Here is a 72,089-nt window from a genome sequence, read left to right on the forward strand (position 1 = left end):
GACTGCTCTGTGGCCTTGAAAATTTGACAAATGATGGTAACAAGTCTTGGGTCGTGTCTGGAAATCATTAACCGATGAGAGTGTGTAGAGTTTCGAAGATCTTGTTTTCAAGGTGTGCGAGAAAAGGATACTTCCCCCCCCCTTTTTTTTTACCACCATCTGTGACATATGGTCCATGTATCCAAAAAAAAATCACGACTTTGCGTGTCTACAGAAACATGATTGATACAGACACTGCCAAAGTTTCATTTGTGTATATAAGCACTGACGCAAGTGGCAAATATTCTAGCCCTGTCAGGCCTGGCGCTCACCAATGTAACTTCAGCAGGACAGACGACGCACTGCAGATTATCCCAGCCCGCTACACGTTGCGTGAATGGAAAACAGGCCAAGTACTCGTCATAATCCCTATCGCAACATCAATAATATGCAGTGCGTCGTCTGTGCAGCTGAAACTGCGCAGGTATATTCTGCCCTTAAACACGCTGTACTACTGCTATGCTCAGCCAAGAGTGACCGCAGCATGTTTTGAGAGAGGCAGGCAGCAATAACCGCCGTTACCGTGTTTTAGCGTGAACGTTCAACTTTTTTCTCATTACCGTAAAATCCCTAGCAAACGCCCAGTATCTAGCAAACGCCCACCCCCCACTTTTGGGCAAAAGTTGTGCAGAGGGGTCACTACCTAGCAAACGCCCACACCGGTTTAAAAAAAAAATAGTTTTTTAATGTTGCCTCCTTTATCTACGATTTGTGCACACTATTCGATGGTTCGCCTTTTTTTTCGGGAGGTGGGGAAGGGGGGTGGGGGGTGAGGATAACATTACGTCATGTCTTTAAGTGACGTCGTTCAGTGACGTCTTTTCTTGAGTGGCTTTGAAGGACTACCATGAGCCCACGATAAATAGAGATTACACAACGTCATCGAGTGAGGGACCGAAAAACTCGAAGATGATTTTTTTGTGGTATCAACCGAGACCGTAGGTCGAGGTTGATACCACACAAAAAAATCATCCGAGAGTTTCAATATTTTTTGGTCCCTCACAAGATGACGTTTGTGTAATTTGTGTATACAATGATCAACGACAAAGACAAAAATTAAAACAAAAACAACACGAACTCTTTTCCATCGAGGAATGGTGGAAGGAAAATACACAACCGGAAATAGATCTAGATCTAAATTGATCTCTATGACCCGTGCCTTGATACCATTGAGATCATAGGAGATGCACAGCAGTGCCGATACCAGGTTTCTTTAGCTTCACTTTAAAATGATATCAGAACGATAGTTATTCACTTGAAAGTGAACACAGGAGAGTTGTCGGATTCAAGTGAGCAATCCTATGACGGGGTTTTAATTGAGATAATTGATTTCGATTTTTTTCCCGTATGTAAACGTTGCAAAGTTTTGCCTATTGTGATTTTTCGTCGATTTCTAATTGCTGATTTCTGTTTTTGTCTGGTCGATGTTGAGAGTACCCTTATTTGAGCGGCGCTCACACGATTCTTTCTTTCTTTCTTTCTTTGGTGTTTAACGTCGTTTTCAACCGTTCAAGGTTATATCGCGACGGGCTCACACGATCATCCCTGTAAAATAAATGAGTAATCTGAAAAGTGATCAAGATAGTCAAGTGAACGGCCTTCACTGGCATAGAAAGTTTGAATGAAATGACACGGGAATTACATCTTTAATTTGAGTGCTATGCGAGTCGCAATAAGTTTTCGGCGGAGTTTAGATTGGGAATCGAGAGAAAATGGAGAAAACGACTGTTCCGATCTTCAGGAAAATTGTACATACTAATTCTTTCAGACGATATGCCCAGACTTTTTTTTCTCTCGATAAATGTCTTTGATAACGTCATTTCCGGCTTATAGTGAAAGTGGAGGAGGTACTGTAACGCCCTCATTTTTCGATCAAATTGATTTAAATTTTGGTCAAACAATCTTCGACGAAGCCCGGACAATGGGATTGCATTTCAGCCGCTGGAAAGCAAACAAATTAATGAGTTAGGTCATCAAAATCTCAAAATTCTAATTAAAATTTAGTAATCATCGATCCAAAAGAGATTTCATCTTATTCTTTATCAATTCCTGAATCCTAAAATATATAGATGTCATTTTTACTTTGAAAATGTACTCACAATAAAAGAAAATGGGTTAATAAGGCACTACGTGCGGCGTTCTTCGCGGAGACAAGCTGGAGCCGTCTCAGTCTTCGGGTTTAGGCTAGCGAAGCCTTAAAGGCTGCCATACTCGTAGCGTTCATTAATTAATTCATATTGTTTACATGTGCCAATAATGTTATAAAACTGTACTCAAGGGGATATAATACCGATTGGCTGTAGCTTTCGAACACAGAAAAGATTATTTCAGTATTGCAAAGTGGTGTTGATAGTGTCGAATGTAAACAGAACAGTCTCAAACGCCATCTTTGGTTTACGAAACGTCACGAAGTGACGTCAACGGTCTAAAAATAGCCCAAGTCCTGGAGAACTGTTGCTAAACAATGCAATAAAGAATTAATTATTTCTCGTAATTGGTAAGGACTTAAAACCTAAAACTTTGCAGGAAGCTTAATTTATACATCCCCGCAACGATGGGAAAAGCCCTGGAAGTAATTAAACTAATTAAATAGGACTATGTCAGCCTTTAATTAGTACAGTGTCGGTGTTGGCTGTTTTGTTTTTGTTAGTGTTGATCTTTTAGTTTCAGGCCGACATATTGACTATAATGATCTTTTTGTTTCAGGCCGACATATTATCAATTATGTTCATATCGAATAACGTGACTTGTTTCTCTTTTCTTTCCCCTTCCGTCGATATTTGACTCAATGTTTTCCAGTAGTCTGGCAGCTGAGACGAGGGTTGAGACGAGGGCGACATTGTATGCGTGCGAGTGTAGCCAGAGCGCTACCAAGAAAACTACCGGACAGACGTTCATAAAACGTCACCTGTGAATTCTTCTAGACAGATTTTTTCCCATAAACGTTTTTGATGACGTCCTATATCGCTTTAATCAAATTTGGTCAAACCTTCTCTGGCCTAGTCCGAACTGCATTTGAGCTTGAAAGCCGTAATGACTGAATTAATGAATTTGGTAAAGGTACATTCCTTCTGCTTGTACATGGGATCAGCCCACACCGGCCTCCACTTGGTCACATTCTAAAAATGAACAGCCAATGTGCTCCATGTGAGAAAAGTGGGGATTTTTTTTCTGAATTAATTTTGTAAATGCAACCAGTGGCTTTTTAAGAACAGAATTCATTATACCACACACAAAAAAACATCTAACTAAAATTGCACATAATTATGATCTTTAATTTTGTACTGAATCCTAAAATATATACATGTAGATGTTATATTTTCATTAATATTACCAGGGACCTATATTTAGAGGTCTATGATATTACGCTCAAAGACAACGAATGTCCGTTTTATGCATATTAAGCCCCTTGTGTACACGATACCAAAAACAGCGCCGTCTCGGTCGACGGGTTTCGGTCAGCCAGGACTCGGTCACGGTGAGGAGTTTTTATTGATCAGTGTTGAGCATTTAGGGCGACAAATTGACTAAAAGTTTTCGTATCGTTTTACGCGACTTGCTAACGCCTGCGGCCCTCCAAACACTGTTTATTTCAGAGACCCTTTGATTCCTAAGGCTCGTCAAAAAGTGTAAAACTATACATTCGTAAATTGATGTTGTATTCTTGTTCTTTTCATAATTTAAAAATGTCTATGGTCTTTGATTCTCCGAAGAAAAATTCACTTCAACGTTCAACCAGCCGCAAAAGATTAGTCTGAGAGTCCAAAGAAACGAAGACAACAATGATTCCATCAATGACAATATGACAATGAAGGCGCGACAAAAACAAAATTACAACTTACCCGGTCACTGGTGAACTGAGCTGGTTGAAAACGTAGAGCGTCGTTCGCCTGCGGACGTACCAACGTCTTTTTTTCGTTGGGAGGCAAACTTCTTGTCGTGTGTCAGTTGTGCGTGTTCGGTGTCATTTCAATTTGTGTTAAAAATTGAAATGTGCGTGGAAACTAGTACAACAGTGTTATCTATACACAGACAAAACACAACATTCAAACCACACTGAGATATTATGACTGTATCTGAAAAGGTCAAGCAATCTCAGTGATTACTAGCAAGCTTTAACAAAAATGATCTTGTAGTTTCATTTCAAACACGATTTTGACAGAGTCCACTGGGGACATTAAAGCATGGCAGTACAACTGTTCAGGGACGAGGGAAAAAAAGGAGAAAAAAACCTGTTCAGGGATGACATATGGTACAATATCCTTAAGATCTAGAAAAGGCCCTTGGCTTCCCCTTCCGTGCCAGGAGAAATCTCAACTATTCTTTACCAACAAAAATCTGCTGTATAGAAAAACATGCAAGATCAATACACCAAATAATCAACCTTTTCAGATACAGAAAGCATTGCCAGCTATATGTCTGTGTGATTTATCTCAGTATGCAAATATTTGCTCCTAGTGTTGTCTGTGCGTTTCGTGTTATTTTGTTCGTTTGTTTTTCTTTCCTCCAGTTCTGCTACTGTTTCTGTTAGTCTGCTGGTCAAATCGTTCTGCTGTAGCTGGTGTTCGTGTTACCTGCCATATTTGTTTCAATGCCCAATATTCCTGCATGAATCTAGTCTTCCCTGTGTCAAGAGTATGGGCTTCTACAAAATCTTTCTGTTCCGCCCCAGTCGATGAAAAACCGGTTTCTACAGTGCATGTTCAAAGTACAATGTACAATCAAGCAAAACGGAAACATCATGAACTGGAAAAATAAAAATCAAGAAGGGAAAAAGAAACGAGCATACTTCAACAAATAACTAGCAAAATGTGTCCTCGCGAGAAGGAAACCCACCTGTTTCAACGTCCATAAACACCAGGGCAATAACTGCAAACGACGAGACTGGACCAAGGTTCCCCCAACAACGTCAAACGCTGTTCCAGACTGTTGAGGACTTGCTTCACTGCAAGGTGGACGCGGGAACGGCGGAAGAGTAAGGTCGTCGGCACAATGCAGATGGGAGTCGTGGTGGGAGTCGTGGATGGGAGTCGCACGGTGACTGGAAACGTGTGCGGAACTTAACCGCTTTCTCCTCCGGACAAACGTCAGCGAACAAACGTCAGCAGCACAACGTCAGCACAGGGAAATCAAGATGTTCAAATTTACGCGCAAACGCGACGACCAGAAACTGGTTTTGCGATATTGTCCTCACAGCATCTTGTCAGTCACTTTCGCGGCGTGAGAACTACATTGTCCACATCAGGTTTTGAGTCCACCTCAAGTTTCATTGCGTTCACAGTTTCAGGCCTTATTAACAGCACTGCAGTTGCCACGGATGACTTGAGTGGCAAAGTGTAGTGACACGGATAGATCCTTGAATATAGACAAACTCCGGTAATAACTCTGCCGGGTCTGTATGGGTTGTGAATGAGTGAATGCTCTTGCTTTTAGTGAGTCACACCACCCTCGCTGCTGACTGGCCTATAATGTCACGTGGCAAAGTTTGCCTCACAAAAAGCAAGAGTATTCACTCTTTCACAACCCATACAGACCCGACCGAGTAACTTCCCAACAGGTTCTATTCGCTAAAAATTTAAGGTTCCTTCCATTCGTCGTTTGCACACAGTTCTCGACAAAGCGTTTACAGCATTTAGACTTACTGACGTCCATCCCGTTTATCCCTCTTTTAAGATTCCTTAATTGAAGACTTTCCCCCTATAAAGACCTAAATGTGTCAGATTTCCCTGTTCATATCCTCTGTTAATTTGCCTTTATTTTTAAAACTCCCTCCCTGACCTGATTTTTGCGAATTTTTTTTTTTTTGGGGGGGGGGGGGGGGGGTTTGGTTGGTTTGTTTGCTTAACGCCCAGCCGACCACGAAGAGCCATATCAGGGCGGTGCTGCTTTGACATTTAACGTGCGCCACACACAAGACAGAAGTCGCAGCACAGGCTTCATGTCTCACCCAGTCACATTATTCTGACACCGGACCAACCAGTCCTAGCACTAACCCCATAATGCCAGACGCCAGGCGGAGCAGCCACTAGATTGCCAATTTTAAAGTCTTAGGTATGACCCGGCCGGGGTTCGAACCCACGACCTCCCGATCACGGGGCGGACGCCTTACCACTAGGCCAACCGTGCCGGGTTTTTTTGGGGGTGGGTTCAACTGTTCTAATATCCTATTCAACCATTTTCGCCTAGATTTCACATTTTTTCCAAGGTCATTAACGGGGAGTTTGACTGTTACAGTGACCTTGACATTTCATGGTTGTCATTCAAACTTTATGAGAAAAAACAAGTCGCGTAAGGCGAAAATACAATATTTAGTCAAGTAGCTGTCGAACTCACAGAATGAAACTGAACGCAATGCCATTTTACTCGTAGCATCGTCAGGCCACCGCTCATGGCAAAGGCAGTGAAATTGACAAGAAGAGCGGGGTAGTAGTTGCGCTAAGAAGGATAGCACGCTTTTCTGTACCTCTCTTTGTTTTAACTTTCTGAGCGTGTTTTTAATCCAAACATATCATATCTATATGTTTTTGGAATGAGGAACCGACAAGGAATAAGATGAAAGTATTTTTAAATTGATTTGGACAATTTAATTTTGATAATAATTTTTATATATTTAATTTTCAGAGCTTGTTTTTAATCCGAATATAACATATTTATATGTTTTTGGAATCAGCAAATGATGGAGAATAAGATAAACGTAAATTTGGATCGTTTTATAAATTTTTATTTTTTTTTACAATTTTCCGATTTTTAATGACCAAAGTCATTAATTAATTTTTAAGCCACCAAGCTGAAATGCAATACCGAACCCCGGGCTTCGTCGAAGATTACTTGACCAAAATTTCAACCAATTTGGTTGAAAAATGAGGGCGTGACAGTGCCGCCTCAACTTTCACGAAAAGCCGGATATGACGTCATCAGACATTTATCAAAAAAATTAAAAAAACGTTCGGGGATTTCATACCCAGGAACTCTCATGTCAAATTTCATAAAGATCGGTCCAGTAGTTTAGTCTGAATCGCTCTACACACACACACAGACACACACACACACACACACACACACACATACACCACGACCCTCGTCTCGATTCCCCCCTCTACGTTAAAACATTTAGTCAAAACTTGACTAAATGTAAAAAGTATGATAAAGGATCACTTTCAGTGGTCTAACTGCCAACACTCATCATGTGAAAAGTTCTGCCAGAAAGGTCGAAATGTTAATTTCGTAGTTTAACTGCTTAATGGCCTCAGTGTGACCTTGACAGAAATCTGAAATGAACCAAATTTACTCTGTGTGTGTGGGACATCAATTAGGCTATGAAGTGGCCACGCTTTCCTTTGTCAGGTAAAAAAAATTGATTGCAAAAATCTCCTTTCAAAAATGTCCAACTATTATTATTAATTTTTTGACTCGAACTTGACACTGCTGTGACCATAACATTTGACAAGTCAACCAGGCTTGTCACCTTTGGAGGTCATTAAACCCTGGAAGTGTGTGAAGTTTCAACACCTTTTTTTTTTAAACAAGTTTATTTAGAATACCTGTCGCTAAAGGGTAATTTTTGATCGTCCAAAGGTCATGTTCCCGGTTTTGCATTTTAACCCCGGCTTTAAATAGTTTTTATAAGGCCCTTTCTTTATTTGGTGTTTAACGTCGTTTTCAACGACGAAGGTTATATCGCGACGGGGAAAGGGGGGGAGATGGGATAGAGCCACTTGTTAATTGTTTCTTGTTCACAAAAGCACTAATAAAAAAATTGCTCCAGGGGCTTGCAACGTAGTACAATATATGACCTTACTGGGAGAACGCAAGTTTCCAGTACAAAGGACTTAACATTTCTTACATACTGCTTGACTAAAATCTTTACAAACATTCAATCAATCAATATGAGGCTTATATCGCGCGTATTCCGTGGGTACAGTTCTAAGCGCAGGGATTTAAAAAAAATTTTTTTTATGCAATTTATATCGCGCACATATTCAAGGCGCAGGGATTTATTTATGCCGTGTGAGATGAAATTTTTTTACACAATACATCACGCATTCACATCGGCCAGCAGATCGCAGCCATTTCGGCGCATATCCTACTTTTCACGGCCTATTATTCCAAGTCACACGGGTATTTTGGTGGACATTTTTATCTATGCCTATACAATTTTGCCAGGAAAGACCCTTTTGTCTTCTTCTTCTTCTGCGTTCGTGGGCTGAAACTCCCACGTACACTCGTGTTTTTTGCACGAGTGGAATTTTACGTGTATGACCGTTTTTTACCCCGCCATTTAGGCAGCCACACGCCTTTTTCGAAGGAAGCATGCTGGGTATTTTCGTGTTTCTATAACCCACCGAACTCTGACATGGATTACAGGATCTTTTTCGTGCGCACTTGGTCTTGTGCTTGCGTGTACACACAGGGGCGTTCGGACACCGAGGAGAGTCTGCACACAAAGTTAACTTGAGAAATAAATCTCTCGCCGAACGTGGGGACGAACTCACGCTGACAGCGGCCAACTGGATACAAATCCAGCGCGCTACCGACTGAGCTACATCCCCGCCCACCCTTTTGTCAATCGTGGGATCTTTAACGTGCACACCCCAATGTAGTGTACACGAAGGGACCTCGGTTTTTCGTCTCATCCGAAAGACTAGCACTTGAACCCACCACCTAGGTTAGGAAAGGGGGGAGAAAATTGCTAACGCCCTGACCCAGGGTCGAACTCGCAACCTCTCGCAAGTGCGTTACCACTCGGCCACCCACATTGACTATATTCTATACAAGAAACAATTAACAAGGGTAAAAGGAAAAACAGAATCCGTTAGTCGCCTCTTACGACATGCTGGGGAGCATCGGGTAAATTCTTCCCCCTAACCCACGGGGGGTTTTAAAAGGCCCTTAAATGGGGGGAAATCAAACAGATTAAATGCTGAGAAAAGTTTTCAATGAAGTAGATATGCCCAGAAGCCTACCTGAAACATTGTGCGTGTAATTAGCGGACTTATCTTTTGATGTTTTTACTCGAAGTTTTTCAAACTCCACAGCCACCATGGCATGTGTGTCTGTCATGCATTGTCCAACACACGGTTGACATTTTTAAGATTGGATGTGTGCATGTAGCAAGTTCATAAGCAATCATTTGCAGAAGAAACTTGATTTCCTTTCCAAAATTAAACTTTGATGTCTCAAGTGTCAGTTGTGCTTTATGAACTCAAAACTTTGTTTCACATTTGATTTCACACGGACAGGCATCACAGTGTCCAGTATCGTTTCATGTCCAGCTTCACCAAACTCACCCCTATCACAGTCTGTTTTTTGTTTCAAAACAGATGAAAAAGTTCAGCGATACAGAAGAAGATGACTGGTTTTGCACACAAAGAGAGACAATCCATTTCAAAGGTTCAGCTCACAGTCTCAAAAGCACAGAATCCTCTGAAAGTACCGTTCAGACACACACAGTATTGCTCCGCCTTTAGCACAATGAAGTCAAGTCGAATGGAAACAGCGTCAAATGTCTGCATTCTTGTCTACAGACAAAAGATCAAGCCTGGCGTGAGTATTTGTAGAACTGGTATATCACCACAGCACTGAAGTTTTCACCGTCTGTTTGGCACATAATGGGTAAGAGGCACATATGAAGAATAAATGGTCCACCAGTCCAGCTTGGTTCATCAAAATAAGTGCCATCAATTCAAATAAAACCAAAAGTTTCAAACATCATCATTACAATAAACAAAATTCATTGAATTGAGTCTTACACATACATACTATATACCCAATACATGCAAAGGACACACATTTCATTATAAAGTTTTGGGCAACATTTACTTTCTCAAATTTTGATTATGATGTAACCATAATACTTTTTATGGTGTTCATATTGATAATACTAATACAACTAATAAAATCTGTACTGACGATGATTACGTTGATGAGAACAGTGTGTACCTTCACACCTTCTAGATATATTCAGTTATTATTTTCGCAGTCCAAAACAAGCAGTTAAATGTTTCACTGTTCATTGCCGGTAAAAAAAAAAGCGTAGTTTTTGTGTGTGCGGGTATTACCTGCAGAACTATGTGTTACTAACCTAAGAATACTTTGCCGTATCCTTTTTTTGCATTCTTTCCATTAATAAGGTTGGCAGGATGATGCCATCAGTATGTGTATAGTGTTACCTAATTTATGCTTTTTTGGGGGTTTAAAGAGCAATATGTCAAAAGTCTACCTGCAAGATATATCATCCATTGTAGTTTTCTTCTCTCTTTAGGATCACCACTATATATGTATTTGTTTGTTAAAAGTCTTCTAGATTATCTTATGTATGGGGTTGTTGTTTATGAAATGTAAGCTAATAATGCTTATATTTGATTTCTAACGAGGAAACTTTTCATATGTAAAATGTTGAATTATTTAATGTCCAATGTTTTGTAAAGCGCCATGAGACTTATCTGGCGGTGAACAGCACTATAGAAGAATGTTTTATTATTATTATCATTATAGACTCATAGCTTGTTGATTCTAATATGGTCATTATACAAGGTACCAATTAATTGTTTAATAAACCAATGTTTAAAGCAAGTGTTACCTAATTGCTAAGCATAGTTTCAACACTAAAATGATTCAAACTGGAGGAAGAAATGACAAGGTACCGATTTACACTTGTGAAGTCGTGAAACTGCATCATAATGACATAAATATCATTTTTAAAGAAGTGTACACACACACACACACACACACAAGCAGATCATCTACAAGTAAATATCAACCATTGGCTGCAATCGACAAGTGCTGATACATGTACCCTTTGGGCTTTTCTCGAGAGCTGAGCTGATGTTATGAAATAGGTAATTCTGGGAAACTATTCAAGGGAAGAAACTCACTCAGCAGTTGTGCAATTCTTGTTATATAGAACTTCTAAATTTAAGATGAATGATAGTCATTGATTTAATCCCTGCAGTTTGGTGATAATTACAATCAGACCTGGGAACCCCTGTTTTGCACTTGGGAGTATTCTCAAACAAACTTGCTGTATTTTCAGAAAAATGAGCCTACGTTTCTTTCTTTATTTGGTGTTTAACGTCGTTTTCAACCACGAAGGGTTATATCGCGACGGGGAAAGATGGGATAGAGCCACTTGTCAATTGTTTCTTGTTCACAAAAGGACTAATCAAAAATTTGCTCCAGGGGCTTGCAACATTACTGGGAGAATGCAAGTTTCCAGTACAAAGGACTTAACATTTCTTACATACTGCTTGACTAAAATCTTTACAAAAATTGACTATATTCTATACAAGAAACACTTAACAAGGGTAAAAGGAGAAACAAAATCCGTTAGTCGCCTCTTACGACATGCTGGGGAGCATCGGGCAAATTCTTCCCCCTAACCCGCGGGGGGAATGAGCGTATGTACTCTGAGAGTACGTACTCCAAACAGCATTTGAACATCCATGATTCAAACATGCTTCACCGACACTCGTCCGTCGCACCGTTCATTAAGTTAACCAAAACATTTAAAACATATGCTTCTTTCTATGTTTACTAACAACAAGAAGGGCAAAGCCCATACGACTCACATGCTTGACCTTTACATGACCTTGACCTTCAGGGTCAAGGTCAAATAACTAAACCTAGCAATGACATCATACACTAAGAACTGCTTTACACATTTTTCCTACCAAAATACATGTGACCTTGACCCAAGGTCAAGGTCATCCAAGGTCATGCAACACAAAGCTGTTAATTCAAGACATAGGAAGTACAATGGTGCTTATTGGCTCTTTCTACCATGAGATATGGTCACTTTTAGTGGTTCACTACCTTATTTTGGTCACATTTCATAAGGGTCAAAGTGACCTTGACCTTGATCATATGTGACCAAATGTGTCTCATGATGAAAGCATAACATGTGCCCCACATAATTTTTAAGTTTGAAACAGTTATCTTATATAGTTCAGGGTCAAGGTCACTTTAAAATATGTATACAATCCAACTTTGAAGAGCTCCTGTGACCTTGACCTTGAAGCAAGGTAAACCAAACTGGTATCAAAAGATGGGGCTTACTTTGCCCTATATATCATATATAGGTGAGGTATTGAATCTCAAAAACTTCAGAGAAAATGGGAAAAATGTGAAAAATAGCTGTTTTTTAGGCAACATTTATGGCCCCTGCGACCTTGACCTTGAAGCAAGGTCAAGATGCTATGTATGTTTTTGGGGGCCTTGTCATCATACACCATCTTGCCAAATTTGGTACTGATAGACTGAATAGTGTCCAAGAAATATCCAACGTTAAAGTTTTCCGGACGGACGTCCGGACGTCCGGACGGACGGACGACTCGGGTGAGTACATAGACTCACTTTTGCTTCGCATGTGAGTCAAAAACTGTAATCACGTGTCAAAATACGGGATCGGTTTCAGGATGCGCTCAGGATGAAAAGTAGTCTAGGAATTTTTCTCGTCGTATTTTTTTTCCACAGACCGTACTGATCGTATTCTAGACAATCATGGGTACAAAATACGGCAAGATCGTTTAGGTTCTCAGGTCTGTACAATGCTGGTTATAGTAAGGGTATACAAAGAGAAAAGAAGAATTGAAAGATTAAGAAAGAATGGTTTTTTTCCCCACGGGACTCGAACCCGACCTTACCGGACTAGTGGTCTGCAGCACTATCCACTCCACAAATGGGGCAAACTGACTATTTCTTTCTTTCTTTATTTGGTGTTTAACGTCGTTTTCAACCGTTCAAGGTTATATCGCGACGGGGAAAGTGTTAATTGTTTGTTCACAAAAGCACTAATCAAAAAATTGCTCCAGGGGCTTGCAACGTAGTACAATATATGACCTTACTGGGAGAAGGTTATATCGCGACGGGGAAAGGGGGGGAGATGGGATAGAGCCACTTGTTAATTGTTTCTTGTTCACAAAAGCACTAATCAAAACAATTGCTCCAGTGGCTTGCAACGTAGTACAATATATGACCTTACTGGGAGAATGCAAGTTTCCAGTACAAAGGACTTAACATTTCTTACATACTGCTCGACTAAAATCTTTACAAACATCGACTATAGTCTACGCCACGGGACTCAAACCCAACCTTACCGGACTAGTGGTCTGCAGCACTATTCACTGCACAAATGGGGCAAACTGACTAAATCACTCTTATTAAATCTTAGAAGTTCTGTAACATCCAAGGTTTGCATGATTGTTGCACTAGTGAGTTACTTCCCTTAACAGTTTCCCTCAATTCATTATTCTATTTATATATTCCATTATTCTGTTACAGTAACAGCTCGTTTGAAAAGCCCAAAGACTGCATGTATTACCGAGCGTTGACTGCAGCAAATGGTTGATATTTACATGTAGATAATCCACTTGTGTTTGGCAGAATTCTTGAGTTGCAACAAAACCCCAGAAACAGTTGATTTTGGTCTGTCCAGTATCCTCAAATGATTCTCATCAGCCTCCAGTTTTCTGGAGACAGAATTTTCTACAAAACATACTTTACATGGCCGTCATCCTGCCCACCGTGTTGAATTATCAATGCGTACTCTTCACTTGAATTAGTTATACTGCAAGCATCTGTGAATATCAATCTCCCACAGGAAGCCCTTTTTCTGTGATCAAAGATTTGTGTTTGAGAACTGGCTGTAAATCTAAAGAATATAATTTTCTTTCTCTGTGGTGGCGTAAAAGTTTGAAGAGTTAGTAATCAGTTTGAATTTGTGTTGTTGCTGATTTTGTGAATTATCTTCATGCAACTTCTCTGGCCTCTTCTCTTTGCAGATAGCATCTTTTAAAGTAGCTACTCGCCTAGTTCTATTCTCTTCGTGTCTGATAAACTCTTCTGCAGTTGTGCGTTCTGAATGCTTGATGCAAGGTCTAAATTTTGACATGAAAAATGTGTTCGACCTCCATGAACCTAGTGTGTTTTCCCCAACAAGTTTAACATGCAATGATGACAATTCATCTGAAGCAAAAAATGGTGAAACAGCAAAGTTGTGATCTGTATGCGCATGAAAACTCATACATGTATCAAATTTACACAGCTTTACAAATTGTATGCACAAAACTTCATGCTAATACGGCATGTTCAATGTGTCAGCATTATTTCTAAAAAAAATGGTGATACTGGTTGTTGCAATGATGTGAACAAGTTTCAACCCTAGTGCAATTGACAAAACAATGTGTCACACACTCTCAACAGACCCACGAGTTAGGCAACGGCAGCACAGCTCCTTTCATATTATTTGATCGATTTTGCTTTTTAATGTTTAAACAGACACCTGATTTTCCAATGGAATACATCACTGACAAAATTATAAAGTAGCTGCAACAATTTACAAATGATGCCAACAACAATGTTGATCAAACAGGAAGCCCCAGAAGGTGAACTTCTTAAAAAAAACTAATTCACGCCAGATTTTCAAAATGTACATCATTTTCTGAGCAGTGCCGCCGTTGCTTGCCAAGACACTGCAGGCAAAATTTGGGTGGTTTATGTTTTATTGTCACAAATCAAACATGTGGACAGTGAAAGTGAACATCCCTCTACCAGTGATCACAATACAAACAAAACTACAAGGGAAACTGACAATGGATGATGGAAATAAACAACAGTTTCGGATTTTGAAAGAATCAAACTTTCTTGCAGACATCACACGAACCAATAAAAAGAAGGGGAAAAAAGCCTTTTGTCTGCTTGCAACTTTTGTCCATGACATGTCACTCATCACTTTAGAATAAATTGAAACTTGACTGCAAACATCACACATGGATCGTCAGTAAGGTGAAGAAGCAAATCGCTGACTGCCATTCGATATTCTGCTATGAACTGATGTGCAAATTGAATCAAGTACCTGACGATAAATTACGCAAGATGTCCATGTCACAAAATCATATACCATGAAACGTAAACTGAGAATACTACATAACCGAAGTTTGATCAGTCATGATGCTGTGCCTTGATTGATGATTTTAATTTCAGCTTTTGTTTTTAATTGTGAAAAGGGAGAATTCTTGATAATCTTCATCCGCTGCCCTCCATCCATCTGCTCAACTCGTCTACTTGAATACACACATGCAGTAAGGTAAGCCATTATTAACTTGCCCCAAAATTTCCCACGAGTATCAATTCAGAATGCAAAGCAAGCCGACTTCTTTTATTCTCCGGCATGAACCCAGGATCTATGAAACGAAAGCTGAAAAAAAACACCAGGGAGGCTGCTCTGTAGTTTCACTTCTATCGGCTGGCAAAAATGCAGATTTTTTTCTCCCATACTATTCTTCTAAGATAAATTCATATAGATATAGAAACAGTGCCAAAACTTGAATATTTCCCTATCCAAAATTATTTCAACAGCTATCCAGAAAAAGACGAACGCTCAGAATGTTTACACACATACGAGAATAATATCAATTTTTGACCCAAAACAGATGTAAATAACAGGAGCGAAGACCTAGACATCAAAGGGATATCCAAAACCTAGTTATTCCCTGTCACTTTCAGTTCAATGCAGCACCTACAGCTAGAAATCTGTCCAACAGAACAAGAATAATACACACCCTTTACATAATGTCATCTGGAAATAAAAATCAAGATAAAGTTACACTTTGATAAAGTATTTACAAATACCTCCTAATGCTCTTTTGCTCTCATATACAACCCACACATTCCCTCATTCACGCGAATCTAAGAGAGGGTACAAGGAGAGAAAACAAAGCGAGAAATTATGGGGCTACAGATATAGATCTGCAGCCTCCAAGCCGACCGGTCAAACCTGTACAAATACTCAAGCTAGGAAAGCGCTCAACATTTACAAGCAACAAGATCCAGGCCATAACCTGGATGAAAAGTACTATGGACCATATACTTCAATTAATTTACCAACAGTGATTCCACTGGGCATTCCGCAACTGTACAGCAATACAAATTCTCTTCATGTTGCCCAGGTGAACAGAAATATCACTGTCTGACCCGAGACATGTACACAGAAACATTCTATAGAATAACTCCAAGTTGAATCAACTCAGCACCTACGGACCAAAGAGCGGCAGAAGAGTGACAGAAAGCAAAACGACAAGTGCCGTTGAGATGACGCAACCTTTTCTCTTGCAAACCAGGCAGGCAGGAAAGATACCAGAGAAACCGATTGAAATATGTAAACACTATCAATTTTGCAAAATCATTCAAAATCAAGATGGGAGCTACCTTTTCTCTTGCAAACCAGGAAGGCAGGAAAGATACCAGGGAAACTGATAGAAAGATGTAAACACTATCAATTTTGCAAAATCATCAACACATCTCATACATCATCAGAATGACCGAGAAAGCACGAATCTTTCCTTGAAGAGCGGGAAGGCAAAAATGTCTCATGTACAAGCCACGTCACCAACCACCGTAGGAACCGCCACGTCCACCTTGAAACCCACCATGACCTTCACCCCCATGACCTCGGAAAGCATGACCCCCTTCTCGTCTGTCCGGCCCCATTCCATAGGAATCCGCACCACCCCCGTGGTAAGAATCGAACCCGTCCCCTCCCATGCCCACACCCCCTCTGTAAGCCTCTCCTCCCCCAGACCTGCGGAAAGAATCAGACCCTAAAGACGGTCCTCCCAACCCTCCCCCTCTGCCAGGCCCCCCAGACACTCTGTCTGGGTAGTCGCGCATGAGAGGCGGTCGTTCCGCTGAGCGCTCTGCAATCTGAGGCAGTCGGTCAGCCATTGGGGCTCTCTCAGGGTAATCTCCGGGTGATACCCCCATCCGTCTGCCAGGCCCATCGCGATCACGGTCAAAGAAAAGCGAACCTGCGCGCGAGGGGTCTTCCATGCTGGACACACTACTACGCGAGTCATCAGAAGCGTTGACACCTCGGCCCAAGCCAGAGAAGGAAGGTCCAGCATCTTCGGCACTCTCAGACACTCGGCGAGGATGTGGAACTGCTGCCGGCGCCATGCCCACACTGGCCGGAGGGTCTCGCAGCAAGGCAGGCATGGGGGGTGGAGCGCTGGTGGTGTGAGTGTCCAGGTAAGGGGCGGGGGCGGTGAGGGGGGCCGGGGCCACACTGACCGCACTCTGTGTGGACAGCAACTGGGCCAGGGCCGCCTTGACCCCAGCGTGTTTATTGGTCAGCTGACCCTCCACTAAGCTGGTGCCCAAGGCAACGTAGGCCAGGTCAGCCACTTCGGGCTGGCTAATGGCTTCCCCGCCCTCATCCCCCGCTGGTGCCATCTGCTGGCGGATCTGGTCTAGGAGGGAGGCCATCTTGCTGTCCACGTTGATGTTGAGGCTCTGGGCGATCTGTGCGACGGTCATGGATTTCTTGGCAGTCATCATGGCAATGAGCTGAGAAAGCTGGGCCTGCATGTTGGCCACATCGTCTGCCGGAGGGTCTGCCTTGCTCTCCTCCGCATGCATGGCGTCAAACCCCCCGGTCATCAGCTTGTGGGCCATCTTGGCCGGGATCACCGTCACAGTCTTGCCAGAGGCAGGGGAGGGCTTGCCATGCATCCCAGCCCCCGGCAGCTTGAGCAGAGACTGCTTGGAGTCTGCAGGGGGATGCATCTTTTCCACAGGGGCAGGTGGCCCGGCTTTGTCGGGCAGCTTGAGGGGCACTCTCAAGTTGGCAGCCGGCCCTGTGCCTTTGGCGGCTGGGTCCTGCTGGTCCTTGAGCTGGCTCTCCTGGCGCTGCATCTTCTTGTACTTCTTGCACCACAGCTCGTGGCAGTCCTGGTCCTTGGGCAAGCTGCAACAAACACGGTGACAATGTTAGCCTCAAACTAACAACCACCCCTCTCAAACCTCTCCTTTCACATCTTTATCCATAGCCCCAGCATCACATGATAGGCACGAAATATGGGGCAAACTTGGTAGCTTCTGTCAAGAGCATTTCCTCCGGTAGGAAGAACTGCGCATAAAACGGACAACAGCACTGTCAAGCTGAAACTTACAAGACAAAACAGTCACTTCCCATGCATATCCTTCCCAAGAATCTTGCTGATTGTACTCTCTTACCATGATTCTATTGTCAAGACAGAAAAAGAAAAGTTGTCTCCATCCAAACAGAACATAAAATAATAGACAGCAGCAAAGTGCGAAGCCGGGTGAATACTGCAGTTGCCATCAAGACAGCAGCAAAGTGCGAAGCCGGGTGAATACTGCAGTTGCCATCAAGAGAGAAGAAAAGTGCATAGAACTGACAGCACTAAATGAGGCAAGATCCTCACATCTCTTTTCCTGTCAGGAAAGTAATCATTACAAACATGATGCAACCAATAATCAAAACTCGAGCATGGTTCTGAGTGGAAAGCAGTTTTCTCTGAAAGGGTTTGATCTTTAACTTTTGAACACTGTTTTCTGGCCTTGTCCTGAAGCAACTGTCGTATTTTTGGGACAAAGCACTCAGTCTTAAAAGGAGATAACTCTTACTTTTTGGGGGGCAAAAATGAGACAAATCCACAAAATATGTGCTGCAGGTGCATTGGGCACAAGCCAAAGGAAGTACAGAATGGAAATGTGTTTTTTACCCAAAGTGCGGCGAGGTCAAAACGACTTTACTCTACCAGCTGCGTGCCTTTGCAATTAAAAACAAGAAGGGCAAAGCCCATACGACTCACATGCTTGACCTTGACATGGTCAAATAACTAAACCTAGCAATGACATCATACACTAAGAACTGCTTTACACATTTTTCCTACCAAAATACATGTGACCTTGACCCAAGGTCAAGGTCATCCAAGGTCATGCAACACAAAGCTGTTAATTCAAGACATAGGAAGTACAATGGTGCTTATTGGCTCTTTCTACCATGAGATATGGTCACTTTTAGTGGTTCACTACCTTATTTTGGTCACATTTCATAAGGGTCAAAGTGACCTTGACCTTGATCATATGTGACCAAATGTGTCTCATGATGAAAGCATAACATGTGCCCCACATAATTTTTAAGTTTGAAACAGTTACCTTCCATAATTCAGGGTCAAGGTCACTTCAAAATATGTATACAATCCAACTTTGAAGAGCTCCTGTGACCTTGACCTTGAAGCAAGGTAAACCAAACTGGTATCAAAAGATGGGGCTTACTTTGCCCTATATATCATATATAGGTGAGGTATTGAATCTCAAAAACTTCAGAGAAAATGTGAAAAATGTAAAAAATAGCTGTTTTTTAGGCAACATTTATGGCTCCTGCGACCTTGACCTTGAAGCAAGGTCAAGATGCTATGTATGTTTTTTGGGGCCTTGTCATCATACACCATCTTGCCAAATTTGGTACTGATAGACTGAATAGTGTCCAAGAAATATCCAACGTTAAAGTTTTCCGTCCGGATGTCCGGACGGACGGACGGACGACTCGGGTGAGTACATAGACTCACTTTTGCTTCGCATGTGAGTCAATGACCAATATTTTGTGCTGAGACCAGCTGCCATCCCTTGTTTACAGACACTGACCTGACTGCGTTGATGAAAGAGTTTGCAACTCAAAGCGCCTCCTTTGATGTCTGAGAAGAATGGATCTCGGGAAACTTTGCCAAGGTCATAGTAGCAGAAACAAGCTTCTCACTACCTAGGAAGTGTTATTTTTCTTTGTATAGGGATGTGGGTACCTGTGTATTCTTCCTTCATCGTACACAAGGCGCTACCAGTCAAAGGTTAAAGTTGAGGAAAGAAAGTTCAGATCTTTTTATTTATTTTTACTTTTGCTGATTTCCACAAAATCATGGAAATATACCATGCCTGAAACTGGCCATGTTTTCCATTTTTGCATCTCACTTGAAGCTATAAACCTTCTTCTTCTTCTGCGAATGTGGGCTGCGACTCCCAAATACTTGTAGACACGAAGGGGCTTTTACATGTATGGCAGGTTTTTCCTTGCCGTTTAGGCAGTAAGACTCCGATTCCAAGGGATGCAGGCTTGGTGTTTTTGAATTTCTATAATGAACCAAACTCTGGCATGGACTACAGGATCTTTTTTGGTGTGTACTTGGTCTTGCGTTTGCGTGTACACATGTACACTGTTAATTTAAGAACCAAATCCATAAAAAAAAGCCAGAATCCATACAAGAGACAGCAACTCACTCAGGGGGAGGAATGATGTCAGGCTCAACATCACGGAGCCACGGCGAGTCGATGCCTTGCTGCGCTGTGCAGCGTTTGGAGGGGTCTAGGTCCAGCATGTGATCCATCAGGTCCAAGGCCAGTCGCGGAATGCTGCAACACAGAACCAACAACAGTTTTCAAACAGTTCCTTCAAGTTCAATAATTAAAGGTGGTCGTCTACATTTTTGCTTTTTTTTCAATAATCTTATGGTTAGATTTTGCTAAAATGTTATGTCAGATGATGAATGAACCATGGGGAAAAAAGTTATAGAAAAAAAAATATATGTAAAAAAAGATTTTATTTTTGGGTAGCGTGACTCACGCTTCCAATATTTTGTTTTCTGTTTGCTGAGAACATGTGCTTTGCCTAAAAATACTGACCAATCAAATTCATGTCACTATGCTTATAGCCACGCCCAAACAAGTGCAGCAACAGTTTGACACTGGAGCGCTGTCCACGCTTTTTTTTAAACGCACGAAATGCACGGGATTTGAGAGGAGTTTTGCGCTTGGCATTTTCCAAATAAGGATATCCTACTTTGAGTACTACGCTGGAATACTACAATGAATTTTCAAACGGCTACACTGGCTTCATCTTTCCTGATCGAAAGGGGGTGTATTGTTGATAATTGTAGATAATAGACTCTGCATGTTAATGGTCAAATGGCGATTTGGGTATAAAAATGTAGACAAGGACCTTTAAGACTGGTTGTTGGAGAAAGGATTTTTTTTCTTGCTTCAAGCGCAATAATAAAAGAGAAGGAAAGTTCCTTGTGATTTTTGTGTCATAAAAGATGACAGTGTTGCCGCAATCCGAACCCCAGCATCAAATGAAGACTCAATGCCAAGTGTGAAGGAGGGCTCTTTCTGTAGCTGTTGCTATGTCACACGTCTTTAGGAAAAGAGAATGTTTTATAGCTGGCAACAGCAACAATTCAGTACCAAGCTAGCAATTTCATGAAAACTGCAGTTGCACTTCCTTCAAGTTCAAAATCTAAGACTCGTCACTGGAGAAAGGATTTTATTCTTGCTTAAAGAAATAAGCAATAAAAACAAGAAGGGCAAAGCCCATACGACTCACATGCTTGACCTCGACCTTTAGGGTAACTAAACCTAGCAATGACATCATACACTAAGAACTGCTTTACACATTTTTCCTACCAAAATACATGTGACCTTGACCCAAGGTCAAGGTCATCCAAGGTCATGCAACACAAAGCTGTTAATTCAAGACATAGGAAGTACAATGGTGCTTATTGGCTCTTTCTACCATGAGATATGGTCACTTTTAGTGGTTCACTACCTTATTTTGGTCACATTTCATAAGGGTCAAAGTGACCTTGACCTTGATCATATGTGACCAAATGTGTCTCATGATGAAAGCATAACATGTGCCCCACATAATTTTTAAGTTTGAAACAGTTATCTTCCATAGTTCAGGGTCAAGGTCACTTCAAAATATGTATACAATCCAACTTTGAAGAGCTCCTGTGACCTTGACCTTGAAGCAAGGTAAACCAAACTGGTATCAAAAGATGGGGCTTACTTTGCCCTATATATCATATATAGGTGAGGTATTGAATCTCAAAAACTTCAGAGAAAATGGGAAAAATGTAAAAAATAGCTGTTTTTCAGGCAACATTTATGGCCCCTGCGACCTTGACCTTGAAGCAAGGTCAAGATGCTATGTATGTTTTTTGGGGCCTTGTCATCATACACCATCTTGCCAAATTTGGTACTGATAGACTGAATAGTGTCCAAGAAATATCCAACGTTAAAGTTTTCCGGACGGACGGACGGACGTCCGGACGTCCGGACGGACGGACGGACGGACGGACGGACGACTCGGGTGAGTACATAGACTCACTTTTGCTTCGCATGTGAGTCAAAAAGGAGTAAGTTCCTTGTGATTTTTGTGTCATAAAATATGAGACAGTGTTGCCGCAATCCGAACCCCAGCATCAAATGAAGACTCAATGCCAAGTGTGAAGGAGGGCTCTTTCTGTAGCTGTTGTTATGTCACACATGTCTTTAGGACAAGAGGTGTCTTGAAGGTGGCAACAGCAACAATTCAGTACCAAGCTAGCAATTTCATGAAAACTACACTTGAAGTTGCACACTGTCCAAACCCAGCAGGCTGACAGTGACATTATACTACACTTGAAGTTGCACACTGACCAAACCCAGCAGGCTGACAGTGACATTATACTACACTTGAAGTTGCACACTCACCAAACCCAGCAGGCTGACAGTGACATTATACTAACAGAGTTCTTTCAACATGGTCATCAACATGGTCCCTTGAGGCACAAGTACATGTGTCATTCCACTGTCATCCCTCACAGCAAAACATTTAGTTTTACATACAAGATCATGGTAATTGATTGTTGAGCAAACTCTTACAGGGCCACTTGTACAGAGAAGGCGACACGGACATCCAAATGGGAAGATTATGTCCACAACTATTTTCATGTGACTTTTCAATCACCCAGCCACAATCCGTCTTCAGGGAAACAAATCTTGTAATGCTGCGTCGCTCACAAGAAATAACTGTTTTAGGTGTGACGAAAAAAAGAACAGGGCCTGAGTATGGTGATAAATACAAGACTAATTTTACAACCATTTAAAAAATACATACATCCCTCGTGGCTGCCCGCATAACGAAATTTTTCTCGTGTTTTGAACTTGTCAGTGTTACATCACAGAGCAGAGTCCGTCCCGCACTTTGCTTGTGTACATCACGTGGCCACCCAAACTTACTTACTTACTTGGGCCATTATGAACCCCCGGGGGAGCATAGGCCATCGACGACAATTCTCCATCCGACACGGTCCTGGGCTGCCCTTTCGATCTGGCTCCAGGTCTTCCCCTGCCTGTTGATCTCTGCTTCAGTGTCTCGTCTCCAGCTGTTGCGCGGCCGGCCTCTCTTCCTTTTCCCTTGTGGATTCCATTTCAGGGCTTGCCTCGTGATACTGGATGCTGGCTTTCTCAGGGTGTGCCCTATCCAGCCCCATTTCCTCCGGAGAATTTGCTGCGCCGCTGGTTTCTGGTCAGCTCTCTGCCAAAGGTCTTCATTTCGGATTCTGTCCGTCCATCTGATGTTTAGGATGCGCCTCAAGCAGGTGTTGACAAAGATTTGGATCTTTCCCAGCATGGTCTCTGTTGTCCTCCATGTCTCACACCCATAGAGAAGAACAGACTTGACGTTTGAATTGAAGATCCGAAGCTTCGTCCTTTGGCTAATCTCCTTGGAACTCCAGATCTTCTTTAGCATGACAAAGGCTCCCCGTGCTTTCCCAATCCTTGCTTTGACGTCCCTGTCCGAGCCTCCTTGTCCGTCAATGATGCTCCCCAGGTAAACAAAGGACTCCACTTCCTTGATGGGCTCCCCATTGATCATCACCGGATTGTCGGCTGTGGTGTTGGTCTTAATCAATTCGGTTTTCCTCTTGTTGATCTTGAGTCCTACACCGGCTGATATTGTCTCCAGGTGAGTAGTCTTGTCTTGCATTTGGGCATGGTTGTGGGAAAGGAGGGCAAGATCATCCGCAAAGTCGAGGCCACCCAAACACCCGCACCATTTTCACGAGAAAAACACTTTTATTTGTTTGCTTTGTCTGTATTACACATTTCTATTTACATTTACCACTGACACACCAAATTGTATACTTTAGTTTGCAAGTGAATCGTTATCATACAAAATAACGTTATCACGAGACGTAATATCTATTTTTGCGGAAACCTCCCGAAGAAATGCAATCTCAGCGGCTTCCACCTGCAACATAGTCGTGCTTATTTGGAATGTGACGTCCTGTTCTTCGTCAGTCACACCTATCTCGAAAACTAAGCGTCGCACAGACCCAGCACCCTTCCATTATTGGTTATAACTTCAGTCTAGCTGATGCATGCCTCTCTTTTATTAGAACACATTCTCAGGCCTTTGTTCTCAGTCAATGACATATAGTTTTTTGAATCTGACCCATTGTTGTGACCTCTCGCTGGACAAACATCTTATATTGTTGACATGTCAGAGGTCTTATGATGGGGGAAAAATTATAACATTAAAAAAAGTGTCGAAAGGACATTTGGACCTAATCATGTTTTAAATCCAGGTCCAACTGACCTATTGCTCACTGAGTAAAGGGAACAACACTGCAGTGCACGCACACACACACACATAGAGACAAGGGACGGCACTCACAATGAGAACTCCTCGCGGAGACGTCTGCGATGCTGGCGCTTGGGCTTGAATGCGTGGAAGAGCGGCAGCTTGATGACGTCGGGCCAGTTGGCGGGGCAAGGCGTGCCGCACGTGCGACTGATCAACTCCAGCTGAGCAAACTCCTCCTTGGCCTTGAAGATGGGCTCACGTGTAAACAGCTCGCCCAAGATGCACCTGTAGCGCAAGTCACCATGGTCAATTTCTACTACATGCTCTTTTGTGTGTCCTGCCCCCATCCCCTACTTCCTTTCTTGTGTGTGTGTTTGCCCCCATCCCCTACTTCCTTTCTTGTGTGTGTGTTTGCATGTACCTGTGTCTTCATGTGAGTGTGTGTTTCGCACCACCTCACTACTCTCTGAAGGGGAGATAACGACTACCAAATACGAACTCCTTTTGAAACATTATTAAATTTATTTCTCTTTATAAAAACCTAGAAAAAGCCCTTAACAAATACCTATTAACATATTCTTTTTTTCTTGCATGAAAACAGCCCCAACTGAACAAGAGGTTAAAGATCATTGCATAGCCTACACAACTGAGAAACTACCAAGACATAGAATGTCCACATTTCACCACTTCGCTATCTTCTTTCGTATTACCCCAAGCTCCAGATGTCGATGGCCGGCCCGTATCTCTCCTCCCCCAGCAGCAGCTCGGGCGGGCGGTACCAGAGGGTGATGACCTTGTTGGTGTACAGTCGCTCTTTGTCCTCAGCGTTGTAGTAGCGCGCCAGTCCAAGGTCACCCAGCTTGATCTGACCTCTGTGGCACATCATTGTCATTGCCAACACAAATCACAATGAGGTTAGCTAAGCTCACCAAACCTGTGACACGCTAGTGAATAAGCTGCTTGTTAGAGGTATGAAACAACTGTGTGTGTTTGTAGTGTAAAGGCTAGACATGACCTTGCTCCTGTGGAAATGAAAGCATTGAAACGCAGTGCTACATCATATGACAAAAGTGTGACAAAGTTCATTCTGTTCAGACACAAAATCGATAATATTACCGACATTTACACAAGACAGGCGTGCTTATCCATTGTAACAAAAATAACACACATGCACAGAAAACAACAACAATACAAGCTGTTAAAACCTTGTTGCAAAAGTTTAACAGAAGGAATATGAAAATAAACTCATCCTTCTTCCTTCCACAACTATAGGTACAAATGAGGTAAAATAATGGTGCCTTTAAAACTTTAAACTCTGAAAATGATACCTCAGGGCAATTGTTATGTTTTTGGGCAGTCTGGTCTCAAATTTCTTCCGACGACTGCCTTATGGAACATTCCTGAAGTTGTGACAATTCCGGCTTCAGAGATAGCCACACACACCCAAGCCTAAAGACGGAGGAGGAGCTGACAGGGCACTGACCTGTTGTTGAGTAGGATGTTGGAGCACTTGATGTCGCGATGCAGGAAGTTCTTCTGATGGCAGTACTGCAGGCCGCGCAGCAGCTGCTTCATGAAGGACGCGATGTGTTCCTCGCGGAACTGCACCAGGCCCGACTCCAGCAGACCCATCAGGTCGTGGTCCATGTACTCAAACACCAGGTAGAACGCACCTGTAATGTAAGGTAAATTGAGATTAGATGAGATGTGATGAGATAAGATAAAGGTAAGGTAAGATAGAACACGTAATTCTTTATTAACAAGAGTAATGGCATAAGCAAACGGGTGCTTTTTTACTTCCAGCCTTCGCCCATGAGAGCGACTAGTCCAATAACAGAACAAGAAGGACAAAGCCCTCAAAACACGCATATCAATTTGAATTAGACTCCATCCATTTCAGAAATACTCTACAATGTCCGAGAAAGGTCTAGCAGGCTAGGTTGTGTGGTTTGCCATGAAATGGACCAAAATCATACAACTGAGTCCAAATTTGCAGCACTTGCTTGCATGCAGCGCACATCTAAGCGTCAAGCCATAGAGGCTGTAATTTATCTCCCCTTGGGTCTGCTTGCCATGTAATTTAGTACCTTCATGAAAATTATCCATAACAGCGAAACTATGAACACACTTGAGAGTCTGCTTGATAAAACATCACACAGCCAACCTGACCGTTTTCAAGATGAAGGGGGACAAAAAAAAAATGAAAGGAAAAGAAGAGGGATAAAAACCCTGAAAGAAGCTCAAGAGCATCTGACAAGGCACAGGACAGTCCAAATTTAACAAAAGTTTGAGAAACTGCTAACGATGATGACCGCCAGCTCACCTTTATCTTTCTTGAAGTCAAGGGCATCCTGTTTGTCAGTGACAATCTCACGCAAGTTCACAATGTTGGGGTGCTGCAGCTGCCGTAGAATTTTGATCTCACGCACAGCCGTGATGGGGAACCCTTCCTTCTCGTTCTCCAAGCGAACCTTCTTCAGGGCAACGTACATATCTGAAAACACAAATAATCACATCTTGCTGAAAAGCTTACATATAATAACCGTCTCCTTACCACAAAGTTACATTATCACACACACACACTTTTCTTTCTTTCTTTCTTTATTTGGTGTTTAACGTCGTTTTCAACCGTTCAAGGTTATATCGCGACGGAGAAAGGGGGGAGATGGGATAGAGCCACTTGTTAATTGTTTCTTGTTCACAAAAGCACTAATCAAAAACTTGCTCCAGGGGCTTGCAACGTAGTACAATATATGACCTTACTGGGAGAATGCAAGTTTCCAGTACAAAGGACTTAACATTTCTTACATACTGCTTGACTAAAATCTTTACAAACATTGACTATATATTCTATACAAGAAACACTTAACAAGGGTAAAAGGTGAAACAGAATCCGTTAGTCGCCTCTTACGACATGCTGGGGAGCATCGGGTAAATTCTTCCCCCTAACCCGCGGGGGGAACACACACACATTCTTAAACAATTACTATTCTTACACACATGCAATCGTTAACCACATTAATCCCAACATATTCTCATAGACAATATCAAGATTTTCAAGATACAGCAAATACTCTATGGTTTTAGATGGCTGACAACATAATCATGTGTACAGAATTTAATGTGATAGGGTTAACCACTAAGTTTACCTATTTGAATCTATACTGTTCAAAAAAAGAAACGCATAGTTGCTACTTGCCAAATTTGTTTTATTTTTCGAAAAAATTAACAGAAAATCCAATATTTAGATTATTTGTTTGAAATTTGGTATGGACACAGTTGAATGCACACACAGTTCATTTGCATCTTCAAATCAATCAGTCAATCAATACGATTGGGTGCCGAGGCTGTCAAGTCAGTAGGGGGTGTGACTGCCTTGAGCAGCAACAACTGCCCGGCACCTTCTGGGCATGGACTGGATCAGATGCCGGATATCTTGCTGTGGGATGGTGTCCCACTCCTCCTGAAGTGCCTGCAATAGATCGCGGTGATTTGCCGGCGCTTCTTCTCGCCTGCGCACACGTCTGTCCAATTCATCCCAGAGGTGTTCTATCGGGTTCATGTCTGGCGACATGGATGGCCAGGGAAGCACCTGGACATAGTGGTCGGTGAGGAACTGGGTGGTGAGTCGTGCTGTGTGCGGGCGAGCGTTGTCCTGCTGGAATATGGCATCCTGGTCAGCCAGAAGAGGAAGGGCGTGTGGGCGCAGAATTTCCTCCACGTATCGCTGGGCAGTTATGCGCCCTTGGACGTGCACCAGGGTGCTCCTTCCAGCGGTATTGATCGCCCCCCACACCATGACGCCTCCATCACCATGAACGGGTGCCTCATCCACACAGTTGGGCGCGTAACGTTCGTTTACTCTCCGGTAGACCCTCCTCCGACCATCATGTCGCTGGAGCAGGAAGTAGGACTCGTCGCTGAACCACACGTGTCTCCAGTGATTCCGGACGGTCCAGCGAAGGTGCTGGTTGCCCCACTGCACTCGGTTCTGGCGATGGCGGCGGGTGAGGACAGCTCCTCTGTGAGGTCTGCGAGCTCTCAAACCAGCTTCATGCAGGCGGTTCCGCACGGTCTGGTCCGATAATCGGTGTGGCCCGGGGAGAGCCTGGACAGAAGATGAGGCCGACAGGAAACGATTCCGGAGGTGGCGGAGCCGTATGAAGCGGTCGTGAGCAGCAGTTGTCGCCCTTGGTCTTCCCGCTCGTGGCAAGTCAGCAACGGAGCCAGTGGCTTGAAACCTGACCCACAGTCTACTGATGGTGCTCTGGGACACGTGGAAGTGCCTGGCGATTGCACTTTGACTTTGGCCTGCTTGTAAACGACCCAATGCAATTTGGCGGTCTTCTCTGCTCAATCGGGCCATCTTTCGTCGCTGAATTGTCGTCTGATTTCTTTGTGGCGAACAATCCGCTTTTATGGGTTTTGGAAGACATGGTGAGAGCTCAATATTCCCCGAGTTTCACGAGATTACACTGAAGCATGACGAGTGGTCATGCCAAATGAGCAATTTTGACATTGTAGCCACTGATAACGCATGCGTCACGTGCAGAGCTCACTTGTGGCAATGGACGAAAGGTCGACGACCAGATAAACATTTTCTGCAGTTTGGTGGATATCCTTGTAGCCATATAACTAAATTAACCAAATATTACAAGCTATGCGTTTCTTTTTTTGAACAGTATATATAATACTGGGAATACAACTGTCACTGAATGGGACCAATTGGCTTTCAATTCATCTCCAAGTTACAAACGGGAACGCAGAAGAAGAAGAAGAATCTTCAAGATAATATTCCCTCTAACACTATAAGCCATCACAGCTTTGCACACCCATTCTGTTTAAGCTTTTTTCCCTTCGCTTGCAAAACAGCACTATATCCCTACATTAGGGGCAATGCCTGAAATTACTTGAATCTATCACAATTCAGTCCTACCAAGCGCGATGTCCTTTGCTTTGTACACAAGGCCGTAGGTGCCTTCTCCGATGATCTCCAGACTTGTGAACACATCCACGCAGCGTTCACCCCAGGATGAAGCCTTTTTCTGATCGAGACGCCGATGGCAAAGTCTAAAAACAAAGAGAAATGAATTTATCAACAATTTTTTTTTCGGGGAGGGGTGTGTATGTGTGTGTGCGAGTGTAGAGGTTGGTGCTTGTTCCTTAACCCGACACCGCTTCTGCTTGCATTATTTTACAGTTTCAAAATTAGAAAAGACGAGAAGGAAGGCAAATGCTTTGTTTGGTACATTGCTGTGGCCCAATCGGCAAAATTGTGAACGAATGTGCATGCACACTTACAGCTTTGAATGGCTGTATTCTGATAATTGCATGCATCGCATCCTGTACTTTTACATCTCTGGGTCTCGGCAATCGAATGAAACTTACTTTGGTAAACGGATCTTGGGAGTGTTTCCTTTTGCATCCCCACCAGGGGTGGCTCCCCCAGACTCATTATCGTCATCCTCCGGTTCGTCAAGTGACGGAGGCATGGGTAGATCAATGATGCGACGTGGACGTTTCTCCAGGGGCGATGTGTGGCTGTCTTGCCCATCACTGTAAACATATGGCACAAAGGCATGAGAAAAGCACCACAAAGGTTTGCGACTAATCCTCTGTTAGTTTTTTTCCGTCCTGGTAAATCACAGATGCAATGTTACTATTCTTTCTTTCTTTATTTGGTGTTTAACATCGTTTTCAACCATTCAAGGTTATATCGCGACGGAATGTTACTATTGCAGATATCTATTAATCTGAGCTTTACTAATTCAGAGTTCACCATACTTCACAGGAAAAAAAATTGTGATGCTGATTTTTATCTTGCTTGTGATGCTGCAGTTACAAAACACATTCTTTTCCTTGTTTTTCAACGACACATCACCCTCAAGACATGTACAAGTTCTTCTGGCCTGACATTTTTTTTTAACTTGGGAAAAAGATCAATCTCGTTTTTACATATAGTCAAGTTTTGACTAAATGTTTTAACATAGAGGGGGAATCGAGACGAGGGTCATGGTGTATGTGTGTATGTGTGTGTGTGTGTGTGTAGAGCGATTCAGAGTAAACTACTGGACCGATCTTAATGAAATTTGACATGAGAGTTCCTGGGTATGATATCCCCGGACATTTTTTTCATTTTTTCGATAAATGTCTTTGATGACGTCATATCCGGCTTTTTGTAAAAGTTGAGGCGGCACTGTCACACCCTCATTTTTCAATCAAATTGATTGAAATTTTGGCCAAGCAATCTTCGACGAAGGCCGGACTTCGGTATTGCATTTCAGCTTGGTAACTTAAAAATTAATTAATGACTTTGGTCATTAAAAATCTGAAAATTGTAAAAAAAAAATTTTGTTTATAAAACGTTCCAAATTTACGTTCATCTTATTCTTCATCATTTTCTGATTCCAAAAACATATAAATATGTTATATTTGGATTAAAAACAAGCTCTGAAAATTAAAAAAATTAAAAATTATGATCAAAATTAAATTTTCGAAATCAATTTCATCTTATTCCTTGTCGGTTCCCGATTCCAAAAACATATAGATATGATATGTTCGGATTAAAAACACGCTCAGAAAGTTAAAACGAAGAGAGGTACAGTAAAGCGTGCTATGAAGCACAGCGCAACCGCTACCGCGCCAAACAGGCGCGGCTCGTCACTTTCACTGCCTTTTGCACTAGCGGCGGACTACGTTCAATTTCATTCTGTGAGTTCCACAGCTTGACTAAATGTAGTAATTTCGCCTTACGCGACTTGTTTTGATTTTTTTTGGGGGGGGGGGGGGGGGGGGGGGGGGGGGGGGGCTCTCCAAGCATGTCATGGTGATACAGCTGAACTCATGATGTAGTGGAATGCGATATAGTCGAAGTTCCCTGCAATTGTCTCAGCCGATTTAAATTGCAAAAAGAAGGATTGTGAATGCAGCTTATCTATATATATCAAGGTCCCTGGCACATGTCAAGCGTAAAATGGCAAAATGAATCACTGACCTTGACGGACTCTGGTCAATGTCCATGTCCATGGGAAAGCTGGGCAAGGGCAGCTTGGGCAGAGTGGACATGTGTTTGACCCCGTTGGTGCCCTGGGGTCGCGGCAGGTTGAGCTTGGGCGGCGTCACGCTCTTCCTGGGCTCATGCTTGGGGGCGGGCGGTGAGCGCGGCCGGGAATGCTGTGGAGGGGGAATGCTGGGAGGTAGCGGTGATGGACGGCCGGGGTTCAAGTAGGATGAGACGGGGGGAGGTGGGGGTGGCTTTCTCTCCTCCACCACCCGACGTTGGTCCCCTCTCTGGGCATTCTCCACCTGCAAACAAGCGCCACGACGACGTTAGTTCATTCTGAAGCCCACTGGGTTTTCTATTATAAGGTGCCTTTTTTGTTGTTGACATAAATGGCAAGTAGTTTCTTTCATTTATGATTGACTATATATTTTGCAAAGTTCTTTGTGCGACAGATGTTCGTGATGAGAACATGTTCAACTGAAGATTCAAGCCAACCTCTACCAGAAGCTTCAGAAAACACTACATACAAATAATGATTAGAGGAGCTGATGTTTTTCTGTCTTCATAACAAAGTCTGTCAATGGCACTCACACACAATGCGCAACACACTCATTTTGCTGTCTTCATAACAAAGTCTGTCAATGGCACTCACACACGATGCGCAACACACTCATTTTGCTGTCTGTACCTTTATCACAAAATTCTCTTCAATTTCCCTCTTTGGCGGAATAGTTGGCGTGTTTGACCGTGACTGGTCGTTGTCCGATTCAACCTTGATGACCTCTCGAACCGGAGTACTGGACAGTGACCTTGGGTCTTTGCCTGTGGGCGTTGACGTGGCATCATCGAGACCAAGTCGTTTGTTCTTTTTGATTTCCCGTGCTCGCTTGTGTTTGCTGAGCTCAGCGGCCAAACTGTCAAACAAAGATTGGAGATTATGAATATGACGTGGACTACACAATGAGAAGGTCCTCCATGCTAAGTAGAAGAATATGACGCAAGCAGTTAGTTACTTATAATTCTATCTAAAAGTAAAAACCTTTCCTGTGGAAAATCCAAGTTCAAGTATTGAAAAGAAAGGCACAAGAGACGTTTACTTTCTTTAAACACTAAAGCTTAAGATTTATCAGTATCACAACAGGGATGGCCAAATCGTCTGCCTGATTGCCAGGGGCGAGTAGAAAATCCGCCGGGCAAGTAGAAACCACCTGGCAACTCGCCTGGCTGGCCAGTGAACATTCTGGTCCAATGCAACACTTTTGATAATAATATCGAGTTTCAAATCAGATGCAGCAACTTTGGCATGTACCGGGCCAGCGAAATTTCTGGCGGGCTAGTGCCTTTCTTACAGTTACTCACCCAACTGGTGAGTTAAAATTTTCAGATTTGGTCATCCCTGCACAATCACATTGGGGTTGGTCTCAAAAACACGACATGTGCCTGTTTCTCAGAAAAAATAAATGCACATGTGCTTTTGTCAACATGTTTCAAACACACTGGTTGCTAGTGATTGGCCCGTGCAAAGTTTGTCCCAGTAAAACTAAGGGTATTCACTCTTTCACAAACCATACAAAGACACTGGTTGCTAGTGATTGGCCCGTGCAAAGTTTGTCCCAGTAAAACTAAGGGTATTCACTCTTTCACAAACCATACAAAGACACTGGTTGCTAGTGATTGGCCCGTGCAAAGTTTGTCCCAGTAAAACTAAGGATATTCACTCTTTTACAAACCATACAAAGACACTGATTGCTAGTGATTGGTCCGTGCAAAGTTTGTTCCAGTAAAACTAAGGGTATTCACTCTTTCACAAACCATACAAAGACACTGGTTGCTTGTGATTGGCCCGAGCAAAGTTTGTCCCAGTAAAACTAAGGGTATTCACTCTTTCATAAACCATACAAAGACACTGGTTGCTAGTGATTGGCCCGTGCAAAGTTTGTCCCAGTAAAAGTAAGGGTATTCACTCTTTCACAAACCATACAAAGACCCTGGTTGCTAGTGATTGGCCCGTGCAAAGCTTGTCCCAGTAAAACTAAGGGTATTCACTCTTTCACAAACCATACAAAGACACTGGTTGCTGGTGATTGGCCCGTGCAAAGCTTGTCCCAGTAAAACTAAGGGTATTCACTCTTTCACAAACCATACAAAGACACTGGTTGCTAGTGATTGGCCCGTGCAAAGCTTGTCCCAGTAAAACTAAGTATTCACTCTTTCACAAACCATACAAAGACACTGGTTGCTAGTGATTGGCCCGTGCAAAGCTTGTCCCAGTAAAACTAAGGGTATTCACTCTTTCACAAACCATACAAAGACACTGGTTGCTAGTGATTGGCCCGTGCAAAGTTTGTCCCAGTAAAACTAAGGGTATTCACTCTTTCACAAACCATACAAAGACACTGGTTGCTAGTGATTGGCCCGTGCAAAGTTTGTCCCAGTAAAACTAAGGGTATTCACTCTTTCACAAACCATACAAAGACACTGGTTGCTAGTGATTGGCCCGTGCAAAGCTTGTCCCAGTAAAACTAAGGGTATTCACTCTTTCACAAACCATACAAAGACACTGGTTGCTGGTGATTGGCCCGTGCAAAGCTTGTCCCAGTAAAACTAAGGGTATTCACTCTTTCACAAACCATACAAAGACACTGGTTGCTAGTGATTGGCCGTGCAAAGTTTGTCCCAGTAAAACTAAGGGTATTCACTATTTCACAAACCATACAAACAGGACAGCTATTTTTGGAATTCGCCTATTCTTTCTTTATTTGGTGTTTAACGTCGTTTTCAACCGTTCAAGGTTATATCGCGACGGGGAAAGGGGGGGGGGGGGGGGGGGGGGGAATTCGTCTATTTGTATGTACCTACCTGGTAGAATACTTGAAGTCGGACACACTGACACTGCTGCGTGTGTTACGTGTGGGACTGCGTCCTGGGCTGGGTGAGTAACCACGGTGATGCGGGTTGCTCTCCCTCTGTGACCCCCTTGACCGTGACGATGTTTTCTTGCTGTACCTTGTTGAGGGGGTTGCCACTTCCTCCCGACTAGAGTACTTCTTCCTGCAACACAAACAACATGGGCTGTTTGTGTTAGTGTTACTAAAGGGCATCCGACACAAATCAGTTAAGCTATACGGCCAAGAAACCATGTGACTGTGATGAGAAAGATGGTTCTAATGCAAGACATAACTTCAAAATCTCGTTTTGTACACAACATTTATTATGCCCTTTCTTGTTCACTGTCACTTATTTCAGCGATACATTTGCTTTTCATCTAAAATGCCAAAGGTCTTTATGTTTAAGGCACGACTAACAACAGTGCAGACTTTGGATTCACACAGCCTTTCGTAAAGACACTTAATTTTGCAAATATTATACAGGCCAACTTATACAGTCATGTAGACAGATGACTACAAAATGATCATTGATGTGTCTGTCCCCTTGGGAAAATCGCGTGTTGAGCTGACCGTCCCCTGGACGTCGAAGAAGAGTAACTTTCCTTGCAAGGCCTGCAGCATCAAGTTTTGACATGTTTAGTTAAATATTTTTTGTTTGAACGGTCAAACGAAGTTCTAGGATCATGAAAAAAGAAACTTCTTCTTCTGCGTTCGTGGGCTGAAACTATGTACACTCGTGTTTTTGCACAAGTGGATTTTTACCCCGCCATTTAGGCAGCCATAGGCCGCTTTCGGAGGAAGCATGCTTGGTATTTTCTATAACCAACGGAACCCTGACATGGAGTTCAATGGAAAAGCTCCTGTGGGCTGTTGGTCTCACTGATCTTGGGTAAATATCTTGCTTAAAGATATTATACCAAGCCGCCATTTTGGAAAGTTTTTTTGATTATTTGGACCTTAAAAAGTTCAAGGGACATTCGCTGTACTGTCATTTAGAAACACGTGCAATGATTTGCTCAAAACTGCCCCAAAACTATGCCAAATAATTAAATGAATTTTAATCAGCGAGTGGTTTGCATCGCCCAGCTCTCCTGTCAGTAGTCCGGATTTCCAGTCGTCATCATTATTTATTTGTTCGTTTCTTGTTTATATAGAGCGTCATCAATCGTGCTCAAACGCAACGCATGGTGTCATGTTTGGGTGAGAGCGATCGATGTTAACTTGAAAGAAATATCCGCATCCAACACACGTGATTAACCTCTAATCTGAAAGATTTTATGTTTTAGTTCTTGGATTAATCAGCAAGCGAACATTTTAAACTCTGATGCAGCAAGAAATTTACATTGATTTTGCGGAAGCGATATGGTGTCAACAAACCGTTGCGTTTGGACACGAAAAAAACCCAATTAATGTGTATTTTTCACTCCATTTTTTGGAGATTAATCCGGCATGGAAGTGAAAACCACTCCAATTTAGAATATTGCGCCATTTGAAGGCAAAGCGCGCGATGGACGCCGAGGATAGGCCGAAAACTAAGGTTTTTATTTTGGCGTCATTTGTTGCGTTTTTGCAAATCCAGCAAAATTATAGATAGAATATGAAGTAATGACCACATTAGGCTTTCGAGTGCCGAGTTCTGTTTCTTTGATAAAACTAGAGATCCTGTCTGAATAGTTGTGCTTTCATCAACACTTTCCTACATTTGTCAATTTTTGATTTGTCATGTGCATTCCTGCCGATCATGTGCATTCATGCCGATCATGTGGTGTCACTGTTGCGTTTTTGGTTTGATAGAGCTAAGTACGTTTTCAACCATCAATGATGCATCCCTTCATGAAATCACTTCGTGAAGTACCCCTAAAAGTCATTTACTGCGATTTACAAGATACGTGGTTGATATTATGGGATGCGGGAGATCAAACGCAACTTTACACCAAGTCCGAGGTCGTCAGCGTTATGTTTAAACTCGTTCAACAAAATGTCTTCTAACAAACACTAATTTGTGAGGCAGATTGAATACTAGGAATTAACATCATCATTGGGTCTGAACTTGTAGATCCTTATTGTGTCTGATCGCCGAGTGCTAGTTTTATGTCCAAACATAACTTGACGCTATGCACAGTCGATCTCTGCTGCCACGGCTGGTGTAATGTTAGGTTTGGGCACTCGGTTTTTTACTTATTTTATTTTTGGTAAAGAAAAATAGATGTAGAATTTAATATTGATATTATCTGTTTCCATGCAGCACAGCACAACAAAAATATAATCTGTAGGAAAAATGCATTATACAATTTCACCATAATCTGTTTGAACATAACTTGACGCCGGTTCTGAGACACCCCTCGGTGTAATGTTAAGTTTGGATAGGTTATTTTTGTTATTCTAGATCATCAAAATCTTTTTGCATGTCCGGACCAAGCATGCATAGTTTTTTGTTTTTTTGTACTTGTGGTTGGGAATTCATGTCCAACATAACATGACACCAACGCATGAATGTCAGGGTATGTCATGTTATGTTTGGGCAACATTTTGTGATTTTTTCCGTTTTAATAGTTTCTTAGTCTATTTTCATCTAGCTTTCCTTTTTATCTAGCATTTTGTACAGGTAAATGTAGACTATACATTTTTTTTCCCTTTTAATTGGGTTGAACATGGTCTTAAGTTATGTTTGGGCATTTTTTCATGGTACAAAAACTTTTTCTAAGGTTGCCCCTCACCTATTCAGTGAACTTAGCTCTGTAGCAGCCTTATATGTGCACACAATGGCATCTGAATTGGATGGCTTACTTACACCCATTGTTCCAGAGGATGTAATTATATCTTTTGTCACGGTGTCATGTTATGTTTCATGGCGTCATGTTATGCTCAAACAGCAAATTTTCTGTGCAAACATAAAAGATTAAGTTTACACATCAGATTATTTGGTGGCTAATAATTACCTACCATCACTGCATGTAGATAGCTGTCCTCCTGTTCTTTTATTATGTTTGGTTTTGCCACTTTAGCCTGATAAAGACTGTGTCACGGCGTCATGTTATGTTTTATGGCGTCAAGTTATGTTTAAGTGTTTTAATTTCAGAATAACTTTTTCTAAGGTTGTGACTTGGCTATGCAGTTAACTGTGCAATGTAGCTACCAACGCTATGCACACAATGGCTTCTGAATTTGATATTTTATTTGCATCTATAGCTCCAGATGATGTAAGTTTATCTTCTGTCACGGCGTCATGTTATGTTCAAGCATGGCTACTTTTTCTTTTTTCCCTCTCATTTAAAGACAAAGTAACACATCCACTTTTGTTTTGTTTTGCCAAAGGTAATAATGTATGTAACAATGTTTTATTATTATTTAATGCCAAAATTATTGATTTGGGCGTGTTCTTGGTTTAATTTTTGGCATTTTCGGGTATTACGCAGCATCCAGTGAAGGATGGCTCTATTATTGATTTAATTTGATGACTATAATTAGTATTTTCATTATGATATTTTGGAGACACACAAACATTATCTATGTTTTCTGTTTTGGACTTAGTATTGATGGTATTTTGTCTTTGAACTCCATGCTGCATTTTGACTTAGTGTTTTGGTGTCATGTTATGTTTAAGCAATTTCAAGCTCCGGTATTTGACCCAATTAGAGATTCTTACCTGCTTATCTTGTTTGTATTGATGGATGTGTGGCCTAGCAATAAAGAAACACCACCAACATTTCTTTTTGTTTGTTCTTGGATCATTAAATTGCCTGAATTTGAAATTGTGATGGCGTCATGTTATGTTTGAACATTGATATTATTTTTGTAAATACATCTAAACGATGGCTCAAGTGTGGAAAACATTTTTCGTACAAGTTTAGCATGACCATACCTAGTAAATTGTCAAGAAATTGTCAGCTTGTAATAACATTGAAATTTGTTCTTGCATGTCACACTCATTGGAGTCACCTCCAGAGCCTTGACCATCTATCAATCAATGAAAAGCGAAGTACATCCTGCTTCTAACATGCCACAACAGTGACAAAAACAGATAGATCTATCAATCAATGAAAAGCGAAGTACAAGTGTTTTTGCATAGCACTGCTCATAATAATCACCGATGAGACAAAAGCATGAAGGCCAACCCTACACTTTCACATGTACTCAGAATCAACAATCTGGGTGCTCTCTTCACAGTTAGGCCAACAACAAAAATAGGTGTGGTTAAGGTAACATAGCCAAAAAAAATAGGGAAGGTAGGTAGGCAATCACTTTTTTTTTCAGTTTTACTTTTTTCTCTCTAATGTGTACAAATTAGACTTACTTGACAGGGAAATAAGTGTGCGACTCAAGCGCTTTCGCTTTCATTGCCTTTTCTGCACTCGTTTTCTTGAGTTTTTTGGGTTTTTTGTTGAAAAATGTAATAAAAAGTTATAGGGTCGGCCTAAAAATAGGGTAGGTCGGGTTACCGTAACCACACCTATGGGGCGGGGATGTAGCTCAGTCGGTAGCGCGCTGGATTTGTATCCAATTGGTCGCTGTCAGCGTGAGTTCGTCCCCACGTTCGGCGAGAGATTTATTTCTCAGAGTCAACTTTGTGTGCAGACTCTCCTCGGTGTCCGAACACCCCCGTGTGTACACGCAAGCACAAGACCAAGTGCGCACGAAAAAAATCCTGTAATCCATGTCAGAGTTCGGTGGGTTATAGAAACACGAAAATACCCTCATAACTCATAACTCATAACATTTTATTGATCCAACAAAGGAAATTAAATTGGTCATCAGCACATATAGGTCATTAATTAATAATTATAAAAGAAGAAGAGAAGAAAATTTATAAAACCCATGATAACAAAAAAATATCTAAAGTAATATATGTACAACTACCCAGCATGCTTCCTCCGAAAGCGGCGTATGGCTACCTAAATGGCGGGGTAAAAACGGTCATACACGTAAAAGCCGTGGGAGTTTCAGCCCATGAACGAACAAACAAACCACACCTATTTTTTTTTAGGCCTTATATTTTTTATTAATAATTTCTTAAATTCCAGAAGTATAATTAAATTTGAAAAATGAATCCCTACGAAAGTCCAGCTCCAGGAAGCAGTCAGGTTGTTAATTATTGATACACTTCCAAGTTGAGGTGGTTTATCCCATGTAAAAGCAGGGGCAGATTTGAGATGGTGAGAGTAATGTTTTTTGGAAGGACTTAGCCTTTTATAGATCAAGTCGCAAGCGAATAATAACTACAAGTTAGTATCCCCCTTCATTGGCTCTGTCAACGCCTGTTCTTAAATGCTTGCTTCCCTTTATATAATGAACCGACCATAGGGTGTTGGTGTCCCGAACTAAATCCTTTGTATGTCATCAAAAATATTGAATTCTGGGCAGGGAAATCATTTAGAGACATGACGTCAGAGCCTTTCGACAATTGGTCAATGCATTTCGAAGCCGTACTACAACATAATGTTGGTCACACTTGAAATTAACACTACTTAAAATTGCTTTCCATAGGAAGTAAACGGGCACATAGGATCAGTTATCAACTTAACTAACCTCTAGTGAGATCGACAGAACATACAGTACACAAATACGAACGGAGAAACTCAGACACCGAGGAGTTGACACATGCTCGAGAACTCACCTGTAATGTTCGAAGTTGAACATTTTATTTCAGGGGTGGGACTCTCTTGTGATGAAAAAAGAGGAAATCCCTTTTTTCTAGGGGGGTTCGGGGGCATGCTCCCCGAATTTTGTTTAAATGGTACATTAAAATCTGTACAATCTCGTGCATTCTGAGACTAAAATTCAACTTGTTTGGATAAGGGAAAAAAAAAGGCATTCTCCTCGAGAATTGTGTGCCAGATTGGTTTAGTGGTAGTGTGCTCGCCCAGTAACCCAGCGGTCACAGATCTGATACGCATAGTTGGCAAGAATATTTGTAAAATATTTTTGTTTTAATTGTTCAACTTTTATTAATATTCTGAACTTGTAATCATTGTAATTCATTCATTTTAATTAATTCCAAAGGTTTGAGTGATGTATTGAAGATCTAATTTATCCAAGGGTTGTATAATTATCGAGTACCTCTGGTGAACCATTTCCCAGAATTACCCATTCTATTTTAAGTAATGTGGGCTTTTGGGGAAATCCTGATGCAGGGGTCGACACTAACTTATTTGGCCTGGGGCCACACTGGCCCCGGAGATGAAAATTGCTGGGGCGGAAAACAAAAATCTGGGGCCCACTCTTATTTATGCTAAGTATATATATATACCTTCAGAATCCCCACTTTTTCCAAGTGGTTCTCAGCTATAAGATCTGCACGGGCGGCAATGCATTGTCTGTTTTTCTTCATCGTACTAAAGCCAGGGAAATTCTTTCAACCATTTGACATTGAAATTACGACAGCGCTTCGCGCTTTTGGCTGCATCGATCTCCTTTTTTCGTTTCTCTCCACCCTGTTCTTCATCTTCATTTCCATGTCGTTTTACACCAGGGATGTGTCGCCACATTTTGCGTTTGGCATTTGAAGGCGATACTTATCTCTCACGCTAAAGAACGCAATCTTGGAGTTATTTCCCTTGCGGCATTGTCCTTCGACGATTTCAATGTGTGTGTTTTCTTGACTGCGGCATTGATCGTAACGCAAATTTCAGTGACGACTTTGACTGGCGATTTTTAGTGATTGGCTCTGGCATTAGAATTTTCGGTTTGTCATTGTTGGAATTTATCCTGGGGCGGATTTGGCCCCAAGCTTCGGTAATGTTTGGGGCGGAACACAAAACTCTGGGGCGTTCCGCCCCCCGCCCCCGCTAGTGTCGAACCCTGTGATGGGTGATTCAGGGATGTCGTTAGGCGTCAGACATTGGACATAGACCAATTAAAAGGCTCAAATGTCCGATTCACTTAGTCGCATGGCGGTCAGATGTCCTATCGTTTTCAACTGAGCGCGGTCATTGTCCGATAAGAATTCCATTCCTTCGGACAGCGCGTTATTTGATAATTTTCCTTTCATGATAAAAATCTTCAAAAAGTGACAGAGCGCTCTTGCGTACAGGTGCACTGAAGTTGTGCAGTGCAGATCTTGCGTTTTCTGAACCGTTTGCGATATGAGCCGTTTGCGTACATCGGTCTACAACACAAAAGTTAGGAGTACGGGAGACAACTCCAACTGACCAAGGTTCGCGTCTGCTTTAATTTGCTTTCGGTTCGAGTTGAAGCGCACGGCACTGAATTATGCCACCCAAAAAAGCTAAAGCCTGACAAACAACAAAAAAAGCTGAACACGTTTGGCGTTTCAACGGCATCGTGTGTTACATTAGGGCCAATAACATGGGAAAACACGGCTAGCAATAGCATCATTCAGGAAAATGACAGAGCCAATAACAGTGTCACCGCTGAAACCTCCACAATCATGGAAAGTAAAGTTTCGTGACTTGAAGATGGTGTCGGTACAACAGGAAATTCGCACAGACAGTCTTTTAATAAGGTTAACTATTCATGGCTGACCCTGTTTAGTACTAGTTGGTTAGAATTTGACAGCAAAGAGACCATCTATATTATAGGTAAACTGTTTCGTCGAATATGTCAAGAAAAAACTCAGTCAGAAAATAATGCAGTTTGTGTGCCAATCAAAGTAAGAGTGCTGAAGTTTTTCGTTGCTTTTTAGTTTGTTAGTTTCTTTTTTGTGTGTGTCCTGTTTGAAACAAAAATAATAAAACAATGTATGCACACAATGTTGGTGCATATACTGATATGTGTGTATGCACATGATTTTGTGTTTTGCACAAAATTATAATGTCCTATTAAACTGTCTGAAAGCAGTCAAATGTCCTATTGATGCCGAAGAGCTCAGGACATTTGAATTTGTGGCAACATCCCTGGTGATTATATATCAACGCACGTCAACTGGATGTAATGGTGGTTGTCCACTTCTAGTTTAATCCACTTCTGATCAAGTGTATAAAATTATGACAATACAGGTGCTAGGTGGTTGAAAAGATAGGGCTTAGAATCATGTACCGAATTTTTTACATTGAACTCCAAGCTTGGTTTTAGGGATGGTAACTTTTGTCTGGGCCCTCACGGCTGAGCAAATTGTATTTTCAAGAGAGATCGAGGGGAAAAATTAAGATCTCGACAGAGATTCAAACCAAGTACCTCGAGTTTTCATGTCCGACGTCATAACAACCAGGCTACTGCACCAGTAGACAAAAAGCTGAAAAATTTACGATTTTATTTAAGCTATAGTAGAATTACCATTTATGCACAAATTGCCTTTACAAATCACTGTTATTTTGCAAACATGTTTCAGGAGATCGCATCACATGTTTACACTGCCATGATGCTATACAACATTCGAGACATGTGATGACTGTGTCATCTCTTTTTTCAACAAGCTAGCTAAGTAAAATAACAGTTATTGAATCACTCCAAAACTGTGCTTTCATAGTTTCAAGGAAATAGTTATATTCACGCCCGAGCAACAGACGTATGGCAGTATCAAACAGAGGCTGTTTCAAGAATGGCATAAAATAAAATCTTATACACTTTTTGTTTTTCACAACCCGTGCAGTAGCCCAAAAGTAAAAGGTTCAGACGACGACCCTGTAAATAATCTTAAGGTCCTGGGTTTGAATTGAATCTCTGTCTGATTCATGAATGTTACAAATCCACACCTATACGACAAATGTCCCGAGCACTTGGATAGGATGAATAGAACATTCGACAGTTTTCAGAAAATTTGATGACATAATTGAACACCCTCCATGAAAGACTCCAGAAACGTGTATGTGTGAAAAATCGTGTATGTGTGAGCACACACACATACACGGTTGTTGTTTCAAACAAACAGAAATATCGGATAAATACTTTAGTAGTCTTACTTTGATTGGCACACTCTTACTGACTCAGTCATACTGTGTGATGTGACCAGAAAAATGGAATACTAAGAAGAGAAAAATAATGGTGGGCTTGCTCTTCATGACTATCTGCATGTGTGGGAATAAATGACATAAGTCAATTTTGTATGTGTCTGGGAAAAATTGTAAGTCCCAATTGCTTTGGCAGCGACATTGTCTAAAAATGAAAAAACTTCGCTTTCCGTCAGCATTGCGGTTTTCAGAATTACACTCCCCATGTTTTCTAATTCTACTGAATTTATTTCTGGTCGTACTGCATGTAGCAAAAAATGCTGTTGAACTTGAAAATCAAATAGTGTTTCACCTTTATCGGTCTTTCAGGTGTCAGTGTTTTTGCGTGGTTTATCTTACCCCTGAGCCATCGTAAACCTGTGTGATCCAGTTTCCCTTTTTCACAATGTTGTCGTCAGTTTGTAATTTGCTGTGAGCTTATCTGCAATAGCACGTTATTATGTACCTCTGACTATGCACGAAACAAACGGCTGTGGTTCACAAGAACTCTAGCGATGGCTTTTGACTGTTCAGAGGAACTGGCGATAGGCATAAACCGTCGTCTGCTACGAGAACCACGACCTTGCGTGACCCTGCTTCCGGGCTTTTCTTTTTTCAAACTTTCAAAACTTCGAATTGTACTGATCTTGTCTTGATGAAAATAGAATTCTTTTATGATTAAAGAATGTTTGTGTAACAAGCTGTCAATTTATTATTTAGATTTTAAAAGTTAGGTCTAGCGCCAAAACGCACCACGGTCCGATTGTGTGAGGAGACAATCGGCAAAATTAATTTTTTGAAAATTGCATGCTCTTTACGTAGGGCACCTAGGATGTTCCCGTTCGGTGAGCGTTCAAATGGAAGGGTGTTGGTACTGTGTGTAAAAGCCTGACAGTATCTGTGATGGTTTACGGGAGGCTTACTGTGCCTTTAAGCAAGCTGCAAACCGAAAAGTCTCAACGATAGCTTGAGAACGTCCAGATTAATTTCCTTTTACTAGTTTTACTGCTTTGACTGAGTTTGAGACAGAGAGAACTTTTTGTCTGAACAAGCACAGCTAGGTGTACCAAAATGGCTCATATCGCAATAGGTTCGGAAATGCCCAAAAACGCACAGTCTGAGATGCACGTCGATCAGTGCAGATCTAAGCGAGAGCTCAGCGATTGTTGGTGGATTTGTGTCAACAAAAACTAACTAATACATGTACCGCGCTGTTCCAGGGAATGGAATTCTTATCTGACAATGACTGCGCTCGGCTTAAAACAATAGGACATCTGACCGCCATGTGATTGTATGAATTGGACATTTACTGATTTAGGCCAGTTAATCGAAAAATGTCTGATGCCCGACGCCACACACATCCCTGCTGATTATGGGTGCCTTTTGTCACTCAATTGTGGTGGTGAATTGTGGGGTCAGCTAATGTGTCTCATTCTCAGACAAGCCAGTGTCTTGTAGTTGTAGTACTTCTAGTGGTTTTGTTTGTGGTACTTTAGTTTGTGCCAACAAATTTAGATGCACAATGAAACGGACCATAATTCTGATTCTTCACAATGCATTATGGCATTTATGCACCCCCAGTTCAACACACAATACACGTTGCCAGCGGATTTTCAAATGGTAAAAAATATCTATAAATCGTGCCACATTGCGATTCCTGAACAGTTTACCCAGTTCTGTTGGGTTGCATTGATTGCATACATTGCCTCTGTTGTCTCTGGATAGCCATTACAAAACTTGGAAGACTCGGTTGGTATTTGCAGAGCTACACCTTCGGTGATTCGCAAAGATCGAGTGAACTAACTGTTGTTTGAACACGCTGTGAATCAAACACCACTATTTCTGGCGAGGAACTGATCATGCATAGGGTACAGTACCAATTAAACGCACACCCCCTAACTTCGATCGAAATTGGTGCTTCAGTGGGGTGGGCGTTTACCAAGGACTACTACTAGTAGTCCTTGGCGTTTACATACAAGGTAGTTTACGGTAAATATCAACTGGTATACAATGTGTATTGTGAAATAAACTCATGAATGTTACCAAATATTTTTGATTTGTACAACTACCAGTACACTACAACTGTACAAGCTCAAAATTTGAAGAAGAACTTTTCCTCTGTTTCTAACATTTAAAATCATAAGGACTAACGGAGTGAGACAAAATCAAGTTAAGGATTGAGAATAAGAAGCGTAATCATACTTTCTTTTGGTTGAGACTGATAACTTGAATCACAAAGCGAGACTGAAAAAAGAGTTTCTACGCGTTAGGCCTATATCTCATTCGAGATTTTGTGTGTGTATTTTTGGGGTGGTCTTTTACTGTTTTAGTTTTAAACAAAATGTTGCAAGCACTGCAATCATGTCATACAATTTTTGTAAACTGTGAAATTACATGACACTGACAGACTGTGAGAGAAAAATAAAGTATCATAACTGATGTAAAGCCTACCTGTTATTGGATCTTGATCCTCCCAGAGGACTCCTGCTTCTGGCGTTTTCTCTCCTTGTATCCCTGTAGTTTGGACTGGGGCTACGGGATCTGTATCGTTTGGGAACACTTTGTCGAGGTGGTGGACTTGCTCTGCCACTGTAAGCCTTGGGCAAGTCTGCGAAAGATCTTGGTAATACGACGGGTTCTGGCACAGGAGGGGGCTGTGGGGGGTGGTTTCGAACACTGTTGTTTGGGGGTTGGCGGCTCGAACTGGAGTTTCTACCTCGATGCCTGTCCATATCACGGGAGTCATAACTTTGGTCTCTGTGGTGGTCAGGCGGCGAACGCGCCGGACGATCCTGGCGAGGTCGTTTGGACTTGGACTTAGATGATGTTCGATTTTGCGACGTCTGCGCAACAGGGCTGCCTGGAGAATTGCTACGACCACGTTGATTATTGATGGCCGATCGAATTTCTGTCCCTGGAGACATAGGTCTTTTTGACACACGATCCGTTTCAACTCGGCTTGGCACTGGAACATGTGTCCCGGGAGTGGATAGGTCCGAGTCGGAGCTGATGTCATCGTATGCGACCAAGGATTTGACATTGTCTGATTGTCGCTTCTCACCTCTGTCCTTTTTCTTTCTGCTTTTCTTCTTTTTGTGTTTCTTTTGAGATCTTGAAGTCGTTGGTGGATTAATCGGTGCGCCGCCGTCGTAGTTGGGTTGGCCACGAGGGACACGTTTGTCGTTCTGCGGAACAAGATGCGAGTAGGATCGAGCGTCGAATTCGTCATAGATTTGGGCTGGACTTTCTCGACGGTGACTTCTAGGCATGTTTAGCCAAGTAGTTGATAGTATTATAATAATACTTTTTAACTGAGTCTATTAGGCTTCCAGTAAGCCACATTACATCGTTGCTTTCATGTCATTTTCCGTCTGAATAAGATCCCAAGCAAGGGGAAGTGAGTTCGAGTGAAATGGCCAAGATGGCTGCCTTCACTTCGACAGAATGGAATTGATCAGAACGAATTTATGAACGCTTTTTATATTTACTTAAAGTGTTCTGCTTGAATTTATTTTAGATTTCTTCTTCGCCGCTAATGATAATAACGCTGGATGCAAACAATTTTGTTGGATTCAAGATTGATTTAGTTCCGCGACCTTCCCTATGCTCTCGAGCGATCTGAGCTATAAATAGATTACTGCATTGTGGGAGGTAAGTAGCCGTTCGGCTTTTTCCGGACCCATCCAAAAATTCTACGAAATTGAACGGAGCCGAGATATTGTGCTCCACTACACCAAACTCCGTGACGTAGAGCACACGGAAGTATTGATTTTGGACGAAATCCTCGACATTTGTTGTAAGTTTTCTGCGATTTTAACCATAATTTCCCTAGCGTTTTTCATAAAACATGTTTGCACACATCAAAAACCAACTGGAGATGCAGACACTTGCAACTCAGTCGAGTGTTTGTATGCCGAAAGCAAAAAGGTGTTATTCTTGTGTTGGACCACAGGCGGAAGGTATCGTCCACTGGACTACTACTATCATCTTTCTGTGATAGTACTAGTAGTAGTCCAGTGGACGATACCTTCCGCCTGTGGTTGGACAATGAGTTCAACTGCAAGGCTTCAATACTACTACTAGTACAAGCATCGTCTTCTATTGTTTATGTTTTAACTTCTAAGCGCAATCCCACTAAAGCACCTAACTAAGCCAAAGCCCACCAAATAAAAGAAACAGCGTGTGAGTGTGTACATATGTGTATGTTAGGAGGGTTTGTGTGTGTTCATACATTTCTAAACCATGCTAATTCCTGAAGCGCACTGGCTATACGTACTCGGAGTGTATACAGGGGTCAGAATCTTGTATACACTCCGGGAATTTGCCATTCGACATCGCTTTGCGATAGGAACGCAGTGCAGTTGATTATAAGACTAAGAGTACAAAGAAACGAAAACAATCTGATGCTGCACGGCCTTTGCTGTAACGTAGATAACATTTTCGGGGTGTACCTAAAAGACCAGACACAGAACCGCATCAACACTCGGAGCGTCATTCGACACCATTTTGTGAAGGTATGCTTCACTTTCGATTCATGGTATCAAAGTACGCTGGGAACGAACATGGCAGACAAAAACAAACACACGCACGATACTGATGCTTCACGGCAGTTTATTGTCGGAGTTTGTAACACACTTGGAGTGTGGACCTAGAAACGGTTGTATACTATGTGAATGGCCAACCCTCGACACTCCGAAAAAGAGATAGCGGAAGTCAATACGTCAGACTGATTTTTCATTGGCTACTTCCCAAGGACTTGTTACGGGGCATTTCATTGGCTACAGATTTGTAACAGAGCTTTTCATTGTCGGAGTGTGTACAGGCTCATCGATCCTGTATACACTCGGAGTGCGTATAGCTTTTGCCTTCCTGAAGCCCCCTTGTTAATTTAACCAAAGAGATCTCTTTCTTTCACCACCATGCTATCATCCCTGTCTCAGGGAAGCTGACATATCATTACATATTTTATTACCCTGATGGTCAAATGCTCACAGTTATACGTCATGATTCTATGAAGGAATCGGGCTGATATGAAAGGGAGGTTCCACTGTAAAGGACCTCATTTGGGCGGGGATGTAGCTCAGTCGGTAGCGCGCTGGATTTGTATCAAGTTTGCCGCTGTCAGCGTGAGTTCGTCCCCACGTTCGGCGAGAGATTTATTTCTCAGAGTCAACTTTGTGTGCAGACTCTCCTCGGTGTCCGAACACCCCCGTGTGTACACACAAGCACAAGACCAAGTGCACACGAAAAAGATCCTGTAATCCATGTCAGAGTTCGGTGGGTTATAGAAACACGAAAATACCCAGCATGCTTCCTCCGAAAGCGGCGTATGGCTGCCTAAATGGCGGGGTAAAAACGGTCATACACGTAAAAAGCCATGGGAGTTTCAGCCCATGAACGAACAAACAAACAAGGACCTCATTTCTATTGACAGGAAAGTTACATTCCTGCTCTACGGTGGAACCACCCTTTTAAGGCCTCCAAAAGTCAAAGAAAATCAGGTCTTAAAAAGGAGGAAGTCTTAAAATGGGGGTAAATTTACAGAGGTCATGAACATAATATCTGAGAAAACAGGGCCTTAAAAGAGAGCAAGTCTTAAATTGGGGGGTCTTAAAAAAGGGATTCCACTGTATGGGGGCCGGATAGCTCAGTTGGTAGAGCACTGGACTTGTGATCCTATGGTCGCATGTTCGAATCCCGGCAGAGACGAACACGGGTCAACTTTATGTGCAGACTCAGAGATGGTATCCATGTTCCATCCCAATGTCACCACAGTGGCACGTAAAAGAGCTCAGTCATTCTGCCATAAAAATTAAAAATATTAAACAAATATTGTGCATTCTCTTTTTCACTCTCTCAGTGTCACCATGAAGGTTTGCGACCTTCTGGTGTCCATGCTGCAGGCGTCCATGAAAGCTCGGGACGTTGCACGCATCATACGTTCGGAGCCGGCCCTGCTGCACCTGCTTGTGGAGGAGAAGAAGGGAGCGGAGAAGAACAAGCGCTTCGTGCAGGACTTCAAGACGCTGGCCGACGTCCTCATTCAGCAGATGGTGTCTCATGATATTGCCACTCAGGTGAGTAAATACACGTAATGATAATAATACCCAATTTTGCTATTTCATATGTTACGTGGATTTCCATTGGTCAGTTGGGCAACACTGAGCTCAGTGCAAAAGTGATATCGACGACATTTCCGTCGATATCAGTTTTGATATCGACGACCTCTTTATTGCTTCCCCACTTCAAAAACAAAAACACCAACATTTAAAAACAAACAAATATATATGAAAATGTAATTATCCCAGAATTTAGTTGAGCAAGTGACGAAAGACTTTTTGAAAGGAAAAACATTTTAAAATACTGAAAAGTACAAGAAAAGAGTGAACAAAAAGAAATAATAATCAGAGGGAGGGATATGGAACAGCCAAAACTGAGACAAATACTTTTGTAATTTCTTTACAGTAAATACAAAATGTCCAGAGAATTAGCAATATATCTAACATTGACTGACTGTGTGATGATATCTTCTGCTATTGGTCTGTTTCGACAGTGATATCAAAATCTCGACCTCCGGTCTCGATTTTGATATCACTGTCTCAACAGACCATAGCAGAAGATATCATCACACAGTCCGTCAATATTGCATGATATTGCCACTCAGGTGAGTAAATAATAATGATATTATAAGATGTTTGATGGGTTGTTGACAGACCAGCTTTTTTGTCGTCCGAGGGGGAGCATATCGTCTTTTGTTTCATATTTATTGACCAAGGCCGAAGGCCGCGGTAACAAAAATATGAAACAAAAGTCGATATGCCCCCCGAGGACCGACAAAAAAAGCTGGTCTGACAACAAACCACCAAACATCGTTTTTGTCATCATTTTGGTAGTGAGAAAATAAGATAACAATCAACACAGGGAGCCATGCTTTGAAACACGGGTTCCGTGCTGATAACCACACGAGTTCCGTGCGGATAACCACTGGCAATCAAAGCTGGCGTGTGAAAGCAACTTTCTGTATTTTTGAGTTCATAAAATGTTGGGATGAATATGTCAGGTTTGAGGATGCACAGTTCTGTTTGTTCATCTCGGTATTCCACTCCCTCGGCTTTCAGTTGTGAGTATTAAGCTTAGTAATCGAATGTGGAAGCTACGTTGAGTCAAAGGTCACAGAAGATTTGCGTCGTGCAGCGAAGGAAAGAATCGCGATCTTGTTTCCGACTCAGTACCTCTTTGTTTTTCATTAGGACCTGTCATTCTGCTTGCTCGGCTTTGTGAGATGTTTGCATATCTTGTTGCTATTTTCTTTGCTTTTATCATTATTTCTTATTTGTGCTTCGTTTATCGATACAACGTCTTGTGCACGGGTCAAAATGTGTGTGTCAGGTGTCAATTGCTTTGACTTGAACTTGACATTCGTGTTTCTCACACAAAGATACACGCACTCCATGACTTTGAAAGAAGACATAACATATCGGTAGGTTTCATTTGTTTGTGACGAATTTATTGAAGTAGTTTTGTTTTTTTGTTTACTTTTGCCAGTTTGCCAGTTGGTTTTTGGAACTTTGCAAAGCAGTGTCTTGTCGTCTGTTTAGGTCTGGGGAAACGCCAATGAAAAGAGCCGAAGAATCCTCGAGCGTTTCTATTGGGTTTGCTTTTGATTATCCATGTAATAGGGCTACCTGTAACTATGGTAACCGGGGATTTATTCCCCGGGGAACATGAGATTTATTTCCCAGGTGCTTGTGAATGAAAACTCGTGAAAATGATGACAATGTTATATGTTATATGAAGTCTTATATCGCAAGGCGCAGGGATCTATTTATGCCGTGTGAGATGGAATTTTTTACACAATACATCACGCATTCACATCGACCAGCAGATCGCAGCCATTTCGGCGCATATCCTACTTTTCACGGCCTATTATTCCAAGTCACACGGGTATTTTGGTGGACATTTTTTATCTATGCCTATACCATTTTGCCAGGAAAGACCCTTTTGTCAATCGTGGGATCTTTAACGTGCACACCCCAATGTAGTGTACACGAAGGGACCTCGGTTTTTCGTCTCATCCGAAAGACTAGCACTTGAACCCACCACCTAGGTTAGGAAAGGGGGGAGAAAATTGCTAACGCCCTGACCCAGGGTCGAACTCGCAACCTCTTGCTTCCGAGCGCAAGTGCGTTACCACTCGGCCACCCAGGTAAGTAAATAATAATGATAATGCATGATATTGCCACTCAGGTGAGTAAATAATGATAATAATGCATGATATTTATAAAGCGCATGTATCTAGGGTTTAACCCTGCTCAAAGCGCTGTACACTCATTGGAAAAAAAATGGCCAACTGCTCACAGTTATACGTTATGATTCTATGAAGGAATCGGGTGGATATGAAAGAGAGGTTCCACTGTAAAAGAACTCATTTCTTTAGACAGGAAGGTTAGGCCACAAAAAAAAAATAGGTGTGGTTACGGTAACATAGCCAAAAAAAATAGGGTAGGAAGGTAGGCAATTACTTTTTATTTGTAATGTGTACAAATTAAACCTACTTGACAGGGAAATAAGTGTGCGACTCGGGCGATTTCGCTTTCATTGCGTTTTCTGCACTCGTTTTCTTGTGTGAGTTTTTTTTTTTTGACAAGTCAAATGTAATAAAAAGTTATAGGGTCGGCCCCTAAAAATAGGGGAGGTCGGGTTACCGTAACCACACCTATTTTTTTTTTAGGCCTTACATTCCTCCAGTACAGTGGAACCCCCTGTTTAAGACACCCCAATTTAAGATTCCCTCCACCAGACCTCAGGCCAGTCTTTAGGACTGACTCTCCTCAAGATGCGAAGCTGTGGGGAACTGTGGAAGACCTGCGCCTAACTTGCCAGTTCATTTTTCTTCTGCTTCTTCTGCGTTCGTGGGCTGAAACTCCCACGTACACTCGTGTTTTTTGCACGAGTGGAATTTTACGTGTATGGCCGTTTTTTACCCCGCCATTTAGGCAGCCATACGCCGTTTTTCGGAGGAAGCATGCTGGGTATTTTCGTGTTTCTATAACCCACCGAACTCTGACATGGATTACAGGATCTTTTTCGTGCGCACTTGGTCTTGTGCTTGCGTGTACACACGGGGGTGTTCAGACACCGAGGAGAGCCTGCACACAAAGTTGACTCTGAGAAATAAATCTCTCGCCGAACGTGGGGACAAACTCACGCTGACAGCGGCCAACTGGATACAAATCCAGCGCACTACCGACTGAGCTACATCTCTGCCCTACTTGCCAGTTTATAACATCATCAGGACTAATAATATTACAAGTGACACAACCGTTGAACGCTGAAGAAGAAGAAGATTCCCTCCTAATTAGGACCCTGTTTACTCTCAGTTTCTGTTCACAATCTCTGTCAATTTACCCCTATTTTAACACTTTCTACCCCACCTATGTTGTCCAAGTTTTTTGTAGCCGAGACCAGCTGTGCTGTAGCAGGTCACTCAGAATTGTAGTAACTGTGTATAAACTGTATCAACACGATGGAATGCCTGTTAGATCGACATTACAGGAAGCGACTGAAGTGACTGTGTGTACGGATATATCCGTACCAGGTCAGATAGAGCCACATGAGTGGGTACGGATATATCCGTACCTGGGAGACAATGAGTTAAGACTCCCTCCATTTTAATGCCATATTTTAACAAATTTGTTGAGGTCTTAAAAAGGGGTTCCACTGTATTGTACTTATGCAACAAAGTAACTTTCGTGTGCAGATTTTTTGACTGTCCAGTTAACTTCTATTAAAGTTAATAAACTTGCAAATACAGGGAGTGCAAGTTAAATCAAGCTTTATGGACACACATTTTTTCATCATGAACCTATCCAAAGATAGATCTGGAAAACTAGGCCTCAGATTTTTACCAAATTCACACTAGCTGTAATCCTTTGAATTTTATTTTACAAACAGATTTTCTATGTATTTTGCCATTGTGTGTGCAGTTTCCAGAAATGGAAGGCAGCATATTTGGGGAAGAGAGCAACCAGTTTACAAACGCCCTGGGAGAGACGACCACAGTGCGTCTGTGTGATACACCTGAACAGACAAAACACTTGCTAAGTGAGAAAACTGTTTTTTAAAGTTTCTTCTTGGTGTTCTTTTTTTCTTCCAATGTTTTGTTCATGTGTTGGTTGTTCATGATTTTTGTTCATGTGTTGGTTGTTCATGATTTTTGTTCATGTGGGTTTTTTGGGGCTTAATTTTTGTTGTTGCTGTAGTTTGTACAGCTTTCCTCCTAGTTTTGAAAGGGACAAGTTGAAATTGTGCATTTTGAGTTTGTTTCTAATTTGTGTTAGTGATGCACTCTGTTTTGTTAATGTTTTTCTGTCAGGGCCCACACCCTCAGTCACACTTTCATCATAACGCATCTGATAAGAAACAGATTCAGAAACCACAACACTTCTGCAACGACAAACAAACCATCAAAACATCAGCAATAGTTTTTCATTCCTGAATTGTATGTGGCGGGGAAATCTATGGCTCAGTCGGTAGCAGTGCTGACCTAAAACCAGCTTTTCGCTATTGGCATGGGTTCCAACCACATGTTTGGCAGGGATTTGTTTTCCAGAGTCATTTTTGTGCAAACTCTCCTCGGTGTCCAAGCAACCCAATGTGGACACATGTCCATGGTTAAGATCCCAAGCTCACAGTGAAAGTCACAGTGCTTGGAAAACACAAATACTCGCATACGGGAGAGACAAAATTTGGTAGCGCGATATGTCGCTGCACGCTGTCCCAAGGGATGGTAGCCCAAACTTCCTTGATGGAATTCTGCAAGGACAGTAAGATCAGGGGTGGGACTTTTCCGCGGATTTCCGCGGACACAACTTGCGAATTCCGCTGGAGTAATCTATTTTTCAGCGTCTCATTTCATCACAGTATCTATAACTGGTTAACTGAATGATATGGAGAGAAGTGAAGATGGAACAGAACACTGGAGGCTTGAGAGTTAAATTGTGCTGACTGAAAACTCCTGATAACTAATAGTCATTTTGAGCTTCAATGCATTGGGGCGTCACTTGGATCATACTATTGCCAGTATTGGATTATGGATACATGGTTCATTACGTTAGTATGCACCATTACAATGTTACCATTGTTGTGTGAAAGTGTGTTTTGTTGTTTGGTAGGGTGGTGGTTTTTTTTGGTGGTTTTTTTTGAGGGGGGAGTGAGGAGAATGTCTTTTTTACCTGATCCAAACGAGTTAAATTTAGTCTCAGAATGCACCAGATTGCACAGATTTTAATGTACCATTTAAAAACAATTTCGGGGAAGCATGCCCCCGAACAGCCCTAGAAAAAAAGGATTTCCTTTTTTTTCCTCACAAGAGAGTCCCACCCCTGAAGATACAGGGGAACACCCTTTTAAGACCTCAACAAATGTGATGAAATAGGGTCTTAAAAAGGGAGGAGTCTTAAAATAGAGGTAAATTGACACAGGTTATGAACAGGAAATCTGGGGCGGGGATGTAGCTCAGTCGGTAGCGCACTGGATTTGTATCCAGTTGGCCGCTGTCAGCGTGAGTTCGTCCCCACGTTCGGTGAGAGATTTATTTCTCAGAGTCAACTTTGTGTGCAGACTCTCCTCGGTGTCCGAACACCCCCCGTGTGGACACGCAAGCACAAGACCAAGTGCGCACGAAAAAGATCCTGTAATCCTTGTCAGAGTTCGGAGGGTTATAGAAACACGAAAATACCCAGCATGCTTCCTCCGAAAACGGCGTATGGCTGCCTAAATGGCGGGGGAAAAAACGGTCATACACGTAAAAATTCCACTCGTGCAAAAAAACACGAGTGTACGTGGGAGTTTCAGCCCACGAACGCAGAAGAAGAAGAAGAAACAGGAAGTCTGAAACAGTAAGGTCTTTAAAAGGAGGCAGGCTAAATTTAAAGGGGGGTTCCACTGTACCAATTACCAAAAGTAAAAGTGATGATTGTAGTTCGTTTTGCAGAAGATGTTCTGGATGATAACGAGGAAGCAGCGTTACTGCTGTCTCAGGCGGTTCACAGACAGGCAACAGCTCCCCACGTAGCAGAGAACCTTGACGCCGTCCATGCAACAATCCCCGCAGATGATGTGGGCATTTGGATTGATCCGATAGGTAAGCAACTAGCCTTGGCCTAAATAAAAAAAAAATCCACCCATTTTTCTTCCCGGTCCTAGAACTTTTTGTTGACCCTGCAACAACAACAAAACAGAAACAAAAGTTTATTTTGGCTCTAAGATGATATGCTTCATCCTTTTGGAGGAATTCATCTTTTTTAACTCCTCCTGACACTTTTTTTTGTAAAAACAGTTGGACAAGGTTTATTCATCATAAACAGCGCCATTGTCATACATGTGTGAATCATAGTCGATTTTCTCTTCATTCAGTAATAAGCAAATTTTGACTTTTTAATATTTTTTTAAATGTCTTTACCCATTTTCAACCTGTTTGGCCGTTGATTATTCTCATCTCTGACTAAAGGACTTAAAGAAGGATTATATGGCTGGCGAAAGAGCAAAATGTTGATAGACAATTCTGTTTTGTGCAGACTCTACAGCGCAGTATATCCGTGGTGAGGTGGGTCAGGTGGACAGTGACGGTGTGACCAACGGCGGTCTGCAGTGTGTGGCCGTTCTCATCGGTGCCTTCCAGAAATCCACAGGGCTGCCCATCGTAGGTGTGGCTGTTCAGCCCTTCTGGGAACTGGACCCAGCATCTCAGCAGTGAGTTGTGGGCCTTTCTGCTCTTCTTATTTTTTTGTGGGATTTTTCTGCGATAATGTTTTTTCTTCTTAATTTGTGCATTCCCTGTTGAGGACAAAGAAAGTACAGTTATGTTTTTGTTTGTTTTTTGTTTTTGTTTTTTGTTTTCAATATCTATATGTATTGATAATTGCCTTTCTCCGAAAACGGCGTATGGCTGCCTAAATGGCGGGGTAAAAAACGGTCATACACGTAAGATTTCACTCGTGCAAAAAACACGAGTGTACGTGGGAGTTTCAGCCCACGAACGCAGAAGAAGAGTAATTGCCTTCTCTATGCACCTAAGCCTGTGCTGAGTTTAGACCGGAATACAAGAAGAGGCTTAGTGCTAAAGATGTAGACTTATATAGAAAGTTCAACAACAGCTTAAACAGTCACTGGCTCACACATAACACACTGTGAATTAGAACAGTTCAAATGCTCCCTCTAAGTTTGTTCAAACCAAAATCACTCACAGAGATGAGGTTTCAAAACGGATTTGTGTGTAACAGTATGTGATCAAGAGCATAAATACTGAAGTACTTTACGTGTGTTAGGTGCCTGTAACTGAAGTCCATCCAGAACCCTTATTAAACTGTGTCTTTAAGAGTGCCCTCGGTGCCTGTAACTGATATCCATCCAGAACCCTTATTAAACTGTGTCTTTAAGAGTGCCCTCGGTGCCTGTAACTGATATCCATCCAGAACCCTTATTAAACTGTGTCTTTGAAATTGTCTTCCTCTGCTCAGATGGAGTGACAACGTAACATGGGGGGTAAGCTACCAAGACGTGCGCCTCACCTCCATCTCAAAGTGTAACCAGAAATCGGCGTCATACAGTTTGCCGTCCATCGTCATGAGCACTAGCGAGTCAGACGCCGTCAAGCAGACGCTGTCAGGAAACTTCCAGCTACGTTTCGCTTCAGGGGCAGGGTATAAGTTACTGTGCACGGCTCAGCGCCGAGTTGACGCCTACGTTTTGAGCAAGAGCAGCATCTATGTGTGGGATTGCTGCGCTCCCCACGCCATTCTGCGAGCCACTGGAGGGGGTCTAGTCAGATTCCAGGACACCGTCACCACTTTGAAAACCTATGGGGTGGATAAAGTTTCGGATGAGACTGTGAAAGATTTGCAAGTGAGTTATTCCCCTTCAGCTGTCGCGCAGAGTTGTGGCAAAAGCATAAATGGTGTCATCGCTTACAGTAGTCGAGGCGTTCTTGACAAAATCATGCAATCCCTTGTGGAATGATAACTGCAACGTGGTACTGAATGATACTGCAAAATCTTTCAGACTCAGCACGCTTTGTTTGTGTGCAGGTCCTTGTATGCAATAGTTGATGACAGGTGTCTTGCCTTGTCTCTGCGGTACAAGCATATCATAAATGTCAAGAGATACCCATTTTTGCACTGCAAGCGGAACTAGAGAGACTGTTTCCTTAACAAGTTGTGATTATGTTTGTTTTTTGCTCAGTTCTAAAGTCAGTTTTTTTTCTCTCCAGTTTGTTAAAAAAAAAAAACAACACAGAAGCTGCACTGAGTGTTCATCTGAAGTTAAGGCCAGTTCCATATAAAAATAGATACGGGCGGGGATGTAGCTCAGTCGGTAGCGCGCTGGATTTGTATCCAGTTGGCCGCTGTCAGCGTGAGTTCGTCCCCACGTTCGGCGAGAGATTTACTTCTCAGAGTCAACTTTGTGTGCAGACTCTCCTCGGTGTCCGAACACCCCCGTGTGTACACGCAAGCACAAGACCAAGTGCGCACGAAAAAGATCCTGTAATCCATGTCAGAGTTCGGTGGGTTATAGAAACACGAAAATACCCAGCATGCTTCCTCCGAAAGCGGCGTATGGCTGCCTAAATGGCGGGGTAAAAAACGGTCATACACGTAAAATAATTCCACTCGTGCAAAAAAAACCACGAGTGTACGTGGGAGTTTCAGCCCACGAACGCAGAAGAAGAAGAAAATAGATACAGTGGAACTCCGTTTTTAGGATTTCTGAAAAATCCAGGTCTTGAAAAGGGGAAATCCTTGAAAGGGTTTTTCCACAAGACGATGTATGTTCAAGGGTTAGGTTGATAAACCTTTTGAGTCTCTACCCTGAGAAACAGTAAAAATTAAAGGGAAAGGGAAAACGTTCCAGACGTAACAGCATTTTTGTTTTCAGAAACATTTGTACAGTGAAAGAAAGAGAAGCGTGATATAATATTTAATATGTACAGCAAATGAATGTAAAATGCGTTGATACAAAGGGTATACATACTTTCCAGGTGGCATATATACTGTGATATCAAATCAGAAAGTGCAATGTATTTTCATAAGGTACATTAAACTAATGAATCTAAATTGACCCCTTTTTGGCAATTGTTTGATCTTTTTAGAATGTTTTGACAGCTGTTCCTAGGATTTTATTGGTAGTTTTTGATGTGCTTTTCCTTAGTAAGTCTTTTCATTTTGTTGGCCATGTTTGGTTCTGTGTGCACAAAGTTTATTCCTTTTGTTCATGCATGTTTTATTACAACTTCTTTAACTCTTATTGGCTTACCAACCAACACAGTATTTATGTTACTCAGTTTGCTACTGTGTCTCCATGTTTGTGAGTTTTCATTGACTAGCGTTCAAATGACCAATGACTTTTTTTGTTCAAGAAAAGCGAATTTGATGATCATACAGTACCATACTGTGATTTTGTTTTCTGTGCAATGTGTTGGCAATGTTTTGAGGGCTGGAGGGAAGGTGTTACGTCGTTATCATGAAAGCTGACAAAAATGGGACAGTTGTTGAGGCCGTCTTTCTGTGATTTTGTAAATGACAGGTGTTTCTTTTTTATAATTTTTTTTTGTTTCCTCTTCTTTCTCCATTTTTTGTTGTTCTTGTTGTTGTGATTTGGTCACATTGTTGCAATATGAAGTGGGACACTTAAAAAGTAAGCTTTACTGTTACATGTATTCAGCAATGCAATATCATATTTTTCTCTAGTTATACACTTTTTTGTTTATTTGGAACAAAGGCTTCCAAATCATGTACATGTAGAAACAAAGCCTTCTTTGTCAAGCAGTCTGATTGTTGTAAGTTGTGACTGTGCTTGATCGGTAAACTCAAGGACAAGGGCTATTTTAACCATTATGCAAAGAAATCAAAATGGTGCGGTCAAAACATGTAATTCAACCTTTAATCGTGTGTTGGGCCAGGTTTGGCCTCTAGTCTTTGTGTGTACAATGGCTTTTTATTCTTCAAAACTTGAAGTCCAGTGATCTGCATAAAAATGGTGTTATTGCGATGTTGATACTGTAATGTGAACAGGCAGCATTGCTGAGAATAGTAGTCACAATTGATGAATTCTGGAAATAACTGTTGTGGTGGAGTTGCTTTTTCTTGCAAATACTTAGTCAAACACCTGACTTCTCCACACATGGTTACTCCAAGAAAGAAAGAGTTATAACGAGCGGACCGTGCAGAAAGCACAGATCAGACCTAAACCTCATTTGGATGTCAGTCCTTATGATTTTACTGGCACAGGACGGACCTAAACCTCATTTGGATGTCAGTCCTCATGATTTTACTGGCACAGGTCGGACCTAAACCTCATTGGGATGTCAGTCCTTCTCATGATTTTACTGGCACAGGACAGAACTAAACCTCATTGGGATGTCAGTCCTTATGATTTTACTGGCACAGGACGGACCTAAACCTCATTGGGATGTCAGTCCTCATGATTTTACTGGCACAGGTCGGACCTAAACCTCATTGGGATGTCAGTCATTCTCATGATTTTACTGGCACAGGTCGGACCTAAACCTCATTGGGATGTCAGTCCTTATGATTTTACTGGCACAGGACGGACCTAAACCTCATTTGGATGTCAGTCCTCATGATTTTACTGGCACAGGTCGGACCTAAACCTCATTGGGATGTCAGTCATTCTCATGATTTTACTGGCACAGGTCAGACCTAAACCTCATTGGGATGTCAGTCCTTCTTATGATTTTACTGGCACAGGACGGACCTAAACCTCATTTGGATGTCAGTCCTTATGATTTTACTGGCACAGGACAGACCTAAACCTCATTTGGATGTCAGTCCTCATGATTTTACTGGCACAGGACAGACCTAAACCTCATTGGGATGTCAGTCCTTATGATTTTACTGGCACAGGTCGGACCTAAACCTCATTGGGATGTCAGTCCTTATGATTTTACTGGCACAGGTCGGACCTAAACCTCATTGGGATGTCAGTCATTCTCATGATTTTACTGGCACAGGACAGACCTAAACCTCATTTGGATGTCAGTCCTCATGATTTTACTGGCACAGGTCAGACCTAAACCTCATTGGGATGTCAGTCATTCTCATGATTTTACTGGCACAGGTCAGACCTAAACCTCATTGGGATGTCAGTCATTCTCATGATTTTACTGGCACAGGTCAGACCTAAACCTCATTTGGATGTCAGTCCTTATGATTTTACTGGCACAGGTCAGACCTAAACCTCATTTGGATGTCAGTCATTCTCATGATTTTACTGGCACAGGTCAGACCTAAACCTCATTGGGATGTCAGTCATTCTCATGATTTTACTGGCACAGGTCAGACCTAAACCTCATTGGGATGTCAGTCCTTCTCATGATTTTACTAGCACAGGTCGGACCTAAACCTCATTTAGATGTCAGTCATTCTCATGATTTTACTGGCACAGGTCGGACCTAAACCTCATTGAGATGTCAGTCCTCATGATTTTACTGGCACAGGACGGACCTAAACCTCATTTGGATGTCAGTCCTTATGATTTTACTGGCACAGGACAGACCTAAACCTCATTTGGATGTCAGTCCTCATGATTTTACTGGCACAGGACAGACCTAAACCTCATTTGGATGTCAGTCCTTATGATTTTACTGGCACAGGACAGACCTAAACCTCATTTGGATGTCAGTCCTCATGATTTTACTGGCACAGGACAGACCTAAACCTCATTGGGATGTCAGTCCTTCTCATGATTTTACTGGCACAGGTCAGACCTAAACCTCATTTGGATGTCAGTCCTTATGATTTTACTGGCACAGGTCAGACCTAAACCTCATTGGGATGTCAGTCATTCTCATGATTTTACTGGCACAGGTCAGACCTAAACCTCATTGGGATGTCAGTCATTCTCATGATTTTACTGGCACAGGACGGACCTAAACCTCATTGGGATGTCAGTCATTCTCATGATTTTACTGGCACAGGACGGACCTAAACCTCATTGGGATGTCAGTCATTCTCATGATTTTACTGGCACAGGACGGACCTAAACCTCATTGGGATGTCAGTCATTCTCATGATTTTACAGGCACAGGACGGACCTAAACCTCATTGGGATGTCAGTCATTCTCATGATTTTACAGGCACAGGACGGACCTAAACCTCATTGGGATGTCAGTCATGCTCATGATTTTACTGGCACAGATTGTCGCCGCTTACAGAGACACGGCGTTCGTGTGGCTTGACTGAGTGTTTCTATGGAAAAGTAAGGAAAAACAAGGAAAGGCAACTCTTCCACAGCCCATAAAAGCTTGACAGAGTTATTTCCCAACGTTGTCTATTTATTATCAGACCTGTGCGGTGTTCTGAAGCAGCTTCAAGCAACGATTTCTGTGAGGCCAAAAGAAATAAAAAGGTTTTTTTCAGATGACAAGGCCAAACAAATTAGGGCCCATAGGTAATTTACTTTTTGATTATTTTATTTGTTAAAGTATTTACACAGAACATGACTTTTGATTGGAGGAAAATCATGCAAGCTCTGTCTCCTGGATGGTTGAGAAGAGTAACTTTTTTTATGTCTGCAGAATCGAGTTTTGTCATTTGTAATGCTTTTTTTTTTTCATAGGGTCTAAAAAGTTCAGGGTGAGGAGGAATAAAATAGGGTTGGTCGGGGAATCTGAAACATAGTGGGTTTTTTTTTGCTTTAGCCTGTGTATGATTCTGACAAAGATATTTATGCTGTAGCAATTCGTTTACAAATTTTTTTCAAGATTATTACCTATGGCCATTTCAGCAAAGTTGCTGTAAAAAATGTATCCCAACAATATCCGTGGTGGTAGTTGAGTAAATTGTGCAGCCATGCTGACTGTTCCATTATTTTCTTTCAGGTACAGCTCAGACTCTTTCAGAATCTGTACACAAAGTACTGTTGTAATCCTAGCAAATGTGAAAATGCACAAAAAGTATCTTTCAATCTGTTGCTGCGTTCAACCATGTCCTTTGCATAGTAAACGGTTTTGTGTGATATGTTTTTCATTCTTCATCTATTTTCATGTTGATATTATTATTGAGTGTTTTTTATTGTCGATAACTTGCCAGTTTGTATTCAGATAGTAATCCTTGAACCAGATAATCAGATGATTTAATTTCATCATTATATCTTCATTCATTGGCTCACGTAAGTGTAGCCTATGCGATCGTAACTTTGTCTGTCTGTGCGTTTGTGCGTGTGTGTGTGTGTTTGTTTGTGCGTGTGTATGTCTGTGGTAGAAACTTTAACATTTCGTCATTTGAAGACGTCACATTATGACGTAAGAGGGTTAGACGTCACGCGAAGGAATTACTGAAGTTCTCGGTCATTGTTATTTTGAGCGGGCCGAGACTATTTTTGGTAGTCGTGTCCATGTAAGTAGGCTACATGCAGACAGACAGATCTAGATCTAGTATCTCGCTTTCTTGCACAGTGTCACCTATGCTTACTGTGTGTGTATGTGTGACGGAGTGATTGAGTTTGTGTTACTGTTTGTCGATTTCTTACCTGAGCCTTGAAGGCTTCGCCTCTTGTTTTCATATTGATATTGTTGTTGTTGTTGTTGTTGTTGATAACTTGCCAGTTTGCAATCAGATAATGATCTGATAATTTTATTTCAAAGAAATCAGTCTGTATTACCTCTTGGCTCTCTTCCACCCCCCCCCCCCCCCCCCCCCCCCCCACGACATTTTGCACATATACATTGGGTTTTTTATGTGTATGTGCCGATGTTGAAATTGTTCTGGTTGTTGTATATATAATGATCCGTTGAGCATGGTGCTGTTTATTACATTTGTGCAATGAAAATGAGAAAGAATGTTGTAAGAAAGAGATTTAAAAAAAAACCCAAGCAATCTGTATTGTCCACAAAAACATTTTGACCTTGACCAAGCAGGTAGAAAACTCGTTTATGACTATTTTCTTGATCATTTACTGATTAGTGTGTAGACTGTTTTCTTTTGTAATATTTATAGGAAATGTTGAATGGAAAAATCAAAACTGTCCAACATCAGGAGCAGTGTTCAACTTCAAGTAACACTTTCAAATGTCTCTTTTGCATTTTTATGCAAGCATCAGTGTAAACTCTATAATAAGCATGGATGGGATTCTTCCGGTATATGCCGGAAATCCGGATTCGATTCTGGCCTTTTTTTGTTAAAAAAATTTTAGGTTTACCCTAACCCTTACTTTTTTTTTGGTTTGGTTTCAGGATTCATGATATTTTTCATTCCCACCCATGAATAAGGGATATCTTTATAGTCATTTTTCAGTCCCACCCATAAATAAGGGATATCTTTATAGTCATTTTATTTTCTTTATTGCATTTTGTTCCTTATAAAAAGAAGCGGTTATATTTTTTATTGAATACGTTGCATTTATTTGATGGGAAAGCTGATACATGTGTGCGGAGTTTAAAAACAAATTCTTCTTCTTCTTCGTTCATGGGCTGAAACTCCCGCCTTCACGCATGATTGTGCACGAGTGGGTTTATACATGTATGACCATTTTGACCCCGCCATGCAGGCAGCCATACACCGCTTTCAGGGGAGTTTTTTTTTACAAGTTTTAATGTGGTGCACCACCACCACTCCCACTGATTAGTTCTTTGCCAAGAAATTTTACGTTTTGTTTTTGTTTGTTGTTGAGAAAAGCTCAGTTTGAACTGTCTCCAGGCATCGTTGTTTATTTTCATTGTGTTTACGTTTTTAGAGATGGAAACTTATGTGTTTGTTCAATAGTAATGGTGTGCCACAAGTGATAACATGATTTATTTTGTAGCTCATGACTGTGACAATATTGCACTGCCTACAGTGAATATTACTCGTTACTTATACTTTGTAAACATTTAAGCATATACCAATGTTTTAACCACTGATGTTTTGTCAAGGTGCAAGTACAGCATAACTCTGTTGTCTTTTAGTGGATTTGTTGAATATGTACTTATTAACAGATATATAAAGCATACAAAAACAGAAATCATATCCATGTATTATGTTTTTGGTTGTCTGACTTGCACATGCTTACATGCAGGTGTCTGTCGCGCGCGCGTGTGTGTGTGTGTGAGGTTTCAACTGCAATTCTAATTACACAATATTTTGCTTTCAATTGGAATTTCGACTATAGGCAGGCAATCTCATACACGCATATACATGCACAGAGACAGGGGGGTACACACACACCCACCCACACACACACATAACAACACAACACACACACAAAGTAAAAAGTGATCCAGTTTTTTTCTCTCCACAAATTAAGGAAGTTTATTTTGATGTCAGAAGTGCAATGTACAAAGTGATGATACAGTCTGACGTCATGCACTCTCTCACCGCAAGAGCAGAGAACATACAGTACATCAATACTATGCCGCAGAAGCTAAGACGATGACATGCAGTTTGCAGCTATCCTACATCTATTACATAGTTTCTTGTACAACAACAGCAGAAATTACATTTTTCATTAAATTAGGTTTGACATTCTAAGTGGCAGCAGTAGCCAATAAGGATGCCTTTTTTGTGTTAATACACTACTAGGAAATCACACTTCTAACTTTAAATTTGTTTTAATTGACTATGTTCAAGGGTATCCGACTATTTGACCAAAAAAATGTTTTCTTCAAACTTCGCTGTAGTACAAACAGACAATTGGGGTCCAAGTCTTAACTTTTAGTCTTTAGCTCACTTTAAAAATGCTGTTATAATTTTGTAATCTTTACAGCACACTCAAACAAAAACATAAGGAGAAATTACCAAATGGCATGAATTGATAATATTCAATAATCATTATCAACGTTATAAAAAGTGGTAAAAAAGTACAGAGCGTTCAGCACAGCAACAGACAGCAAGAGCTGTAAAGCTGCAGCTATTGCGGTGAATAACAGTACAAAATACACAGAAGGCTCTGATGCACATTTTCAAACAATCAAATTCATGGGGCTGTGGATTCTGCATGAACTCCCCTACTAACTACAGCCGAACCAAGCCAAACTAGGTTCGGCGAAATTTGCACTACGTCATCAAATCAGGGGATTCCCCTATTTTTGGGTTGCAGCTGCGACGTTTGAGGTTTGCCGATTGACTCCTGCAAACCTAATGCAGCGCGTCATTGATGTAACCTTAGGCAAACTGACTTTTCAATGATTGAATATTTGTGTATCTTCATCCTTGAAGAGTGACAATAATGGCGGCTATCATTTTGAGAAGATGGCGAGTCTTCTCACGTGATATATCTTGATCATGTGACCGGTGTCGCCGAAACATTCACTGCTACCGCAAGTTAGTACACCGAATAAGGCACGGTGTAACATTCGCCGAACGTTCGCTGAACCCAGTTCGCTTGGTTGGCCTGTGGCTAGTAGTGGGCTTTACAGCGACAGCAATCCACAGGCACATGCCATACACAGTTCCTGTCAAAGCACAACGATGACACTTTTTGTTATATTACAGGGACGACCAGTACATGATGCAGTAATAACACACAACTTATGAGCAGTGATGAAATGCCAGTGAGGACTTGATTATACATACATGTATTGACGTCAACAGGCAAATCCATTTCCAGTGATCAGCATACGCTCAGACAAACATTCCTACCGATGATATCTACATGAGAACAAAGCCTAGAAACTCATCTACAATCCCTGCTGATGCTGATCAGACTATCTGGCAAGACAACACACGTGCAGGCACTAGCATTACAAAAAACACATTCAGTCATCTTCACAGATTAAACACTAGAAACCAACTGCACAGTCCTATGGATTCCACTGAGAAAGAAATATGAAGACGCCGTTATTACAGAAGTGCAGATAAGAGCACAGGCCTCAACATTTTTGAATATGCTCAATTTTAAAGTTAACATTAAGAATGGCTTCGCTACATTCCAAGTATAATTTGGGGCGCTTAGAACTATTTTAGGATTTGCGCCATATAATTAATCCTCATTATTATTAATATTATTATAATTTATCAAAGTATGACCGACAGAAATTTTCATCTATCAGAGGAATCTTTTTAAAGGAACGAAGTGTGTCTAGTCATTTTGTTTGTTTGTTTATTTGTTGCTTAACGTCCAGCCGACCACGCAGAGCCATATCAGGACGAGGAAGGGGGGGATGAAGGGGGCCACCCGTCAAGCGATTCCTGTTTACAAATGCACTAACCCATTACTTGTGTCCCAGCAGGCTTTAGTAAAACTAAATTAATACCTACTGGAAGATTACCAGTTTCCAGTATGTTAAAATAGGCTTAACCTATCTACTGCTGGACTTACATCAGAACACTAACAGATTAAACTATACATGAATCGCGAGACAAGCGGCAAGAGAAGAGATTTTTGGAAAAAATACAGGTGAATGAGCAAGAAGGCAGAAAAAAGAAAAGAATTCACGAAGAAAAAGAGAGCATGACAGGAAAGAGGAACCAAAAATCTACCTAACAGCAAACTAGAAAGCTCCTGCGGTTCCAAACACAGGAGGGGCCTTTAATTTCATAACCGCAGTGCCCCACTGCGGGAGTGTCTAGTCATCATGCAATTCACAGGGAAGTTTGGAGTGGTGAACTCAATAGACCTAACTACGTAGTGATTCATTGGACATCCACCTGCTGAAGTATTCGTCAAGATATACCCCGATTGCAACAAAGAAAGAAATAATGCAAGAAAAAAAAGAAAAAGTCTATCTGCCTTTACGATAAAAGATGGCTTTTAAATCAACAATCACAGATCATTCTAGGATGTGTGTATACACTTTAGGAACCAGAAGATTTGATTTCGAGCAGTTACAAAACCTTATTTTTTTCTTTATTTGGTGTTTAACGTCGTTTTCAACCACGAAGGTTATATCGCGAAGGGGGGAGATGGGATAGAGCCATTTGTCAATTGTTTCTTGTTCACAAAAGCACTAATCAAAAATTTGCTCCAGGGGCTTGCAACGTAGTACAATATATGACCTTACAGGGAGAATGCAAGTTTCCAGTACAAAGGACTTAACATTTCTTACATTCTGCTTGACTAAAATCTTTCAAAAATTGACTATATTCTATACAAGAAACACTTAACAAGGGTAAAAGGAGAAACAGAATCCGTTAGTCGCCTCTTACGACATGCTGGGGAGCATCGGGTAAATTCTTCCCCCTAACCCGCGGGGGGTTTACAAAATCTTATGATGTCAGCTGTTTGGACTAAAGTAAAGGATAATTGTAAACAGTTTTGTTTTTAATGCCAACTTTAGATTGATTTAAACACAGATATGTAATGCCTGTTGGTTGCGTTCTGTTGATTTTACTCAAGTAGGAATCTTACTTGTTGAGAGCTGTCTCATGACGGCAGCTTTCAACCATTGTACAATCCAACCATTTAGGACATCAGTTTTATTTATTTATTTATTTGGTGTTTAATGTCGTTTTCAACCACGAAGGTTATATCGCGACGGGGAAAGGGGGGGGGGGGGGGAGATGGGATAGAGCCACTTGTTAATTGTTTCTTGTTCACAAAAGCACTAATCAAAAAATTGCTCCAGGGGCTTGCAACGTAGTACAATATATGACCTTACTGGGAGAATGCAAGTTTCCAGTACAAAGGACTTAACATTTCTTACATACTGCTTGACTAAAATCTTTACAAACATTGACTATATTCTATACAAGAAACACTTAACAAGGGTAAAAGGAGAAACAGAATCCGTTAGTCGCCTCTTACGACATGCTGGGGAGCATCCCGCGGGGGGAAAGACATCAGTATGAATGTCACAAACCAAGTATAGGAAGCACTGACCCTTTAACAAAAGAGAGAAAAGAAAGTATGAAAGGGAATCATTTTCATATGGAGTCCAGGTAAGAACAGATTGACTTCTAAAATTTCATCACCAGAAAAAGACAGAAGAGGGACACTCCCGAAAAGCACCAAACAGGAGTCTGTGAGCAGCTACGTTACTTGAGGCCCAAGACTTCCATGAATATTGATGTTGACACAACACAGATATGCACACATCTTTCTTTCTTTCTTTATTTGGTGTTTAACGTCGTTTTCAACCATTCAAGGTTATATCGCGACGGGGAAAGGGGGGAGATGGGATAGAGCCACTTGTTAATTGTTTCTTGTTCACAAAAGCACTAATCAAAAAATTGCTTCAGGGGCTTGCAACGTAGTACAATATATGACCTTACTGGGAGAATGCAAGTTTCCAGTACAAAGGACTTAACATTTCTTACATACTGCTTGACTAATATCTTTACAAACATTGACTATATTCTATACAAGAAACACTTAACAAGGGTAAAAGGAGAAACAGAACCGTTAGTCGCCTCTTACGACATGCTGGGTAGCATCGGGTAAATTCTTTCTCGTCCCAACCAATATGGGACTCCCCCTAACCCGCGGGGGGTATATGCACACATACAGCTCTTCCTGCCTAAAGAACATGAATCACACGAGCTATTCATTTGCACAGCATTTTATTTACAGTTACAATGACATATAATGTATGAGCTGGGGTACAAAATAGGTACAAGGAACAAAAGACAAAAAACTAAACGAGCCAATAAATAGACGAGTGAAATGTCACAGAACAAAAAAACCCGATAAATATACATCCCTCCGATTCCACATAGTCGTTCCGAGTTAAAAGGTTAAAACGTGTGGCTGGCGATTACGTCGTGACAAAACGTTCTGTTTCCTTGCGCTAATCCCTGATTCACAGTTCCTCACTTTGGTCCTCACGGCAGGCATGATTTTTCTTTCTTTACACACACACACACACACACACACACACACACACACACACACACACACACACACACAAACACACACACACACAAATACATCCACCCACACAAACACATTCACACACACTCTCTCTCCATTTCAGACTCATTTTGTACAAATTTGAATTAGGGACTACATACTAGTATGGTAAGGGAGATGCATAACATCACAATCAGAAACACATCCACCCACACTCAGTCACACTCTCTCTCTCTTCATCTCAAACTCATTCTGTACAAATTAGAATTAGGGACTACATACTAGTATGGTAAGGGAGATACATAACATCAAACAGAAACACTGGAAAACAGTAAGTAAAACTTGCAGCAGTAAACAACAAATAAACCAAAGCAAAAGAGTTGATAGTCATGAATTCTTACACATAATACTGGCGTAAAACCACTTGCATTTACATGACAACAACAAATATTTTCCACTCAGCCGAAAGCTGGTAAGCGAACAGAATATAAAACATAAAATACAAGGAGGGAAAACATGCAAGTGCAACCAAGGCAAAACAGCCTGCCACAACCCAGACGTTACGTTCTTAATATAACTGTTATCTTGTGCATAAAAGTCATTGCAATGCTGATTTGTGCATGAAGGAGAGAAAATATGAGATGCAAAATAGAAAGTGCAGATAGCCAGAGATCCATGACAAGACACAGCCTGAAACAGCAGACACACACACACACACACACACACACACACACACACACACACACACACACACACACACACACACACTCCTGACAATCTGACAGCATAAACATTTGTTCTCCGCCAAAGTTAGACATTTAAACCTTCAGTAAAAGATTTGCACTCGCAAGCACATATACACACATTCTCAGACTATCAGCAACACATGTACTGCAATCATTCACAGCTAACTAGGGGCAATTGTATCATGCAAAAAACTACAGATGAAACATGTTCACACAAACTGAAATTGTGAAAAAAAGGGAGAATAAATCACACACCTGTAAAGAATCCTCATTGTGGAGAGCAAGACAGAGAGAGAGATAGACAGGGGGGGGTTAGAAAAGACAGAGAGTTACTGTACAGAACAAAATGTTCCCTCGACTGCAATGACATTTCAGTATCTCTCTCTCTTCCACGCTCTCTCTCTCTCTCTCCCTCTCCACAAAGTCTGGGCTATTTGACCCCCCCCCCCCCCCCCCACCATATACATACATTTTTTAAAAAAAGCCATAAAAAAATTAACACATAATACATAACTGAAATAACAATAATAAAACACATCTTGAGAATAATTTGCCTTCGGATTGGCAAACGCACTGTACGTAAAAACCCTCAAAAATACCTTTAATAGTATAAAAGGATAACAATTCCAAAAGTATAATGCAATGTATCTTGCGCAAAACAAAAGACTGATTCACAACATCCTTAAAACAACTTTCAGACACTCAAAATCAATGGAACATTACTGACTAAACAAGGTCAAAGGAAGGGGGGGTAAAGCAGGAGATATTTGAACAGGGAAGGAAAGCGCCAGCGTGGAGAGGAGCTGGGACAGTCAACAAATTCAAATGACACAAATTATCAAGCCTAATTCTCACAAATTCATCACATGCACTTACATTTCAAATTGGCTACACAACACTGTTCCCCCGAAAGCGGCGTATGGTTGCCTGAATGGCAGGGTAAAACTGTCATACATTGGAAAACCCTCTCGTGCAAAAACATGAGTGAACGTGGGAGTTTCCGCCCATGAACGAAGAAAAAGAAGAAGGCTACACAACAGCTCTCTGCACTTGCTCTCAAAATGAAACAATCATGATAAGATAAAGAAGGCAAACATAAGAGGCACAGACGCAACAAGTGCTTACCACAAAACAAACATGTAAATTGAGTATGATTCTTCAGCCCTCCTCTCATATCTTCACCATGACAACCGCATAATACACGACGTACGACATCGAAATATATGTGTGTGTGTGTGTGTTCTCAGTTACATTCCCTTTGTAAGTACTTCTGCTAATCACCACAGATTCAACACTTCTACGAAACATGCTTTACCTTAAAACTCTTACAAGCCAACTCAGTGGACCCTTAAAAATAAAAAAATCTTTGTCATCAGTCTGTCGTGTAAATAATATCAAGGGATGTTATAAATATAACCTGTCTCTCTCGAAAACACACAAGGTGATAGTACATGCATGTGCTTTTTTCAAATAATTCCGTTATACTGTACTAACACTAGTATTACGTTACTCAGCATTTGCCTAAGTCAAACCTTGCTGAAACACAAAAAGTAAAATGCCGCCCAACTTTCACACTGAATGCTAGTTTTTGACAGTGTCCAGAGCTGAAAAAAGCTAAACAAAATGCAACACAATGGTGGGAGTTAGATGTCACTGTACAATGGTTTCCTCTGACAGAGCTGCCCCTGTGAAGCTTCCAGTGTAGCAATTTAAAATGAGAAGTGTAGCAAATGGTGCTTAAGTGTAGCATTGTCTTGAATTCAACCCTACATCAACGTTTATGATATCTAAAACAAGAACATACATTTTAATAAGTGAATTCCAGACCACGAAGCAACAGCAGCAACATATGACCATTAGAGAGTGTCTGCTGTGGCACTTCTCAGTGTGGACACTAGTTTTTTCTGACCCATGTTCTGACTGCAGCCACAGAGTGAAAAGCAGAAATGAGTACCAGGACTGACAAAGAGAGACACTGTTACAGTCATGCTTGTTATTGTTGGTTTCAACATAGCAATGCTTTGCTTGGCATAACAGCGTAGCAATTTCTGCTTCAATGTAGCATGCCACGCCTTCAGTTGGCAGCTCTGCTTTGATGACTTTAAAATATAAACGTTTAAGGTGAGATAGATAAGCAGCATGAAAACAAAACACAAAAACAAAAATGAACTAAATAAATGAGTTCAAACAACAAAAGGCAAATCATGGCATTTTTTTTATTTTGCACCCAACAAAATGTGACTGGTGCATACAAGAAAATAATCTGTCACAAGAAGCAGAGTCTACCACTGAAATCCCAAGACAAGTTTGGTTTGGCAAAATTGAAAGTCTACTTAGACTACCATTTACCCTAGGTCCCCCCCCCCCCCCCCCCCCCTCCTATATCAAGGGTGTTGGTTAGGATTTATTGTCTTTGGCTAATTTGCCGAAATGTCATCAAAAGGTCAGATTTCAAAATTTATTATTTTAAGGCAGCCCTCGATGTTCCCTTTCCCACGTCGTAACAAAAGTTCATCAGATCCGCAATGTGCTCTGTGACAT

At 41.6% G+C, this 72,089-nt stretch overlaps 2 protein-coding genes across 2 annotated transcripts; one reads left to right on the top strand and one right to left on the bottom strand.

The window, feature by feature from the left end:
* Positions 1 to 14,519: 14,519 nt before the first annotated feature.
* On the bottom strand, positions 14,520 to 46,632 carry LOC138983233 (cyclin-dependent kinase 12-like). The gene is made up of 12 exons (XM_070356649.1): positions 45,472 to 46,632; positions 34,107 to 34,298; positions 31,936 to 32,161; positions 31,239 to 31,549; positions 29,633 to 29,800; positions 29,181 to 29,314; positions 26,568 to 26,738; positions 25,728 to 25,917; positions 24,955 to 25,116; positions 24,335 to 24,529; positions 20,113 to 20,244; positions 14,520 to 17,779 (listed from the first exon to the last, which is right to left on the bottom strand). Exons 1-12 carry the CDS (start codon positions 46,287 to 46,289, stop codon positions 16,420 to 16,422), a joined length of 4,059 nt encoding a protein of 1,352 aa, XP_070212750.1. The 5' UTR covers positions 46,290 to 46,632; the 3' UTR covers positions 14,520 to 16,419.
* A 129-nt stretch (positions 46,633 to 46,761) lies between these two features.
* LOC138983246 (inositol polyphosphate 1-phosphatase-like) lies at positions 46,762 to 59,857 on the top strand. Its single transcript, XM_070356679.1, has 6 exons — positions 46,762 to 46,816; positions 48,881 to 49,097; positions 53,007 to 53,124; positions 55,016 to 55,165; positions 55,599 to 55,773; positions 56,541 to 59,857. Exons 2-6 carry the CDS (start codon positions 48,888 to 48,890, stop codon positions 57,037 to 57,039), a joined length of 1,152 nt encoding a protein of 383 aa, XP_070212780.1. The 5' UTR covers positions 46,762 to 46,816; positions 48,881 to 48,887; the 3' UTR covers positions 57,040 to 59,857.
* Positions 59,858 to 72,089: the final 12,232 nt, after the last annotated feature.

Source organism: Littorina saxatilis, linkage group LG12 (genome assembly GCF_037325665.1).
Source record: "Littorina saxatilis isolate snail1 linkage group LG12, US_GU_Lsax_2.0, whole genome shotgun sequence".
In the NCBI taxonomy this organism is placed as follows: domain Eukaryota; kingdom Metazoa; phylum Mollusca; class Gastropoda; order Littorinimorpha; family Littorinidae; genus Littorina; species Littorina saxatilis.

Coding starts and splice junctions, on each gene's coding strand:
- LOC138983233 (XM_070356649.1), bottom strand. CDS start 46,289: ATGCCTAGAAGTCACCGTCGAGAAAGTCCAGCCCAAATCTATGACGAA. Junction 25,117..25,727: donor AACATCCTACTCAACAACAG/GTCAGTGCCCTG, acceptor GATGTGCCACAG/AGGTCAGATCAAGCTGGGTG. Junction 17,780..20,112: donor GACATCATTCCTCCCCCTGA/GTGAGTTGCTGT, acceptor TGTTTGTTGCAG/CTTGCCCAAGGACCAGGACT.
- LOC138983246 (XM_070356679.1), top strand. CDS start 48,888: ATGAAGGTTTGCGACCTTCTGGTGTCCATGCTGCAGGCGTCCATGAAA. Junction 53,125..55,015: donor ACAGACAAAACACTTGCTAA/GTGAGAAAACTG, acceptor TTCGTTTTGCAG/AAGATGTTCTGGATGATAAC. Junction 55,166..55,598: donor CATTTGGATTGATCCGATAG/GTAAGCAACTAG, acceptor TGTTTTGTGCAG/ACTCTACAGCGCAGTATATC.